We start from the raw sequence: 69,919 nt of genomic DNA on the forward strand, positions 1-69,919 counted from the left end.
GGGAACGCCGGGAATTCTTTCCCTAGGAAACAGGGAAAGGATCCCTCATCTCGAGCTAGGAGGCGGAAACGGGGCCCCCGTGGATGTGTGCGGGACCCCACGTGCTTCCTCTCGAGTGGAGACGGGTATGTCGGGGAACTTCTTGAGTTGCAGCAAGGCTGTGAAGGACCCTTTGGAAGTTCCAGTGGTTAGACATGATTAGCCTCGAGAAACCTCAGCGGAAATGTGCCTCATCTCACCTGGAGGGCAAAACTTCCTGCATTTTCTCGAGTTGCGGCAGGTGCTCTCGACTTACGACGGGGACCTCAGGGACCCGCTCTGGTGGCCTCAGGAAAGGCCAGTCCCCATGCGAGTTCCTCGGGGGCCTCTCGGGATTCCTCTCCCGTCGATGCCGGGGCCTAAGACCTTGTGTGGAGTCGGGGCCGGAACCTGAGGATTGCTCTCCAATGCTGACATGGATCTTGGGGTACTTATGGAGTCTCCCCAGGGGAGTCAGTCCTCGTCTCGAATGCGGGCATGCACTTGCGCTTTCCTCCAGAGCGGTAGCAGCAGTGTCACGCAGTCCGCCGCGTGGATCAAAGGATCTATGGTTTTCCCTCGAGTCTTTCCCACGAGGCTTTCCCACGAGGCTTTCCCACAGGGCTGTCCCATGTGCACACGTGGTGGGAGTCGATCCTCGGCTTGAACGTCAAGGCAGTGCAGGGAAAACAGGTTCCTCTGGAATGGACTGACACATCTGGGAGACTCTTGGAATGGTGGCACGACCCTGGAGTTCCTCTCGCCTTTCCTGTGGAGAGCGCCTCCTCTTGAGATGCGACGGGAACGCCGGGAATTCTTTCCCTACGAAACAGGGAAAGGATCCCTCATCTCGAGCTAGGAGGCGGAAACGGGGCTCCCCTGGATGTGTGCGGGACCCCACGTGCTTCCTCTCGAGTGGAGACGGGTATGTCGGGAACTTCTTGAGTGCAGCAAGGGTGTGAAGGACCCTTTGGAAGTTCCAGTGGTTAGACGTGATTAGCCTCGAGAAGCCTCAGCGGAAATGGGCCTCATCTCCCCTGGAGGGCAAAACCTCCTGGATTTTCTCGAGTTGCGGCAGGTGCTCTCGACTTACGACGGGGACCTCAGGGACCCGCTCTGGTGGCCTCAGGAAAGGCCAGTCCCCATGCGAGTTCCTCGGGGGCCTCTCGGGATCCCACTCCCGTCGATGCCGGGGCCTAAGACCTTGTGTGGAGTCGGGGCCGGAACCTGAGGATTACTCTCCAGTGCTGACATGGATCTTGGGGTTCTTCTGGAGTCTCCCCAGGGGAGTCAGTCCTCGTCTCGAATGCGGGCATGCACTTGCGCTTACCTCCAGAGCGGTAGCAGCAGTGTCACGCAGTCCGCCGCGTGGATCAAAGGATCTATGGTTTTCCCTCGATTCTTTCCCACGAGGCTTTCCCACGAGGCTTTCCCACAGGGCTGTCCCACGTGCACACGTGGTGGGAGTCGATCCTCGGCTTGAAGGTCAAGGCAGTGCCGGGAAAACAGGTTCCTCTGGAATGGACTGACACATCTGGGGGTCTCTTGGAATGGTGCCACGACCCTGGAGTTCCTCTCCCCTTTCCTGTGGAGAGCGCCTCCTCTTGAGATGCGACGGAAACGCCGGGAATTCTTTCCCTAAGAAACAGGGAAAGGATCCCTCATCTCGAGCTTGGAGGCGGAAACGGGGCTCCCCTGGATGTGTGCGGGACCCCACGTGCTTCCTCTCGAGTGGAGACGGGTATGTCGGGGAACTTCTTGAGTTGCAGCAAGGGTGTGAAGGACCCTTTGGAAGTTCCAGTGGTTAGATGTGATTAGCCTTGAGAAGCCTCAGCGGAAATGGGCCTCATCTCGCCTGGAGGGCAAAACCTCCTGGATTTTCTCGAGTTGCGGCAGGTGCTCTCGACTTACGATGGGGACCTCAGGGACCCTCTCTGGTGGCCTCAGGAAAGGCCAGTCCCCATGCGAGTTCCTCGGGGGCCTCTCGGGATTCCTCTCCCGTCGATGCCGGGGCCTAAGACCTTGTGTGGAGTAGGGGCCGGAACTTGAGGATACCTCTCCAGTGCTGACATGGATCTTGGGGTACTTCTGGAGTTTCCCCAAGGGAGTCAGTCCTCGTCTCGAATGCGGGCATGCACTTGGGCTTTCCTCCAGAGCGGTAGCAGCAGTGTCACGCAGTCCGCCGCGTGGATCAAAGGATCTATGATTTTCCCTCGAGTCTTTCCCACGAGGCTTTCCCACGAGGCTTTCCCACAGGGCTGTCCCACGTGCACACGTGGTGGGAGTCGATCCTCGGCTTGAACGTCAAGGCAGTGCAGGGAAAACAGATTCCTCTGGAATGGACTGACACATCTGGGGGACTCTTGGAATGGTGGCACGACCCTGGAGTTCCTCTCGCCTTTCCTGTGGAGAGCGCCTCCTCTTGAGATGTGACGGGAACGCCGGGAATTCTTTCCCTAGGAAACAGGGAAAGGATCCCTCATCTCGAGCTAGGAGGCGGAAACGGGGCTCCCCTGGATGTGTGCGGGACCCCACGTGCTTCCTCTCGGGTGGAGATGGGTATGTCGGGGAACTTCTTGAGTTGCAGCAAGGGTGTGAAGGACCCTTTGGAAATTCCAGTGGTTAGATGTGATTAGCCTCGAGAACCCTCTGCGGAAATGGGCCTCATCTCGCCTGGAGGGCAAAACCTCCTGGATTTTCTCGAGTTGCGGCAGGTGCTCTCGACTTACGACGGGGACCTCAGGGACCCGCTCTGGTGGCCTCAGGAAAGGCCAGTCCCCATGCGAGTTCCTCGGGGTCCTCTCGGGATTCCTCTCCCGTCGATGCCGGGGCCTAAGACCTTGTGTGGAGTCGGGGCCGGAACTTGAGGATACCTCTCCAGTGCTGACATGGATCTTGGGGTACTTCTGGAGTTGCCCCAAGGGAGTCAGTCCTCGTCTCGAATGCGGGCATGCACTTGCGCTTTCCTCCAGAGCGGTAGCAGCAGTGTCACGCAGTCCGCCGCGTGGATCAAAGGATCTATGGTTTTCCCTCGAGTCTTTCCCACGAGGCTTTCCCACGAGGCTTTCCCACAGGGCTGTCCCACGTGCACACGTGGTGGGAGTCGATCCTCGGCTTGAACGTCAAGGCAGTGCAGGGAAAACAGGTTCCTCTGGAATGGACTGACACATCTGGGGGACTCTTGGAATGGTGGCACGACCCTGGAGTTCCTCTCGCCTTTCCTGTGGAGAGCGCCTCCTCTTGAGATGCGACGGGAACGCCGGGAATTCTTTCCCTAGGAAACAGGGAAAGGATCCCTCATCTCGAGCTAGGAGGCGGAAACGGGGCTCCCCTGGATGTGTGCGGGACCCTCGTGCTTCCTCTCGAGTGGAGACGGGTATGTCGGGGAACTTCTTGAGTTGCAGCAACGGTGAGAAGGACCCTTTGGATGTTCCAGTGGTTAGATGTGTTTAGCCTCGAGAAGCCTCAGCGGAAATGGGCCTCATCTCGCCTGGAGGGCAAAACCTCCTGGATTTTCTCGAGTTGCGGCAGGTGCTCTCGACTTACGACGGGGACCTCAGGGACCCGCTCTGGTGGCCTCAGGAAAGGCCAGTCCCAATGCGAGTTCCTCGGGGGCCTCTCGGGATTCCTCTCCCGTCGATGCCGGGGCCTAAGACCTTGTGTGGAGTCGGGGCCGGAACCTGAGGATTCTTCTCCAGTGCTGACATGGATCTTGGGGTACTTCTGGAGTCTCCCCAGGGGAGTCAGTCCTCGTCTCGAATGCGGGCATGCACTTGCGCTTTCCTCCAGAGCGGTAGCAGCAGTGTCACGCAGTCCGCCGCGTGGATCAATGGATCTATGGTTTTCCCTCGAGTCTTTCACACGAGTCTTTCCCACGAGGCTTTCCCACAGGGCTGTCCCACGTGCACACGTGGTGGGAGTCGATCCTCGGCTTGAACGTCAAGGCAGTGCAGGGAAAACAGCTTCCTCTGAAATGGGCTGACATATCTGGGGCCTCTTGGAATGGTGGCACGACCCTGGAGTTCCTCTCGCCTTTCCTGTGGAGAGCGCCTCCTCTTGAGATGCGACGGAAACGCCGGGAATTCTTTCCCTAAGAAACAGGGAAAGGATCCCTCATCTCGAGCTAGGAGGCGGAAACGGGGCTCCCCTGGATGTGTGCGGGACCCCACGTGCTTCCTCTCGGGTGGAGATGGGTATGTCGGGGAACTTCTTGAGTTGCAGCAAGGGTGTGAAGGACCCTTTGGAAGTTCCAGTGGTTAGATGTGATTAGCCTCGAGAAGCCTCAGCGGAAATGGGCCTCATCTCGCCTGGAGAGCAAAACCTCCTGGATTTTCTCGAGTTGCGGCAGGTGCTCTCGACTTACGATGGGGACCTCAGGGACCCTCTCTGGTGGCCTCAGGAAAGGCCAGTCCCCATGCGAGTTCCTCGGGGGCCTCTCGGGATTCCTCTCCCGTCGATGCCGGGGCCTAAGACCTTGTGTGGAGTCGGGGCCGGAACCTGAGGATTCATCTCCAGTGCTGACATGGATCTTGGGGTACTTCTGGAGTCTCCCCAGGGGAGTCAGTCCTCGTCTCGAATGCGGGCATACACTTGCGCTTTCCTCCAGAGCTGTAGCAGCAGTGTCATGCAGTCGGCCGCGTGGATCAAAGGATCTATGGTTTTCCCTCGAATCTTTCCCACGAGGCTTTCCAACGAGGCTTTCCCACAGGGCTGTCCCACGTGCACACGTGGTGGGAGTCGATCCTCGGCTTGAACGTCAAGGCAGTGCAGGGAAAACAGGTTCCTCTGGAATGGACTGACACCTCTGGGGGACTCTTGGAATGGTGGCACGACCCTGGAGTTCCTTTCGTCTTTCCTGTGGAGAGCGCCACCTCTTGAGATGCGACGGGAACGCCGGGAATTCTTTCCCTAGGAAACAGGGAAAGGATCCCTCATTTCGAGCTAGGAGGCGGAAACGGGGCGCCCCTGGATGTGTGCGGGACCCCACGTGCTTCCTCTCGAGTGGAGACGGGTATGTCGGGGAACAACTGGAGTTGCAGCAAGGGTGTGAAGGACCCTTTGGAAGTTCCAGTGGTTAGACGTGATTAGCCTCTAGAAGCCTCAGCAGAAATGGGCCTCATCTCGCCTGGAGGGCACAACCTCCTGGATTTTCTCGAGTTGCGGCAGGTGCTCTCGACTTACGACGGGGACCTCAGGGACCGGCTCTGGTGGCCTCAGGAAAGGCCAGTCCCCATGCGAGTTCCTCGGGGGCCTCTCGGGATTCCTCTCCCGTCGATGCCGGGTCCTAAGACCTTGTGTGGAGTCGGGGCCGGAACCTGAGGATTCCTCTCCAGTGCTGACATGGATCTTGGGGTACTTCTGGAGTCTCCCCAGGGGAGTCAGTCCTCGTCTCGAATGCGGACATGCACTTGCGCTTTCCTAAAGAGCGGTAGCAGCAGTGTCACGCAGTCCGCCGCGTGGATCAAACGATCTATGATTTTCCCTCGAGTCTTTTCCACGAGGCTTTCCCACGAGGCTTTCTCACAGGGCTGTCCCACGTGCACACGTGGTGGGAGTCGATCCTCGGCTTGAACGTTAAGGCAGTGCAGGGAAAACATCTTCCTCTGTAATGGACTGACATATCTGGGGCCTCTTGGAATGGTGGCACGACCCTGGAGTTCCTCTCGCCTTTCCTGTGGAGAGCGCCTCCTCTTGAGATGCGACGGTAACGCCGGGAATTCTTTCCCTAAGAAACAGGGAAAGGATCCCTCATCTCGAGCTAGGAGGCGGAAACGGGGCTCCCCTGGATGTGTGCGGAACCCTCGTGGTTCCTCTCGAGTGGAGACGGGTATGTCGGGGAACTTCTTGAGTTGCAGCAAGGGTGAGAAGGACCCTTTGGATGTTCCAGTGGTTAGATGTGATTAGCCTCGAGAAGCCTCAGCAGAAATGGGCCTCATCTCGCCTGGAGGGCAAAACCTCCTGGATTTTCTCGAGTTGCGGCAGGTGCTCTCGACTTACGACGGGGACCTCAGGGACCCGCTCTGGTGGCCTCAGGAAAGGCCAGTCCCCATGCGAGTTCCTCGGGGGCGTCTCGGGATTCCTCTCCCGTCGATGCCGGGGCCTAAGACCTTGTGTGGAGTCGGGGCCGGAACCTGAGGATTCCTCTCCAGTGCTGACATGGATCTTGGGGTACTTCTGGAGTCTCCCCAGGGGAGTCAGTCCTCGTCTCGAATGCGGGCATGCACTTGCGCTTTCCTCCAGAGCGGTAGCAGCAGTGTCACGCAGTCCACCGCGTGGATCAAAGGATCTATGGTTTTCCCTCGAGTCTTTCCCACGAGGCTTTCCCACGAGGCTTTCCCACAGGGCTGTCCCACGTGCACACGTTGTGGGAGTCGATCTTCGGCTTGAACGTCAAGGCAGTGCAGGGAAAACAGGTTCCTCTGGAATGGACTGACACATCTGGGGGACTCTTGGAATGGTGGCACGACCCTGGAGTTCCTCTCGCCTTTCCTGTGGAGAGCGCCTCCTCTTGAGATGCGACGGGAACGCCGGGAATTCTTTCCCTACGAAACAGGGAAAGGATCCCTCATCTCGAGCTAGGAGGCGGAAACGGGGCTCCCCTGGATGTGTGCGGGACCCCACGTGCTTCCTCTTGAGTGGAGACGGGTATGTCGGGGAACTTCTTGAGTTGCAGCAAGGGTGTGTAGGACCCTTTGGAAGTTCCAATGGTTAGACGTGATTAGCCTCGAGAAGCCTCAGCGGAAATGGGCCTCATCTCGCCTGGAGGGCAAAACATCCTGGATTTTCTCGAGTTGCGGCAGGTGCTCTCGACTTACGACGGGGACCTCAGGGACCCGCTCTGGTGGCCTCAGGAAAGGCCAGTCCCCATGCGAGTTCCTCGGGGGCCTCTCGGGATTCCTCTCCCGTCGATGCCGGGGCCTAAGACCTTGTGTGGAGTCGGGGCCGGAACCTGAGGATTCCTCTCCAGTGCTGACATGGATCTTGGGGTACTTCTGGAGTCTCCCCAGGGGAGTCAGTCCTCGTCTCGACTGCGGGCATGCACTTGCGCTTTCCTCCACAGCGGTAGCAGCAGTGTCACGCAGTCCGCCGCGTGGATCAAAGGATCTATGGTTTTCCCTCGAGTCTTTCCCACGAGGCTTTCCCACGAGGCTTTCCCACAGGGCTGTCCCACGTGCACACGTGGTGGGAGTCGATCTTCGGCTTGAACGTCAAGGCAGTGCAGGGAAAACAGGTTCCTCTGGAATGGACTGACACATCTGGGGGACTCTTGGAATGGTGGCACGACCGTGGAGTTCCTCTCGCCTTTCCTGTGGAGAGCGCCTCCTCTTGAGATGCGACGGGAACGCCGGGAATTCTTTCCCTACGAAACAGGGAAAGGATCCCTCATCTCGAGCTAGGAGGCGGAAACGGGGCTCCCCTGGATGTGTGCGGGACCCCACGTGCTTCCTCTCGAGTGGAGACGGGTATGTCGGGGAACTTCTTGAGTTGCAGCAAGGGTGTGAAGGACCCTTTGGAAGTTCTAGTGGTTAGATGTGATTAGCCTCGAGAAGCCTCAGCGGAAATGTGCCTCATCTCGCCTGGAGGGCAAAACCTCCTGGATTTTCTCGAGTTGCGGCAGGTGCTCTCGACTTACGACGGGGACCTCAGGGACCCGCTCTGGTGGCCTCAGGAAAGGCCAGTCCCCATGCGAGTTCCTCGGGGGCCTCTCGGGATTCCTCTCCCGTCGATGCCGGGGCCTAAGACCTTGTGTGGAGTCGGGGCCGGAACCTGAGGATTCCGCTCCAGTGCTGACATGGATCTTGGGGTACTTCTGGAGTCTCCCCAGGGGAGTCAGTCCTCGTCTCGAATGCGGGCATGCACTTGCGCTTTCCTCCAGAGCGGTAGCAGCAGTGTCACGCAATCCGCCACGTGGATCAAAGGATCTATGGTTTTCCCTCGAGTCTTTCCACGAGGCTTTCCCACGAGGCTTTCCCACAGGGCTGTCCCACGTGCACACGTGGTGGGAGTCGATCCTCAGCTTGAACGTCAAGGCAGTGCAGGGAAAACAGGTTCCTCTGGAATGGACTGACACATCTGGGGGACTCTTGGAATTGTGGCACGACCCTGGAGTTCCTCTCGCCTTTCCTGTGGAGAGCGCCTCCTCTTGAGATGCGACGGGAACGCCGGGAATTCTTTCCCTACGAAACAGGGAAAGGATCCCTCATCTCGAGCTAGGAGGCGGAAACGGGGCTCCCCTGGATGTGTGCGGGACCCCACGTGCTTCCTCTCGAGTGCAGACGGGTATGTCGGGGAACTTCTTGAGTTGCAGCAAGGGTGTGAAGGACCCTTTAGAAGTTCCAGTGGTTAGATGTGATTAGCCTCGAGAAGCCTCAGCGGAAATGGGCCTCATCTTTCCTGGAGGGCAAAACCTCCTGGATTTTCTCGGTTTGCGGCAGGTGCTCTCGACTTACGACGGGGACCTCAGGGACCCGCTCTAGTGGCCTCAGGAAAGGCCAGTCCCCATGCGAGTTCCTCGGGGGCCTCTCGGGATTCCTCTCCAGTCGATGCCGGGGCCTAAGACCTTGTGTGGAGTCGGGGCCGGAACCTGAGGATTCCTCTCCAGTGCTGACATGGATCTTGGGGTACTTCTGGAGTCTCCCCAGGGGAGTCAGTCCTCGTCTCGACTGCGGGCATGCACTTGCGCTTTCCTCCACAGCGGTAGCAGCAGTGTCACGCAGTCCGCCGCGTGGATCAAAGGATCTATGGTTTTCCCTCGAGTCTTTCCCACGAGGCTTTCCCACGAGGCTTTCCCACAGGGCTGTCCCACTTGCACACGTGGTGGGAGTCAATCTTCGGCTTGAACGTCAAGGCAGTGCAGGGAAAACAGGTTCCTCTGGAATGGACTGACACATCTGGGGGACTCTTGGAATGGTGGCACGACCGTGGAGTTCCTCTCGCCTTTCCTGTGGAGAGCGCCTCCTCTTGAGATGCGACGGGAACGCCGGGAATTCTTTCCCTACGAAACAGGGAAAGGATCCCTCATCTCGAGCTAGGAGGCGGAAACGGGGCTCCCCTGGATGTGTGCGGGACCCCACGTGCTTCCTCTCGAGTGGAGACGGGTATGTCGGGGAACTTCTTGAGTTGCAGCAAGGGTGTGAAGGACCCTTTGGACGTTCCAGTGGTTAGATGTGATTAGCCTCGAGAAGCCTCAGCGGAAATGTGCCTCATCTCGCCTGGAGGGCAAAACCTCCTGGATTTTCTCGAGTTGCGGCAGGTGCTCTCGACTTACGACGGGGACCTCAGGGACCCGCTCTGGTGGCCTCAGGAAAGGCCAGTCCCCATGCGAGTTCCTCGGGGGCCTCTCGGGATTCCTCTCCCGTCGATGCCGGGGCCTAAGACCTTGTGTGGAGTCGGGGCCGGAACCTGAGGATTCCGCTCCAGTGCTGACATGGATCTTGGGGTACTTCTGGAGTCTCCCCAGGGGAGTCAGTCCTCGTCTCGAATGAGGGCATGCACTTGCGCTTTCCTCCAGAGCGGTAGCAGCAGTGTCACGCAATCCGCCACATGGATCAAAGGATCTATGGTTTTCCCTCGAGTCTTTCCACGAGGCTTTCCCACGAGGCTTTCCCACAGGGCTGTCCCACGTGCACACGTGGTGGGAGTCGATCCTCAGCTTGAACGTCAAGGCAGTGCAGGGAAAACAGGTTCCTCTGGAATGGACTGACACATCTGGGGGACTCTTGGAATGGTGGCACGACCCTGGAGTTCCTCTCGCCTTTCCTGTGGAGAGCGCCTCCTCTTGAGATGCGACGGGAACGCCGGGAATTCTTTCCCTACGAAACAGGGAAAGGATCCCTCATCTCGAGCTAGGAGGCGGAAACGGGGCTCCCCTGGATGTGTGCGGGACCCCACGTGCTTCCTCTCGAGTGCAGACGGGTATGTCGGGGAACTTCTTGAGTTGCAGCAAGGGTGTGAAGGACCCTTTAGAAGTTCCAGTGGTTAGATGTGATTAGCCTCGAGAAGCCTCAGCGGAAATGGGCCTCATCTCGCCTGGAGGGCAAAACCTCCTGGATTTTCTCGAGTTGCGGCAGGTGCTCTCGACTTACGACGGGGACCTCTGGGACCCGCTCTGGTGGCCTCAGGAAAGGCCAGTCCCCATGCGAGTTCCTCGGGGGCCTCTCGGGTTTCCTCTCCCGTCGATGCCGGGGCCTAAGACCTTGTGTGGAGTCGGGGCCGGAACCTGAGGATTCCTCTCCAGTGCTGACATGGATCTTGGGGTACTTCTGGAGTCTCCCCAGGGGAGTCAGTCCTCGTCTCGAATGCGGGCATGCACTTGCGCTTTCCTCCAGGGCGGTAGCAGCAGTGTCACGCAGTCCGCCGCGTGGATCAAAGGATCTATGGTTTTCCCTCTAGTCTTTCCCACGAGGCTTTCCCACGAGGCTTTCCCACAGGGCTGTCCCACGTGCCCAGGTGGTGGGAGTCGATCCTCGGCTTGAAGGTCAAGGCAGTGCAGGGAAAACAGGTTCCTCTGGAATGGCCTGACACATCTGGGGGACTCTTGGAATGGTGGCACGACCCTGGAGTTCCTCTCGCCTTTCCTGTGGAGAGCGCCTCCTCTTGAGATGCGACGGGAACGCCGGGAATTCTTTCCCTACGAAACAGGGAAAGGATCCCTCATCTCGAGCTAGGAGGCGGAAACGGGGCTCCCCTGGATGTGTGCGGGACCCTCGTGCTTCCTCTCGGGTGGAGACGGGTATGGCGGGGAACTTCTTGAGTTGCAGCAAGGGTGAGAAGGACCCTTTGGATGTTCCAGTGGTTAGATGTGATTAGCCTCGAGAAGCCTCAGCGGAAATGGGCCTCATTTCGCCTGGAGGGCAAAACCTCCTGGATTTTCTCGAGTTGCGGCAGGTGCTCTCGACTTACGACGGGGACCTCAGGGACCCGCTCTGGTGGCCTCAGGAAAGGCCAGTCCCCATGCGAGTTTCTCGGGGGCCTCTCGGGATTCCTCTCCCGTCGATGCCGGGGCCTAAGACCTTGTGTGGAGTCGGGGCCGGAACCTGAGGATTCCTCTCCAGTGCTGACATGGATCTTGGGGTACTTCTGGAGTCTCCCCAGGGGAGTCAGTCCTCGTCTCGAATGCGGGCATGCACTTGCGCTTTCCTCCAGAGCGGTAGCAGCAGTGTCACGCAGTCCACCGCGTGAATCAAAGGATCTATGGTTTTCCCTCGAGTCTTTCCCACGAGGCTTTCCCACGAGGCTTTCCCACAGGGCTGTCCCACGTGCACACGTGGTGGGAGTCGATCCTCGGCATGAACGTCAAGGCAGTGCAGGGAAAACAGGTTGCTCTGGAATGGACTGACACATCTGGGGGACTCTTGGAATGGTGGCACGACCCTGGAGTTCCTCTCGCCTTTCCTGTGGAGAGCGCCTCCTCTTGAGATGCGACGGGAACGCCGGGAATTCTTTCCCTACGAAACAGGGAAAGGATCCCTCATCTCGAGCTAGGAGGCGGAAACGGGACTCCCCTGGATGTGTGCGGGACACCACGTGCTTCCTCTCGAGTGCAGACGGGTATGTCGGGGAACTTCTTGAGTTGCAGCAAGGGTGTGAAGGACCCTTTGGAAGTTCCAGTGGTTAGACGTGATTAGCCTCGTGAAGCCTCAGTGGAAATGGGCCTCATCTAGCCTGGAGGGCAAAACCTCCTGGATTTTCTCGAGTTGCGGCAGGTGCTCTCGACTTACGACGGGGACCTCAGGGACCCGCTCTGGTGGCCTCAGGAAAGGCCAGTCCCCATGCGAGTTCCTCGGGGGCCTCTCGGGATTCCTCTCCCGTCGATGCCGGGGCCTAAGACCTTGTGTGGCGTCGGGGCCGGAACCTGAGGATTCCTCTCCAGTGCTGACATGGATCTTGGGGTACTTCTGGAGTCTCCCCAGGGGAGTCAGTCCTCGTCTCGAATGCGGGCATGCACTTGCGCTTTCCTCCAGAGCGGTAGCAGCAGTGTCACGCAATCCGCCGCGTGGATCAAAGGATCTATGGTTTTCCCTTGAGTCATTCCCACGATGCTTTCCCACGAGGCTTTCCCACAGGGCTGTCCCAAGTGCACACGGGGTGGGAGTCGATCCTCAGCTTGAACCTAAAGGCAGTGCAGGGAAAACAGGTTCCTCTGGAATGGACTGACTCATCTGGGGGTCTCTTGGAATGGTGGCACGACCCTGGAGTTCCTCTCGCCTTTCCTGTGGAGAGCGCCTCCTCTTGAGATGCGACGGGAACGCCGGGAATTCTTTCCCTACAAAACAGGGAAAGGATCCCTCATCTCGAGCTAGGAGGCGGAAACGGGGCTCCCCTGGATGTGTGCGGGACCCTCGTGCTTCCTCTCGAGTGGAGACGGGTATGTCGGGGAACTTCTTGAGTTGCAGCAAGGGTGAGAAGGACCCTTTGGAAGTTCCAGTGGTTAGATGTGATTGGCCTCGAGAAGCCTCAGCGGAAATGGGCCTCATCTGGCCTGGAGGGCAAAACCTCCTGGATTTTCTCGAGTTGCGGCTGGTGCTCTCGACTTACGACGGGGACCTCAGGGACCCGCTCTGGTGGCCTCAGGAAAGGCCAGTCCCCATGCGAGTTTCTCGGGGGCCTCTCGGGATTCCTCTCCCGTCGATGCCGGGGCCTAAGACCTTGTGTGGAGTCGGGGCCGGAACCTGAGGATTCCTCTCCAGTGCTGCCATGGATCTTGGGGTACTTCTGGAGTCTCCCCAGGGGAGTCAGTCCTCGTCTCGAATGCGGGCATGCACTTGCGCTTTCCTCCAGAGCGGTAGCAGCAGTGTCACGCAGTCCACCGCGTGGATCAAAGGATCTATGGTTTTCCCTCGAGTCTTTCCCACGAGGCTTTCCCACGAGGCTTTCCCACAGGGCTGTCCCACGTGCACACGTGGTGGGAGTCGATCCTCGGCATGAACGTCAAGGCAGTGCAGGGAAAACAGGTTCCTCTGGAATGGACTGACACATCTGGGAGACTCTTGGAATGGTGGCACGACCCTGGAGTTCTTCTCGCCTTTCCTGTGGAGAGCGCCTCCTCTTGAGATGCGACGGGAACGCCGGGAATTCTTTCCCTACGAAACAGGGAAAGGATCCCTCATCTCGAGCTAGGAGGCGGAAACGGGGCTCCCCTGGATGTGTGCGGGACACCACGTGCTTCCTCTCGAGTGCAGACGGGTGTGTCGGGGAACTTCTTGAGTTGCAGCAAGGGTGTGAAGGACCCTTTGGAAGTTCCAGTGGTTAGACGTGATTAGCCTCGTGAAGCCTCAGTGGAAATGGGCCTCATCTGGCCTGGAGGGCAAAACCTCCTGGATTTTCTCGAGTTGCGGCAGGTGCTCTCGACTTACGACCCGGACCTCAGGGACCCGCTCTGGTGGCCTCAGGAAAGGCCAGTCCCCATGCGAATTCCTCGGGGGCCTCTCGGGATTCCTCTCCCGTCGATGCCGGGGCCAAGACCTTGTGTGGAGTCGGGGCCGGAACCTGAGGATTCCTCTCCAGTGCTGACATGGATCTTGGGGTACTTCTGGAGTCTCCCCAGGGGAGTCAGTCCTAGTCTCGAATGCGGGCATGCACTTGCGCTTTCCTCCAGAGCGGTAGCAGCAGTGTCACGCAGTCCTCCGCGTGGATCAAAGGATCTATGGTTTTCCCTCGAGTCTTTCCCACGAGGCTTTCCCACGAGGCTTTCCCACAGGGCTGTCCCACGTGCACACGTGGTGGGAGTCGATCCTCGGGTTAACGTCAAGGCAGTGCAGGGAAAACAGGTTCCTCTGGAATGGACTGACACATCTGGGGGACTCTTGGTATGGTGGCACGACCCTGGAGTTCCTCTCGCCTTTCCTGTGGAGAGCGCCTCCTCTTGAGATGCGACGGGAACGCCGGGAATTCTTTCCCTACGAAACAGGGAAAGGATCCCTCATCTCGAGCTAGGAGGTGGAAACGGGGCTCCACTGGATGTGTGCGGGACCCCACGTGCTTCCTCTCGAGTGGAGACGGGTATGTCAGGGAACTTCTTGAGTTGCAGCAAGGGTGTGAAGGACACTTTGGAAGTTCCAGTGGTTAGACGTGATTAGCCTCGAGAAGCCTCAGCGGAAATGGGCCTCATCTCGACTAGAGGGCAAAACCTCCTGGATTTTCTCGAGTTGCGGCAGGTGTTCTCGACTTACGACGGGGACCTCATGGACCCGCTCTGGTGGCCTCAGGAAAGGCCAGTCCCCATGCGAGTTCCTCGGGGGCCTCTCGGGATTCCTCTCCCGTCGATGCCGGGGCCTAAGACCTTGTGTGGAGTCGGGGCCGGAACCTGAGGATTCCTCTCCAGTGCTGACATGGATCTTGGGGTACTTCTGGAGTCTCCTCAGGGGAGTCAGTCCCCGTCTCGAATGCGGGCATGCACTTGCGCTTTCCTCCAGAGCGGTAGCAGCAGTGTCACGCAGTCCGCCGCGTGGATCAAAGGATCTATGGTTTTCCCTCGAGTCTTTCCCACGAGGCTTTCCCACGAGGCGTTCCCACAGGGCTGTCCCACGTGCACACGTGGTGGGAGTCGATCCTCGGCTTGAACGTCAAGGCAGTGCCGGGAAAACAGGTTCCTCTGGAATGGACTGACACATCTGGGGGTCTCTTGGAATGGTGCCACGAACCTGGAGTTCCTCTCGCCTTTCCTGTGGAGAGCGCCTCCTCTTGAGATGCGACGGGAACGCCGGGAATTCTTTCCCTACGAAACAGGGAAAGGATCCCTCATCTCGAGCTAGGAGGTGGAAACGGGGCTCCCCTGGATGTGTGCGGGACCCCACGTGCTTCCTCTCCAGTGGAGACGGGTATGTCGGGGAACTTCTTGAGTTGCAGCAAGGGTGTGAAGGACACTTTGGAAGTTCCAGTGGTTAGACGTGATTAGCCTCGAGAATCCTCAGCGGAAATGGGCCTCATCTAACCTGGAGGGCAAAACCTCCTGGATTTTCTCGAGTTGCGGCAGGTGCTCTCGACTTACCACGGGGACCTCAGGGACCCGCTCTGGTGACCTCAGGAAAGGCCAGTCCCCATGCGAGTTCCTAGGGGGCCTCTCGGGATTCCTCTCCCGTCGATGCCGGGGCCTAAGACCTTGTGTGGAGTCGGGGCCGGAACCTGAGGATTCCTCTCCAGTGCTGACATGGATCTTGGGGTACTTCTGGAGTCTCCCCAGGGGAGTCAGTCCTCGTCTCAAATGCGGGCATGCACTTGCGCTTTCCTCCAGAGCGGTAGCAGCAGTGTTACGCAATCCGCCGCGTGGATCAAAGGATCGATGGTTTTCCCTCGAGTCTTTCCCACGAGGCTTTCCCACGAGGCTTTCCCACAGGGCTGTCCCACGTGCACACGTGGTGGGAGTCGATCCTCGGCTTGAACGTCAAGGCAGTGCAGGGAAAAAAGGGTCCTCTGTAATGGACTGACACATCTGGGGGACTCTTGGAATGGTGGCACGACCCTGGAGTTCCTCTCGCCTTTCCTGTGGAGAGCGCCTCCTCTTGAGATGCGACGGGAACGCCGGGAATTCTTTCCCTAGGAAACAGGGAAAGGATCCCTCATCTCGAGCTAGGAGGCGGAAACGGGGCGCCCCTGGATGTGTGCGGGACCCCACGTGCTTCCTCTCGAGTGGAGACGGGTATGTCGGGGAACAACTGGAGTTGCAGCAAGGGTGTGAAGGACCCTTTGGAAGTTCCAGTGGTTAGACGTGATTAGCCTCGAGAAGCCTCAGCAGAAATGGGCCTCATCTCGCCTGGAGGGCACAACCTCCTGGATTTTCTCGAGTTGCGGCAGGTGCTCTCGACTTAAGACGGGGACCTCAGGGACCGGCTCTGGTGGCCTCAGGAAAGGCCAGTCCCCATGCGAGTTCGTCGGGGGCCTCTCGGGATTCCTCTCCCGTCGATGCCGGGTCCTAAGACCTTGTGTGGAGTCGGGGCCGGAACCTGAGGATTCCTCTCCAGTGCTGACATGGATCTTGGGGTACTTCTGGAGTCTCCCCAGGGGAGTCAGTCCTCGTCTCGAATGCGGACATGCACTTGCGCTTTCCTAAAGAGCGGTAGCAGCAGTGTCACGCAGTCCGCCGCGTGGATCAAACGATCTATGATTTTCCCTCGAGTCTTTTCCACGAGGCTTTCCCACGAGGCTTTCTCACAGGGCTGTCCCACGTGCACACGTGGTGGGAGTCGATCCTCGGCTTGAACGTTAAGGCAGTGCAGGGAAAACATCTTCCTCTGTAATGGACTGACATATCTGGGGCCTCTTGGAATGGTGGCACGACCCTGGAGTTCCTCTCGCCTTTCCTGTGGAGAGCGCCTCCTCTTGAGATGCGACGGTAACGCCGGGAATTCTTTCCCTAAGAAACAGGGAAAGGATCCCTCATCTCGAGCTAGGAGGCGGAAACGGGGCTCCCCTGGATGTGTGCGGAACCCTCGTGGTTCCTCTCGCGTGGAGACGGGTATGTCGGGGAACTTCTTGAGTTGCAGCAAGGGTGAGAAGGACCCTTTGGATGTTCCAGTGGTTAGATGTGATTAGCCTCGAGAAGCCTCAGCAGAAATGGGCCTCATCTCGCCTGGAGGGCAAAACCTCCTGGATTTTCTCGAGTTGCGGCAGGTGCTCTCGACTTACGACGGGGACCTCAGGGACCCGCTCTGGTGGCCTCAGGAAAGGCCAGTCCCCATGCAAGTTCCTCGGGGGCGTCTCGGGATTCCTCTCCCGTCGATGCCGGGGCCTAAGACCTTGTGTGGAGTCGGGGCCGGAACCTGAGGATTCCTCTCCAGTGCTGACATGGATCTTGGGGTACTTCTGGAGTCTCCCCAGGGGAGTCAGTCCTCGTCTCGAATGCGGGCATGCACTTGCGCTTTCCTCCAGAGCGGTAGCAGCAGTGTCACGCAATCCGCCGCGTGGATCAAAGGATCTATGGTTTTCCCTCGAGTCTTTCCCACGAGGCTTTCCCACGAGGCTTTCCCACAGGGCTGTCCCACGTGCACACGTGGTGGGAGTCGATCCTCGGCTTGAACGTCAAGGCAGTGCAGGGAAAACAGGTTCGTCTGGAATGGACTGACACATCTGGGGGACTCTTGGAATGGTGGCACGACCCTGGAGTTCCTCTCGCCTTTCCTGTGGAGAGCGCCTCCTCTTGAGATGCGACGGGAACGCCGGGAATTCTTTCCCTACGAAACAGGGAAAGGATCCCTCATCTCGAGCTAGGAGGCGGAAACGGGGCTCCCCTGGATGTGTGCGAGACCCTCGTGCTTTCTCTCGAGTGGAGACGGGTATGTCGGGGAACTTCTTGAGTTGCAGCAAGGGTGAGAAGGACCCTTTGGAAGTTCCAGTGGTTAGACGTGATTAGCCTCGAGAAGCCTCAGCGGAAATGGGCCTCATCTCGCCTGGAGGGCAAAACCTCCTGGATTTTCTCGAGTTGCGGCAGGTGCTCTCGACTTACGACAGGGACCTCAGGGACCCGCTCTGGTGGCCTCAGGAAAGGCCAGTCCTCATGCGAGTTCCTCGGGGGCCTCTCGGGATTCCTCTCCCGTCGATGCCGGGGCCTAAGACCTTGTGTGGAGTCGGGGCCGGAACCTGAGGATTCCTCTCCAGTGCTGACATGGATCTTGGGGTACTTCTGGAGTCTCCCCAGGGGAGTCAGTCCTCGTCTCGAATGCGGGCATGCAATTGCGCTTTCCTCCAGGGCGGTAGCAGCAGTGTCACGCAGTCCGCCGCGTGGATCAAAGGATCTATGGTTTTCCCTCGAGTCTTTCCCACGAGGCTTTCCCACGAGGCTTTCCCACAGGGCTGTCCCACGTGCACACGTGGTGGGAGTCGATCCTCGGCTTGAACGTCAAGGCAGTGCAGGGAAAACAGGTTCCTCTGGAATGGACTGACACATCTGGGGGACTCTTGGAATGGTGGCACGACCCTGGAGTTCCTCTCGCCTTTCCTGTGGAGAGCGCCTCCTCTTGAGATGCGACGGGAACGCCGGGAATTCTTTCCCTACGAAACAGGGAAAGGATCCCTCATCTCGAGCTAGCAGGCGGAAACGGGGCTCCCCTGGATGTGTGCGGGACCCCACGTGCTTCCTCTCGAGTGGAGACGGGTATGTCGGGGAACTTCTTGAGTTGCAGCAAGGGTGTGAAGGACCCTTTGGAAGTGCCAGTGGTTAGACGTGATTAGCCTCGAGAAGCCTCAGCGGAAATGGGCCTCATCTCGCCTGGAGGGCAAAACCTCCTGGATTTTCTCGAGTTGCGGCAGGTGCTCTCGACTTACGACGGGGACCTCAGGGACCCGCTCTGGTGGCCTCAGGAAAGGCCAGTCCCCATGCGAGTTCCTCGGGGGCCTCTCGGGATTCCTCTCCCGTCGATGCCGGGGCCTAAGACCTTGTGTGGAGTCGGGGCCGGAACCTGAGGATTCCTCTCCAGTGCTGACATGGATCTTGGGGTACTTCTGGAGTCTCCCCAGGGGAGTCAGTCCTCGTCTCGAATGCGGGCATGCAATTGCGCTTTCCTCCAGGGCGGTAGCAGCAGTGTCACGCAGTCCGCCGCGTGGATCAAAGGATCTATGGTTTTCCCTCGAGTCTTTCCCCCGAGGCTTTCCCACAAGGCTTTCCCACAGGGCTGTCCCACGTGCACACGTGGTGGGAGTCGATCCTCGGCTTGAACGTCAAGGCAGTGCAGGGAAAACAGGTTCCTCTGGAATGGACTGACACATCTGGGGGACTCTTGGAATGGTGGCACGACCCTGGAGTTCCTCTCGCCTTTCCTGTGGAGAGCGCCTCCTCTTGAGATGCGACGGGAACGCCGGGAATTCTTTCCCTACGAAACAGGGAAAGGATCCCTCATCTCGAGCTAGCAGGCGGAAACGGGGCTCCCCTGGATGTGTGCGGGACCCCACGTGCTTCCTCTCGAGTGGAGACGGGTATGTCGGGGAACTTCTTGAGTTGCAGCAAGGGTGTGAAGGACCCTTTGGAAGTTCCAGTGGTTAGACGTGATTAGCCTCGAGAAGCCTCAGCGGAAATGGGCCTCATCTCGCCTGGAGGGCAAAACCTCCTGGATTTTCTCGAGTTGCGGCAGGTGCTCTCAACTTACGACGGGGACCTCAGGGACCCGCTCTGGTGGCCTCAGGAAAGGCCAGTCCCCATGCGAGTTCCTGGGGGCCTCTCGGGATTCCTCTCCCGTCGATGCCGGGTCCTAAGACCTTGTGTGGAGTCGGGGCCGGAACCTGAGGATTCCTCTCCAGTGCTGACATGGATCTTGGGGTACTTCTGGAGTCTCCCCAGGGGAGTCAGTCCTCGTCTCGAATGCGGGCATGCAATTGCGCTTTCCTCCAGGGCGGTAGCAGCAGTGTCACGCAGTCCGCCGCGTGGATCAAAGGATCTATGGTTTTCCCTCGAGTCTTTCCCACGAGGCTTTCCCACGAGGCTTTCCCACAGGGCTGTCCCACGTGCACACGTGGTGGGAGTCGATCCTCGGCTTGAACGTCAAGGCAGTGCAGGGAAAACAGGTTCCTCTAGAATGGACTGACTCATCTGGGGGACTCTTGGAATGGTGGCACGACCCTGGAGTTCCTCTCGCCTTTCCTGTGGAGAGCGCCTCCTCTTGAGATGCGACGGGAACGCCGGGAATTCTTTACCTACGAAACAGGGAAAGGATCCCTCATCTCGAGCTAGGAGGCGGAAACGGGGCTCCCCTGGATGTGTGCGGGACCCCACGTGCTTCCTTTCGAGTGGAGACGGGTATGTCGGGGAACTTCTTGAGTTGCAGCAAGGGTGTGAAGGACCCTTTGGAAGTTCCAGTGGTTAGACGTGATTAGCCTCGAGAAGCCTCAGCGGAAATGTGCCTCATCTCGCCTGGAGGGCAAAACCTCCTGGATTTTCTCGAGTTGCGGCAGGTGCTCTCGACTTACGACGGGGACCTCAGGGACCCGCTCTGGTGGCCTCAGGAAAGGCCAGTCCCCATGCGAGTTCCTCGGGGGCCTCTCGGGATTCCTCTCCCGTCGATGCCGGGGCCTAAGACCTTGTGTGGAGTCGGGGCCGGAACCTGAGGATTCCTCTCCAGTGCTGACATGGATCTTGGGGTACTTCTGGAGTCTCCCCAGGGGAGTCAGTTCTCGTCTCGAATGCGGGCATGCAATTGCGCTTTCCTCCAGGGCGGTAGCAGCAGTGTCACGCAGTCCGCCGCGTGGATCAAAGGATCTATGGTTTTCCCTCGAGTCTTTCCCCCGAGGCTTTCCCACAAGGCTTTCCCACAGGGCTGTCCCACGTGCACACGTGGTGGGAGTCGATCCTCGGCTTGAACGTCAAGGCAGTGCAGGGAAAACAGGTTCCTCTGGAATGGACTGACACATCTGGGGGACTCTTGGAATGGTGGCACGACCCTGGAGTTCCTCTCGCCTTTCCTGTGGAGAGCGCCTCCTCTTGAGATGCGACGGGAACGCCGGGAATTCTTTCCCTACGAAACAGGGAAAGGATCCCTCATCTCGAGCTAGCAGGCGGAAACGGGGCTCCCCTGGATGTGTGCGGGACACCACGTGCTTCCTCTCGAGTGGAGACGGGTATGTCGGGGAACTTCTTGAGTTGCAGCAAGGGTGTGAAGGACCCTTTGGAAGTTCCAGTGGTTAGACGTGATTAGCCTCGAGAAGCCTCAGCGGAAATGGGCCTCATCTCGCCTGGAGGGCAAAACCTCCTGGATTTTCTCGAGTTGCGGCAGGTGCTCTCAACTTACGACGGGGACCTCAGGGACCCGCTCTGGTGGCCTCAGGAAAGGCCAGTCCCCATGCGAGTTCCTGGGGGCCTCTCGGGATTCCTCTCCCGTCGATGCCGGGTCCTAAGACCTTGTGTGGAGTCGGGGCCGGAACCTGAGGATTCCTCTCCAGTGCTGACATGGATCTTGGGGTACTTCTGGAGTCTCCCCAGGGGAGTCAGTCCTCGTCTCGAATGCGGGCATGCACTTGCACTTTCCTCCAGGGCGGTAGCAGCAGTGTCACGCAGTCCGCCGCGTGGATCAAAGGATCTATGGTTTTCCCTCGAGTGTTTCCCACGAGGCTTTCCCACGAGGATTTCCCACAGGGCTGTCCCACGTGCACACGTGGTGGGAGTCGATCCTCGGCTTGAACGTCAAGGCAGTGCAGGGAAAACAGGTTCCTCTAGAATGGACTGACTCATCTGGGGGACTCTTGGAATGGTGGCACGACCCTGGAGTTCCTCTCGCCTTTCCTGTGGAGAGCGCCTCCTCTTGAGATGCGACGGGAACGCCGGGAATTCTTTACCTACGAAACAGGGAAAGGATCCCTCATCTCGAGCTAGGAGGCGGAAACGGGGCTCCCCTGGATGTGTGCGGGACCCCACGTGCTTCCTTTCGAGTGGAGACGGGTATGTCGGGGAACTTCTTGAGTTGCAGCAAGGGTGTGAAGGACCCTTTGGAAGTTCCAGTGGTTAGACGTGATTAGCCTCGAGAAGCCTCAGCGGAAATGTGCCTCATCTCGCCTGGAGGGCAAAACCTCCTGGATTTTCTCGAGTTGCGGCAGGTGCTCTCGACTTACGACGGGGACCTCAGGGACCTGCTCTGGTGGCCTCAGGAAAGGCCAGTCCCCATGCGAGTTCCTCGGGGGCCTCTTGGGATTCCTCTCCCGTCGATGCCGGGGCCTAAGACCTTGTGTGGAGTCGGGGCCGGAACCTGAGGATTGCTCTCCACTGCTGACATGGATCTTGGGGTACTTCTGGAGTCTCCCCAGGGGAGTCAGTCCTCGTCTCCAATGCGGGCATGCACTTGCGCTTTCCTCCAGAGCGGTAGCAGCAGTGTCACGCAGTCCGCCGCGTGGATCAAAGGATCTATGGTTTTCCCTCGAGTCTTTCCCACGAGGCTTTCCCACGAGGCTTTCCCACAGGGCTGTCCCACGTGCACACGTGGTGGGAGTCGATCCTCGGCTTGAACGTCAAGGCAGTGCAGGGAAAACAGGTTCCTCTGGAATGGACTGACACATCCGGGGGAGTCTTGGAATGCTGGCACGACCCTGGAGTTCCTCTCGTCTTTCCTGTGGAGAGTGCCTCCTCTTGAGATGCGACGGGAACGCCGGGAATTCTTTCCCTACGAAACAGGGAAAGGATCCCTCATCTCGAGCTAGGAGGCGGAAACGGGGCTCCCCTGGATGTGTGCGGGACCCCACGTGCTTCCTCTCGAGTGGAGACGGTATGTCGGGGAACTTCTTGAGTTGCAGCAAGGGTGTGAAGGACCCTTTGGAAGTTCCAGTGGTTAGACGTGATTAGCCTCGAGAAGCCTCAGAGGAAATGGGCCTCATCTCGCCTGGAGGGCAAAACCTCCTGGATTTTCTCGAGTTGCGGCAGGTGCTCTCGACTTACGACGGGGACCTCAGGGATCCGCTCTGGTGGCCTCAGGAAAGGCCAGTCCCCATGCGAGTTCCTGGGGGCCTCTCGGGATTCCTCTCCCGTCGATGCCGGGGCCTAAGACCTTGTGTGGAGCCGGGGCCGGAACCTGAGGATTCCTCTCCAGTGCTGACATGGATCTTGGGGTACTTCTGGAGTCTCCCCAGGGGACTCAGTCCTCGTCTCGAATGCGGGCATGTACTTCCGCTTTCCCCCAGGGCGGTAGTAGCAGTGTCACGCAGTCCGCCGCGTGGATCAAAGGATCTATGTTTTTCCCTCGAGTCTTTCCCACGAGGCTTTACCACGAGGCTTTCCCACAGGGCTGTCCCACGTGCACACGTGGTGGGAGTCGATCCTCGGCTTGAACGTCAAGGCAGTGCAGGGAAAACAGGTTCCTCTGGAATGGACTGACACATCTGGGGGACTCTTGGAATGGTGGCACGACCCTGGAGTTCCTCTCGCCTTTCCTGTGGAGAGCGCCTCCTCTTGAGATGCGACGGGAACGCCGGGAATTCTTTCCCTACGAAACAGGGAAAGGATCCCTCATCTCGAGCTAGGAGGCGGAAACGGGGCTCCCCTGGATGTGTGCGGGACCCTCGTGCTTCCTCTCGAGTGGAGACGGGTATGTCGGGGAACTTCTTGAGTTGCAGCAAGGGTGAGAAGGACCCTTTGGATGTTCCAGTGGTTAGATGTGATTAGCCTCGAGAAGCCTCAGCGGAAATGGGCCTCATCTCGCCTGGAGGGCAAAACCTCCTGGATTTTCTCGAGTTGCGGCAGGTGCTCTCGACTTACGACGGGGACCTCAGGGACCCGCTCTGGTGGCCTCAGGAAAGGCCAGTCCCCATGCGAGTTCCTCGGGGGCCTCTCGGGATTCCTCTCCCGTCGATGCCGGGGCCTAAGACCTTGTGTGGAGTCGGGGCCGGAACCTGAGGATTCCTCTCCAGTGCTGACATGGATCTTGGGGTACTTCTGGAGTCTCCCCAGGGGAGTCAGTCCTCGTCTCGAATGCGGGCATGCACTTGCGCTTTCCTCCAGAGCGGTAGCAGCAGTGTCACGCAGTCCGCCGCGTGGATCAAAGGATCTATGGTTTTCCCTCGACTCTTTCCCACGAGGCTTTCCCACGAGGCTTTCCCACAGGGCTGTCCCACGTGCACACGTGGTGGGAGTCGATCCTCGGCTTGAACGTCAAGGCAGTGCAGGGAAAACAGGTTCCTCTGGAATGGACTGACACATCCGGGGGAGTCTTGGAATGCTGGCACGACCCTGGAGTTCCTCTCGCCTTTCCTGTGGAGAGCGCCTCCTCTTGAGATGCGACGGGAACGCCGGGAATTCTTTCCCTAGGAAACAGGGAAAGGATCCCTCATCTCGAGCTAGGAGGCGGAAACGGGTCTCCCCTGGATGTGTGCGTGACCCCACATGCTTCCTCTCGAGTGGAGACGGGTATGTCGGGGAACTTCTTTAGTTGCAGCAAGGGTGTACAGGTCCCTTTGGAAGTTCCAGTGGTTAGACGTGATTAGCCTCGAGATGCCTCAGCGGAAATGGGCCTCATCTCGCCTGGAGGGCAAAACCTCCTGGATTTTCTCGAGTTGCGGCAGGTGCTCTCGACTTAAGACGGGGACCTCAGGGACCCGCTCTGGTGGCCTCAGGAAAGGCCAGTCCCCATGCGAGTTCCTGGGGGCCCCTCGGGATTCCTCTCCCGTCGATGCCGGGGCCTAAGGCCTTGTGTGGAGTCGGGGCCGGAACCTGAGGATTCCGCTCCAGTGCTGACATGGATCTTGGGGTACTTCTGGAGTCTCCCCAGGGGAGTCAGTCCTCGTCTCGAATGCGGGCATGCACTTGCGCTTTCCTCCAGAGCGGTAGCAGCAGTGTCACGCAGTCCGCCGCGTGGATCAAAGGATCTATGGTTTTCCCTCGAGTCTTTCCCACGAGGCTTTCCCACGAGGCTTTCCCACAGGGCTGTCCCACGTGCACACGTGGTGGGAGTCGATCCTCGGCTTGAACGTCAAGGCAGTGCAGGGAAAACAGGTTCCTCTGGAATGGACTGACACGTCTGGGGGACTCTTGGAATGGTGGCACGACCGTGGAGTTCCTCTCGCCTTTCCTGTGGAGAGCGCCTCCTCTTGAGATGCGACGGGAACGCCGGGAATTCTTTCCATACGAAACAGGGAAAGGATCCCTCATCTCGAGCTAGGAGGCTGAAACGGGGCTCCCCTGGATGTGTGCGGGACCCTCGTGCTTCCTCTCGAGTGGAGACGGGTATGTCGGGGAACTTCTTGAGTTGCAGCAAGGGTGAGAAGGACCCTTTGTATGTTCTAGTGGTTAGATGTGATTAGCCTCGAGAAGCCTCAGCGGAAATTGGCCTCATCTCGCCTGGAGGTCAAAACCTCCTGGATTTTCTCGAGTTGCGGCAGGTGCTCTCGACTTACGACGGGGACCTCAGGGACCCGCTCTGGTGGCCTCAGGAAAGGCCAGTCCCCATGCGAGTTCCTCGGGGGCCTCTCGGGATTCCTCTCCCGTCGATGCCGGGGCCTAAGACCTTGTGTGGAGTCGGGGCCGGAACCTGAGGATTCCTCTCCAGTGCTGACATGGATCTTGGGGTACTTCTGGAGTCTCCCCAGGGGAGTCAGTCCTCGTCTCGAATGCGGGCATGCACTTGCGCTTTCCTCCAGAGCGGTAGCAGCAGTGTCACGCAGTCCACCGCGTGGATCAAAGGATCTATGGTTTTCCCTCGAGTCTTTCCCACGAGGCTTTCCCACGAGGCTTTCCCACAGGGCTGTCCCAAGTGCACACGTGGTGGGAGTCGATCCTCGGCTTGAACGTCAAGGCAGTGCAGGGAAAACAGGTTCCTCTGGAATGGACTGACACATCTGGGGGACTCTTGGAATGGTGGCACGACCCTGGAGTTCCTCTCGCCTTTCCTGTGGAGAGCGCCTCCTCTTGAGATGCGACGGGAACGCCGGGAATTCTTTCCCTACGAAACAGGGAAAGGATCCCTCATCTCGAGCTAGGAGGCGGAAACGGGTCTCCCCTGGATGTGTGCGGGACCCTCGTGCTTCCTCTCGAGTGGAGACGGGTATGTCGGGGAACTTCTTGAGTTGCATCAAGGGTGAGAAGGACCCTTTGGATGTTCCAGTGGTTAGATGTGATTAGCCTCGAGAAGCCTCAGCGGAAATGGGCATCATCTCGCCTGGAGGGCAAAACCTCCTGGATTTTCTCGAGTTGCGGCAGGTGCCCTCGACTTACGACGGGGACCTCAGGGACCCGCTCTGGTGGCCTCAGGAAAGGCCAGTCCCCATGCGAGTTCCTCGGGGGCCTCTCGGGATTCCTCTCCCGTCGATGCCGGGGCCTAAGACCTTGTGTGGAGCCGGGGCCGGAACCTGAGGATTCCTCTCCAGTGCTGACATGGATCTTGGGGTACTTCTGGAGTCTCCCCAGGGGACTCAGTCCTCGTCTCGAATGCGGGCATGTACTTCCGCTTTCCCCCAGGGCGGTAGTAGCAGTGTCACGCAGTCCGCCGCGTGGATCAAAGGATCTATGTTTTTCCCTCGAGTCTTTCCCACGAGGCTTTACCACGAGGCTTTCCCACAGGGCTGTCCCACGTGCACACGTGGTGGGAGTCGATCCTCGGCTTGAACGTCAAGGCAGTGCAGGGAAAACAGGTTCCTCTGGAATGGACTGACACATCTGGGGGACTCTTGGAATGGTGGCACGACCCTGGAGTTCCTCTCGCCTTTCCTGTGGAGAGCGCCTCCTCTTGAGATGCGACGGGAACGCCGGGAATTCTTTCCCTACGAAACAGGGAAAGGATCCCTCATCTCGAGCTAGGAGGCGGAAACGGGGCTCCCCTGGATGTGTGCGGGACCCTCGTGCTTCCTCTCGAGTGGAGACGGGTATGTCGGGGAACTTCTTGAGTTGCAGCAAGGGTGAGAAGGACCCTTTGGATGTTCCAGTGGTTAGATGTGATTAGCCTCGAGAAGCCTCAGCGGAAATGGGCCTCATCTCGCCTGGAGGGCAAAACCTCCTGGATTTTCTCGAGTTGCGGCAGGTGCTCTCGACTTACGACGGGGACCTCAGGGACCCGCTCTGGTGGCCTCAGGAAAGGCCAGTCCCCATGCGAGTTCCTCGGGGGCCTCTCGGGATTCCTCTCCCGTCGATGCCGGGGCCTAAGACCTTGTGTGGAGTCGGGGCCGGAACCTGAGGATTCCTCTCCAGTGCTGACATGGATCTTGGGGTACTTCTGGAGTCTCCCCAGGGGAGTCAGTCCTCGTCTCGAATGCGGGCATGCACTTGCGCTTTCCTCCAGAGCGGTAGCAGCAGTGTCACGCAGTCCGCCGCGTGGATCAAAGGATCTATGGTTTTCCCTCGACTCTTTCCCACGAGGCTTTCCCACGAGGCTTTCCCACAGGGCTGTCCCACGTGCACACGTGGTGGGAGTCGATCCTCGGCTTGAACGTCAAGGCAGTGCAGGGAAAACAGGTTCCTCTGGAATGGACTGACACATCCGGGGGAGTCTTGGAATGCTGGCACGACCCTGGAGTTCCTCTCGCCTTTCCTGTGGAGAGCGCCTCCTCTTGAGATGCGACGGGAACGCCGGGAATTCTTTCCCTAGGAAACAGGGAAAGGATCCCTCATCTCGAGCTAGGAGGCGGAAACGGGTCTCCCCTGGATGTGTGCGTGACCCCACATGCTTCCTCTCGAGTGGAGACGGGTATGTCGGGGAACTTCTTTAGTTGCAGCAAGGGTGTACAGGTCCCTTTGGAAGTTCCAGTGGTTAGACGTGATTAGCCTCGAGATGCCTCAGCGGAAATGGGCCTCATCTCGCCTGGAGGGCAAAACCTCCTGGATTTTCTCGAGTTGCGGCAGGTGCTCTCGACTTAAGACGGGGACCTCAGGGACCCGCTCTGGTGGCCTCAGGAAAGGCCAGTCCCCATGCGAGTTCCTGGGGGCCCCTCGGAATTCCTCTCCCGTCGATGCCGGGGCCTAAGGCCTTGTGTGGAGTCGGGGCCGGAACCTGAGGATTCCGCTCCAGTGCTGACATGGATCTTGGGGTACTTCTGGAGTCTCCCCAGGGGAGTCAGTCCTCGTCTCGAATGCGGGCATGCACTTGCGCTTTCCTCCAGAGCGGTAGCAGCAGTGTCACGCAGTCCGCCGCGTGGATCAAAGGATCTATGGTTTTCCCTCGAGTCTTTCCCACGAGGCTTTCCCACGAGGCTTTCCCACAGGGCTGTCCCACGTGCACACGTGGTGGGAGTCGATCCTCGGCTTGAACGTCAAGGCAGTGCAGGGAAAACAGGTTCCTCTGGAATGGACTGACACGTCTGGGGGACTCTTGGAATGGTGGCACGACCGTGGAGTTCCTCTCGCCTTTCCTGTGGAGAGCGCCTCCTCTTGAGATGCGACGGGAACGCCGGGAATTCTTTCCATACGAAACAGGGAAAGGATCCCTCATCTCGAGCTAGGAGACTGAAACGGGGCTCCCCTGGATGTGTGCGGGACCCTCGTGCTTCCTCTCGAGTGGAGACGGGTATGTCGGGGAACTTCTTGAGTTGCAGCAAGGGTGAGAAGGACCCTTTGTATGTTCTAGTGGTTAGATGTGATTAGCCTCGAGAAGCCTCAGCGGAAATGGGCCTCATCTCGCCTGGAGGTCAAAACCTCCTGGATTTTCTCGAGTTGCGGCAGGTGCTCTCGACTTACGACGGGGACCTCAGGGACCCGCTCTGGTGGCCTCAGGAAAGGCCAGTCCCCATGCGAGTTCCTCGGGGGCCTCTCGGGATTCCTCTCCCGTCGATGCCGGGGCCTAAGACCTTGTGTGGAGTCGGGGCCGGAACCTGAGGATTCCTCTCCAGTGCTGACATGGATCTTGGGGTACTTCTGGAGTCTCCCCAGGGGAGTCAGTCCTCGTCTCGAATGCGGGCATGCACTTGCGCTTTCCTCCAGAGCGGTAGCAGCAGTGTCACGCAGTCCACCGCGTGGATCAAAGGATCTATGGTTTTCCCTCGAGTCTTTCCCACGAGGCTTTCCCACGAGGCTTTCCCACAGGGCTGTCCCAAGTGCACACGTGGTGGGAGTCGATCCTCGGCTTGAACGTCAAGGCAGTGCAGGGAAAACAGGTTCCTCTGGAATGGACTGACACATCTGGGGGACTCTTGGAATGGTGGCACGACCCTGGAGTTCCTCTCGCCTTTCCTGTGGAGAGCGCCTCCTCTTGAGATGCGACGGGAACGCCGGGAATTCTTTCCCTACGAAACAGGGAAAGGATCCCTCATCTCGAGCTAGGAGGCGGAAACGGGTCTCCCCTGGATGTGTGCGGGACCCTCGTGCTTCCTCTCGAGTGGAGACGGGTATGTCGGGGAACTTCTTGAGTTGCATCAAGGGTGAGAAGGACCCTTTGGATGTTCCAGTGGTTAGATGTGATTAGCCTCGAGAAGCCTCAGCGGAAATGGGCATCATCTCGCCTGGAGGGCAAAACCTCCTGGATTTTCTCGAGTTGCGGCAGGTGCCCTCGACTTACGACGGGGACCTCAGGGACCCGCTCTGGTGGCCTCAGGAAAGGCCAGTCCCCATGCGAGTTCCTCGGGGGCCTCTCGGGATTCCTCTCCCGTCGATGCCGGGGCCTAAGACCTTGTGTGGGGTCGGGGTCGGAACTTGAGGATACCTCTCCAGTGCTGACACGGATCTTGGGGTACTTCTGGAGTCTCCCGAGGGGACTCAGTCCTCGTCTCGAATGCGGGCATGCACTTGCGCTTTCCTCCAGAGCGGTAGCAGCAGTGTCACGCAGTCCGCCGCGTGGATCAAAGGATCTATGGTTTTCCCTCGAGTCTTTCCCACGAGGCTTTCCCACGAGGCTTTCCCACAGGGCTGTCCCACGTGCACACGTGGTGGGAGTCGATCCTCGGCTTGAACGTCAAGGCAGTGCAGGGAAAACAGGTTCCTCTGAAATGGACTGAAACATCTGGGGGTCTCTTGGAATGGTGGCACGACCCTTGAGTTCCTCTCGCCTTTCCTGTGGAGAGCGCCTCCTCTTGAGATGCGACGGGAACGCCGGGAATTCTTTCCCTACGAAACAGGGAAAGGATCCCTCATCTCGAGCTAGGAGGCGGAAACGGGGCTCCCCTGGATGTGTGCGGGACCCCACGTGCTTCCTCTCGAGTGCAGACGGGTATGTCGGGGAACTTCTTGAGTTGCAGCAAGGGTGTGAAGGACCCTTTAGAAGTTCCAGTGGTTAGATGTGATTAGCCTCGAGAAGCCTCAGCGGAAATGGGCCTCATCTCTCCTGGAGGGCAAAACCTCCTGGATTTTCTCGGTTTGCGGCAGGTGCTCTCGACTTACGACGGGGACCTCAGGGACCCGCTCTGGTGGCCTCAGGAAAGGCCAGTCACAATGCGAGTTCCTCGGGGGCGTCTCGGGATTCCTCTCCCGTCGATGCCGGGGCCTAAGACCTTGTGTGGAGTCGGGGCCGGAACCTAAGGATTTCTCTCCAGTGCTGACATGGATCTTGGGGTACTTCTGGAGTCTCCCCAGGGGAGTCAGTCCTCGTCTCGAATGCGGGCATGCACTTGCGCTTTCCTCCAGAGCGGTAGCAGCAGTGTCACGCAGTCCGCCGCGTGGATCAAAGGATCTATGGTTTTCCCTCGAGTCTTTCCCGCGAGGCTTTCCCACGAGGCTTTCCCACAGGGCTGTCCCACGTGCACCCGTGGTGGGAGTCGATCCTCAGCTTGAACGTCAAGGCAGTGCAGGGAAAACAGGTTGCTCTGGAATGGACTGACACATCTGGGGGACTCTTGGAATGGTGGCACGACCCTGGAGTTCCTCTCGCCTTTCCTGTGGAGAGCGCCTCCTCTTGAGATGCGACGGGAACGCCGGGAATTCTTTCCCTACGAAACAGGGAAAGGATCCCTCATCTCGAGCTAGGAGGCGGAAACGGGGCTCCCCTGGATGTGGGCGGGACCCTCGTGCTTCCTCTCGAGTGGAGACGGGTATGTCGGGGAACTTCTTGAGTTGCAGCAAGGGTGAGAAGGACCCTTTGGATGTTCCAGTGGTTAGATGTGATTAGCCTCGAGAAGCCTCAGCAGAAATGGGCCTCATCTCGCCTGGAGGGCAAAACCTCCTGGATTTTCTCAAGTTGCGGCAGGTGCTCTCGACTTACGACGGGGACCTCAGGGACCCGCTCTAGTGGCCTCAGGAAAGGCCAGTCCCCATGCGAGTTCCTCGGGGACCTCTCGGGATTACTCTCCCGTGGATGCCGGGTCCTAAGACCTTGTGTGGAGTCGGGGCCGGAACCTGAGGATTACTCTCCAGTGCTGACATGGATCTTGGGGTACTTCTGGAGTCTCTCCAGGGGAGTCAGTCCTCGTCTCGAATGCGGGCATGCACTTGCGCTTTCCTCCAGAGCGGTAGCAGCAGTGTCACGCAGTCCACCGCGTGGATCAAAGGATCTATGGTTTTCCCTCGAGTCTTTCCCACGATGCTTTCCCACGAGGCTTTCCCACAGGGCTGTCCCACGTGCACACGTTGTGGGAGTCGATCTTCGGCTTGAACGTCAAGGCAGTGCAGGGAAAACAGGTTCCTCTGGAATGGACTGACACATCTGGGGGACTCTTGGAATGGTGGCACGACCCTGGAGTTCCTCTCGCCTTTCCTGTGGAGAGCGCCTCCTCTTGAGATGCGACGGGAACGCCGGGAATTCTTTCCCTACGAAACAGGGAAAGGATCCCTCATCTCGAGCTAGGAGGCGGAAACGGGGCTCCCCTGGATGTGTGCGGGACCCCACGTGCTTCCTCTTGAGTGGAGACGAGTATGTCGGGGAACTTCTTGAGTTGCAGCAAGGGTGTGTAGGACCCTTTGGAAGTTCCAATGGTTAGACGTGATTAGCCTCGAGAAGCCTCAGCGGAAATGGGCCTCATCTCGCCTGGAGGGCAAAACATCCTGGATTTTCTCGATTTGCGGCAGGTGCTCTCGACTTACGACGGGGACCTCAGGGACCCGCTCTGGTGGCCTCAGGAAAGGCCAGTCCCCATGCGAGTTCCTCGGGGGCCTCTCGGGATTCCTCTCCCGTCGATGCCGGGGCCTAAGACCTTGTGTGGAGTCGGGGCCGGAACCTGAGGATTCCTCTCCAGTGCTGACATGGATCTTGGGGTACTTCTGGAGTCTCCCCAGGGGAGTCAGTCCTCGTCTCGACTGCGGGCATGCACTTGCGCTTTCCTCCACAGCGGTAGCAGCAGTGTCACGCAGTCCGCCGCGTGGATCAAAGGATCTATGGTTTTCCCTCGAGTCTTTCCCACGAGGCTTTCCCACGAGGCTTTCCCACAGGGCTGTCCCACGTGCACACGTGGTGGGAGTCGATCTTCGGCTTGAACGTCAAGGCAGTGCAGGGAAAACAGGTTCCTCTGGAATGGACTGACACATCTGGGGGACTCTTGGAATGGTGGCACGACCGTGGAGTTCCTCTCGCCTTTCCTGTGGAGAGCGCCTCCTCTTGAGATGCGACGGGAACGCCGGGAATTCTTTCCCTACGAAACAGGGAAAGGATCCCTCATCTCGAGCTAGGAGGCGGAAACGGGGCTCCCCTGGATGTGTGCGGGACCCCACGTGCTTCCTCTCGAGTGGAGACGGGTATGTCGGGGAACTTCTTGAGTTGCAGCAAGGGTGTGAAGGACCCTTTGGAAGTTCCAGTGGTTAGATGTGATTAGCCTCGAGAAGCCTCAGCGGAAATGGGCCTCATCTCGCCTGGAGGGCAAAACCTCCTGGATTTTCTCGAGTTGCGGCAGGTGCTCTCGACTTACGACGGGGACCTCAGGGACCCGCTCTGGTGGCCTCAGGAAAGGCCAGTCCCCATGCGAGTTCCTCGGGGGCCTCTCGGGATTCCTCTCCCGTCGATGCCGGGGCCTAAGACCTTGTGTGGAGTCGGGGCCGGAACCTGAGGATTCCGCTCCAGTGCTGACATGGATCTTGGGGTACTTCTGGAGTCTCCCCAGGGGAGTCAGTCCTCGTCTCGAATGCGGGCATGCACTTGCGCTTTCCTCCAGAGCGGTAGCAGCAGTGTCACGCAATCCGCCACGTGGATCAAAGGATCTATGGTTTTCCCTCGAGTCTTTCCACGAGGCTTTCCCACGAGGCTTTCCCACAGGGCTGTCCCACGTGCACACGTGGTGGGAGTCGATCCTCAGCTTGAACGTCAAGGCAGTGCAGGGAAAACAGGTTCCTCTGGAATGGACTGACACATCTGGGGGACTCTTGGAATTGTGGCACGACCCTGGAGTTCCTCTCGCCTTTCCTGTGGAGAGCGCCTCCTCTTGAGATGCGACGGGAACGCCGGGAATTCTTTCCCTACGAAACAGGGAAAGGATCCCTCATCTCGAGCTAGGAGGCGGAAACGGGGCTCCCCTGGATGTGTGCGGGACCCCACGTGCTTCCTCTCGAGTGCAGACGGGTATGTCGGGGAACTTCTTGAGTTGCAGCAAGGGTGTGAAGGACCCTTTAGAAGTTCCAGTGGTTAGATGTGATTAGCCTCGAGAAGCCTCAGCGGAAATGGGCCTCATCTTTCCTGGAGGGCAAAACCTCCTGGATTTTCTCGGTTTGCGGCAGGTGCTCTCGACTTACGACGGGGACCTCAGGGACCCGCTCTAGTGGCCTCAGGAAAGGCCAGTCCCCATGCGAGTTCCTCGGGGGCCTCTCGGGATTCCTCTCCAGTCGATGCCGGGGCCTAAGACCTTGTGTGGAGTCGGGGCCGGAACCTGAGGATTCCTCTCCAGTGCTGACATGGATCTTGGGGTACTTCTGGAGTCTCCCCAGGGGAGTCAGTCCTCGTCTCGACTGCGGGCATGCACTTGCGCTTTCCTCCACAGCGGTAGCAGCAGTGTCACGCAGTCCGCCGCGTGGATCAAAGGATCTATGGTTTTCCCTCGAGTCTTTCCCACGAGGCTTTCCCACGAGGCTTTCCCACAGGGCTGTCCCACGTGCACACGTGGTGGGAGTCAATCTTCGGCTTGAACGTCAAGGCAGTGCAGGGAAAACAGGTTCCTCTGGAATGGACTGACACATCTGGGGGACTCTTGGAATGGTGGCACGACCGTGGAGTTCCTCTCGCCTTTCCTGTGGAGAGCGCCTCCTCTTGAGATGCGACGGGAACGCCGGGAATTCTTTCCCTACGAAACAGGGAAAGGATCCCTCATCTCGAGCTAGGAGGCGGAAACGGGGCTCCCCTGGATGTGTGCGGGACCCCACGTGCTTCCTCTCGAGTGGAGACGGGTATGTCGGGGAACTTCTTGAGTTGCAGCAAGGGTGTGAAGGACCCTTTGGAAGTTCCAGTGGTTAGATGTGATTAGCCTCGAGAAGCCTCAGCGGAAATGTGCCTCATCTCGCCTGGAGGGCAAAACCTCCTGGATTTTCTCGAGTTGCGGCAGGTGCTCTCGACTTACGACGGGGACCTCAGGGACCCGCTCTGGTGGCCTCAGGAAAGGCCAGTCCCCATGCGAGTTCCTCGGGGGCCTCTCGGGATTCCTCTCCCGTCGATGCCGGGGCCTAAGACCTTGTGTGGAGTCGGGGCCGGAACCTGAGGATTCCGCTCCAGTGCTGACATGGATCTTGGGGTACTTCTGGAGTCTCCCCAGGGGAGTCAGTCCTCGTCTCGAATGCGGGCATGCACTTGCGCTTTCCTCCAGAGCGGTAGCAGCAGTGTCACGCAATCCGCCACGTGGATCAAAGGATCTATGGTTTTCCCTCGAGTCTTTCCACGAGGCTTTCCCACGAGGCTTTCCCACAGGGCTGTCCCACGTGCACACGTGGTGGGAGTCGATCCTCAGCTTGAACGTCAAGGCAGTGCAGGGAAAACAGGTTCCTCTGGAATGGACTGACACATCTGGGGGACTCTTGGAATGGTGGCACGACCCTGGAGTTCCTCTCGCCTTTCCTGTGGAGAGCGCCTCCTCTTGAGATGCAACGGGAACGCCGGGAATTCTTTCCCTACGAAACAGGGAAAGGATCCCTCATCTCGAGCTAGGAGGCGGAAACGGGGCTCCCCTGGATGTGTGCGGGACCCCACGTGCTTCCTCTCGAGTGCAGACGGGTATGTCGGGGAACTTCTTGAGTTGCAGCAAGGGTGTGAAGGACCCTTTAGAAGTTCCAGTGGTTAGATGTGATTAGCCTCGAGAAGCCTCAGCGGAAATGGGCCTCATCTTTCCTGGAGGGCAAAACCTCCTGGATTTTCTCGGTTTGCGGCAGGTGCTCTCGACTTACGACGGGGACCTCAGGGACCCGCTCTAGTGGCCTCAGGAAAGGCCAGTCCCCATGCGAGTTCCTCGGGGGCCTCTCGGGATTCCTCTCCAGTCGATGCCGGGGCCTAAGACCTTGTGTGGAGTCGGGGCCGGAACCTGAGGATTCCTCTCCAGTGCTGACATGGATCTTGGGGTACTTCTGGAGTCTCCCGAGGGGAGTCAGTCCTCGTCTCGAATGCGGGCATGCACTTGCGCTTTCCTCCAGAGCGGTAGCAGCAGTGTCACGCAGTCCACCGCGTGGATCAAAGGATCTATGGTTTTCCCTCGAGTCTTTCCCACGAGGCTTTCCCACGAGGCTTTCCCACAGGGCTGTCCCACGTGCACACGTGGTGGGAGTCGATCTTCGGCTTGAACGTCAAGGCAGTGCAGGGAAAACAGGTTCCTCTGGAATGGACTGACACATCTGGGGGCCTCTTGGAATGGTGGCACGACCCTGGAGTTCCTCTCGCCTTTCCTGTGGAGAGCGCCTCCTCTTGAGATGCGACGGGAACGCCGGGAATTCTTTCCCTACGAAACAGGGAAAGGATCCCTCATCTCGAGCTAGGAGGCGGAAACGGGGCTCCCCTGGATGTGTGCGGGACCCCACGTGCTTCCTCTTGAGTGGAGACGGGTATGTCGGGGAACTTCTTGAGTTGCAGCAAGGGTGTGAAGGACCCTTTGGAAGTTCCAGTGGTTAGACGTGATTAGCCTCGAGAAGCCTCAGCGGAAATGGGCCTCATCTCGCCTGGAGGGCAAAACCTCCTGGATTTTCTCGAGTTGCGGCAGGTGCTCTCGATTAACGACGGGGACCTCAGGGACCCGCTCTGGTGGCCTCAGGAAAGGCCAGTCCCCATGCGAGTTCCTCGGGGGCCACTCGGGATTCCTCTCCCGTCGATGCCGGGGCCTAAGACCTTGTGTGGAGTCGGGGCCGGAACCTGAGGATTCCTCTCCAGTGCTGACATGGATCTTGGGGTACTTCTGGAGTCTCCACAGGGGAGTCAGTCCTCGTCTCGACTGCGGGCATGCACTTGCGCTTTCCTCCACAGCGGTAGCAGCAGTGTCACGCAGTCCGCCGCGTGGATCAAAGGATCTATGGTTTTCCCTCGAGTCTTTCCCATGAGGCTTTCCCACGAGGCTTTCCCACAGGGCTGTCCCACGTGCACACGTGGTGGGAGTCGATCTTCGGCTTGAACGTCAAGGCAGTGCAGGGAAAACAGGTTCCTCTGGAATGGACTGACACATCTGGGGGACTCTTGGAATGGTGGCACGACCCTGGAGTTCCTCTCGCCTTTCCTGTGGAGAGCGCCTCCTCTTGAGATGCGACGGGAACGCCGGGAATTCTTTCCCTACGAAACAGGGAAAGGATCCCTCATCTCGAGCTAGGAGGCGGAAACGGGGCTCCCCTGGATGTGTGCGTGACCCCTCGTGATTCCTCTCGAGTGGAGACGGGTATGTCGGGGAACTTCTTGAGTTGCAGCAAGGGTGTGAAGGACCCTTTGGAAGTTCCAGTGGTTAGATGTGATTAGCCTCGAGAAGCCTCAGCGGAAATGTGCCTCATCTCGCCTGGAGGGCAAAACCTCCTGGATTTTCTCGAGTTGCGGCAGGTGCTCTCGACTTACGACGGGGACCTCAGGGACCCGCTCTGGTGGCCTCAGGAAAGGCCAGTCCCCATGCGAGTTCCTCGGGGGCCTCTCGGGATTCCTCTCCCGTCGATGCCGGGGCCTAAGACCTTGTGTGGAGTCGGGGCCGGAACCTGAGGATTCCTCTCCAGTGCTGACATGGATCTTGGGGTACTTCTGGAGTCTCCCCAGGGGAGTCAGTCCTCGTCTCGAATGCGGGCATGCACTTGCGCTTTCCTCCAGAGCGGTAGCAGCAGTGTCACGCAATCCGCCGCGTGGATCAAAGGATCTATGGTTTTCCCTCGAGTCTTTCCCACGAGGCTTTCCCACAGGGCTGTCCCACGTGCACACGTGGTGGGAATCGATCCTCGGCTTGAAGGTCAAGGCAGTGCAGGGAAAACAGGTTCCTCTGGAATGGCCTGACACATCTGGGGGACTCTTGGAATGGTGGCACGACCCTGGAGTTCCTCTCGCCTTTCCTGTGGAGAGCGCCTCCTCTTGAGATGCGACGGGAACGCCGGGAATTCTTTCCCTACGAAACAGGGAAAGGATCCCTCATCTCGAGCTAGGAGGCGGAAACGGGGCTCCCCTGGATGTGTGCGGGACCCTCGTGCTTCCTCTCGGGTGGAGACGGGTATGGCGGGGAACTTCTTGAGTTGCAGCAAGGGTGAGAAGGACCCTTTGGATGTTCCAGTGGTGAGATGTGATTAGCCTCGAGAAGCCTCAGCGGAAATGGGCCTCATTTCGCCTGGAGGGCAAAACCTCCTGTATTTTCTCGAGTTGCGGCAGGTGCTCTCGACTTACGACGGGGACCTCAGGGACCCGCTCTGGTGGCCTCAGGAAAGGCCAGTCCCCATGCGAGTTCCTCGGGGGCCTCTCGGGATTCCTCTCCCGTCGATGCCGGGCCTAAGACCTTGTGTGGAGTCGGGGCCAGAACCTGAGGATTCTTCTCCAGTGCTGACATGGATCTTGGGGTACTTCTGGAGTCTCCCCAGGGGAGTCAGTCCTCGTCTCGAATGCGGGCATGCACTTGCGCTTTCCTCCAGAGCGGTAGCAGCAGTATCACGCAGTCCACCGCGTGGATCAAAGGATCTATGGTTTTCCCTCGAGTCTTTCCCACGAGGCTTTCCCACGAGGCTTTCCCACAGGGCTGTCCCACGTGCACACGTGGTGGGAGTCGATCCTCGGCTTGAACGTCAAGGCAGTGCAGGGAAAACAGGTTCCTCTGGAATGGACTGACACATCTGGGGGACTCTTGGAATGGTGGCACGACCCTGGAGTTCCTCTCGCCTTTCCTGTGGAGAGCGCCTCCTCTTGAGATGCGACGGGAACGCCGGGAATTCTTTCCCTACGAAACAGGGAAAGGATCCCTCATCTCGAGCTAGGAGGCGGAAACGGGGCTCCCCTGGATGTGTGCGGGACCCCACGTGCTTCCTCTCGAGTGGAGACGGGTATGTCGGGGAACTTCTTGAGTTGCAGCAAGGGTGTGAAGGACCCTTTGGAAGTTCCAGTGGTTAGACGTGATTAGCCTCGTGAAGCCTCAGTGGAAATGGGCCTCATCTCGCCTGGAGGGCAAAACCTCCTGGATTTTCTCGAGTTGCGGCAGGTGCTCTCGACTTACGACAGGGACCTCAGGGACCCGCTCTGGTGGCCTCAGGAAAGGCCAGTCCCCATGCGAGTTCCTCGGGGGCCTCTCGGGATTCCTCTCCCGTCGATGCTGGGGCCTAAGACCTTGTGTGGCGGCGGGGCCGGAACCTGAGGATTCCTCTCCAGTGCTGACATGGATCTTGGGGTACTTCTGGAGTCTCCCCAGGGGAGTCAGTCCTCGTCTCGAATGCGGGCATGCACTTGCGCTTTCCTCCAGAGCGGTAGCAGCAGTGTCACGCAATCCGCCGCGTGGATCAAAGGATCTATGGTTTTCCCTCGAGTCTTTCCCACGATGCTTTCCCACGAGGCTTTCCCACAGGGCTGTCCCACGTGCACACGGGGTGGGAGTCGATCCTCAGCTTGAACGTCAAGGCAGTGCAGGGAAAACAGGTTCCTCTGGAATGGACTGACTCATCTGGGGGACTCTTGGAATGGTGGCACGACCCTGGAGTTCCTCTCGCCTTTCCTGTGGAGAGCGCCTCCTCTTGAGATGCGACGGGAACGCCGGGAATTCTTTCCCTACGAAACAGGGAAAGGATCCCTCATCTCGAGCTAGGAGGCGGAAACGGGGCTCCCCTGGATGTGTGCGGGACCCTCGTTCTTCCTCTCGAGTGGAGACGGGTATGTCGGGGAACTTCTTGAGTTGCAGCAAGGGTGAGAAGGACCCTTTGGATGTTCCAGTGGTTAGATGTGATTAGCCTCGAGAAGCCTCAGCGGAAATGGGCCTCATCTCGCCTGGAGGGCAAAACCTCCTGGATTTTCTCGAGTTGCGGCAGGTGCTCTCGACTTACGACGGGGACCTCTGGGACCCGCTCTGGTGGCCTCAGGAAAGGCCAGTCCCCATGCGAGTTCCTCGGGGGCCTCTCGGGATTCCTCTCCCGTCGATGCCGGGGCCTAAGACCTTGTGTGGAGTCGGGGCCGGAACCTGAGGATTCCTCTCCAGTGCTGACATGGATCTTGGGGTACTTCTGGAGTCTCCCCAGGGGAGTCAGTCCTCGTCTCGAATGCGGGCATGCACTTGCGCTTTCCTCCAGGGCGGTAGCAGCAGTGTCACGCAGTCCGCCGCGTGGATCAAAGGATCTATGGTTTTCCCTCGAGTCTTTCCCACGAGGCTTTCCCACGAGGCTTTCCCACAGGGCTGTCCCACGTGCCCAGGTGGTGGGAGTCGATCCTCGGCTTGAAGGTCAAGGCAGTGCAGGGAAAACAGGTTCCTCTGGAATGGCCTGACACATCTGGGGGACTCTTGGAATGGTGGCACGACCCTGGAGTTCCTCTCGCCTTTCCTGTGGAGAGCGCCTCCTCTTGAGATGCGACGGGAACGCCGGGAATTCTTTCCCTACGAAACAGGGAAAGGATCCCTCATCTCGAGCTAGGAGGCGGAAACGGGGCTCCCCTGGATGTGTGCGGGACCCTCGTGCTTCCTCTCGGGTGGAGACGGGTATGGCGGGGAACTTCTTGAGTTGCAGCAAGGGTGAGAAGGACCCTTTGGATGTTCCAGTGGTTAGATGTGATTAGCCTCGAGAAGCCTCAGCGGAAATGGGCCTCATTTCGCCTGGAGGGCAAAACCTCCTGGATTTTCTCGAGTTGCGGCAGGTGCTCTCGACTTACGACGGGGACCTCAGGGACCCGCTCTGGTGGCCTCAGGAAAGGCCAGTCCCCATGCGAGTTTCTCGGGGGCCTCTCGGGATTCCTCTCCCGTCGATGCCGGGGCCTAAGACCTTGTGTGGAGTCGGGGCCGGAACCTGAGGATTCCTCTCCAGTGCTGACATGGATCTTGGGGTACTTCTGGAGTCTCCCCAGGGGAGTCAGTCCTCGTCTCGAATGCGGGCATGCACTTGCGCTTTCCTCCAGAGCGGTAGCAGCAGTGTCACGCAGTCCACCGCGTGGATCAAAGGATCTATGGTTTTCCCTCGAGTCTTTCCCACGAGGCTTTCCCACGAGGCTTTCCCACAGGGCTGTCCCACGTGCACACGTGGTGGGAGTCGATCCTCGGCATGAACGTCAAGGCAGTGCAGGGAAAACAGGTTCCTCTGGAATGGACTGACACATCTGGGGGACTCTTGGAATGGTGGCACGACCCTGGAGTTCCTCTCGCCTTTCCTGTGGAGAGCGCCTCCTCTTGAGATGCGACGGGAACGCCGGGAATTCTTTCCCTACGAAACAGGGAAAGGATCCCTCATCTCGAGCTAGGAGGCGGAAACGGGACTCCCCTGGATGTGTGCGGGACACCACGTGCTTCCTCTCGAGTGCAGACGGGTATGTCGGGGAACTTCTTGAGTTGCAGCAAGGGTGTGAAGGACCCTTTGGAAGTTCCAGTGGTTAGACGTGATTAGCCTCGTGAAGCCTCAGTGGAAATGGGCCTCATCTAGCCTGGAGGGCAAAACCTCCTGGATTTTCTCGAGTTGCGGCAGGTGCTCTCGACTTACGACGGGGACCTCAGGGACCCGCTCTGGTGGCCTCAGGAAAGGCCAGTCCCCATGCGAGTTCCTCGGGGGCCTCTCGGGATTCCACTCCCGTCGATGCCGGGGCCTAAGACCTTGTGTGGCGTCGGGGCCGGAACCTGAGGATTCCTCTCCAGTGCTGACATGGATCTTGGGGTACTTCTGGAGTCTCCCCAGGGGAGTCAGTCCTCGTCTCGAATGCGGGCATGCACTTGCGCTTTCCTCCAGAGCGGTAGCAGCAGTGTCACGCAATCCGCCGCGTGGATCAAAGGATCTATGGTTTTCCCTTGAGTCATTCCCACGATGCTTTCCCACGAGGCTTTCCCACAGGGCTGTCCCACGTGCACACGGGGTGGGAGTCGATCCTCAGCTTGAACCTAAAGGCAGTGCAGGGAAAACAGGTTCCTCTGGAATGGACTGACTCATCTGGGGGTCTCTTGGAATGGTGGCACGACCCTGGAGTTCCTCTCGCCTTTCCTGTGGAGAGCGCCTCCTCTTGAGATGCGACGGGAACGCCGGGAATTCTTTCCCTACGAAACAGGGAAAGGATCCCTCATCTCGAGCTAGGAGGCGGAAACGGGGCTCCCCTGGATGTGTGCGGGACCCCACGTGCTTCCTCTCGAGTGGAGACGGGTATGTCGGGGAACTTCTTGAGTTGCAGCAATGGTGTGAAGGAACCTTTGGAAGTTCCAGTGGTTAGATGTGATTGGCCTCGAGAAGCCTCAGCGGAAATGGGCCTCATCTCGCCTGGAGGGCCAAACCTCCTGGATTTTTTCGAGTTGTGGCAGGTACTCTCGACTTACGACTGGGACCTCAGGGACCCGCTCTGGTGGCCTCAGGAAAGGCCAGTCCCCATGCGAGTTCCTCGGGGGCCTCTCGGGATTCCTCTCCCGTCGATGCCGGGGCCTAAGACCTTGTGTGGAGTCTGGGCCGGAACCTGAGGATTCCTCTCCAGTGCTGACATGGATCTTGGGGTACTTCTGGAGTCTCCCCAGGGGAGTCAGTCCTCGTCTCGAATGCGGGCATGCACTTGCGCTTTCCTCCAGAGCGGTAGCAGCAGTGTCACGCAGTCCGCCGCGTGGATCAAAGGATCTATGGTTTTCCCTCGAGTCTTTCCCACGAGGCTTTCCCACGAGGCTTTCCCACAGGGCTGTCCCACGTGCACACGTGGTGGGAGTCGATCCTCGGCTTGAACGTCAAGGCAGTGCAGGGAAAACAGGTTCCTCTGGAATGGACTGACACATCTGAGGGACTCTTGGAATGGTGGCATGACCCTGGAGTTCCTCTCGCCTTTCCTGTGGAGAGCGCCACCTCTTGAGATGCGACGGGAAGGCCGGGAATTCTTTCCCTACGAAACAGGGAAAGGATCCCTCATCTCGAGCTAGGAGGCGGAAACGGGGCTCCCCTGGATGTGTGTGGGACACCACGTGCTTCCTCTCGAGTGGAGACGGGTATGTCGGGGAACTTCTTGAGTTGCAGCAAGGGTGTGAAGGACCCTTTGGAAGTTCCAGTGGTTAGATGTGATTGGCCTCGAGAAGCCTCAGCGGAAATGGGCCTCATCTCGCCTGGAGGGGAAAACCTCCTGGATTTTCTCGAGTTGCGGCAGGTGCTCTCGACTTACGACGGGGACCTCAGGGACCCGCTCTGGTGGCCTCAGGAAAGGCCAGTCCCCATGCGAGTTCCTCGGGGGCCTCTCGGGATTCCTCTCCCGTCGATGCCGGGGCCTAAGACCTTGTGTGGAGTCGGGGCCGGAACCTGAGGATTCCTCTTCAGTGCTGACATGGATCTTGGGGTACTTCTGGAGTCTCCCCAGGGGAGTCAGTCCTCGTCTCGAATGCGGGCATGCACTTGCGCTTTCCTCCAGAGCGGTAGCAACAGTGGCACGCAGTCCGCCGCGTGGATCAATAGATCTATGGTTTTCCCTCGAGTCTTTCCCACGAGGCTTTCCCACGAGGCTTTCCCACAGGGCTGTCCCACGTGCACACGTGGTGGGAGTCGATCCTCGGCTTGAACGTCAAGGCAGTGCAGGGAAAACAGGTTCCTCTGGAATGGACTGACACCTCTGGGGGACTCTTGGAATGGTGGCATGACCCTGGAGTTCCTCTCGCCTTTCCTGTGGAGAGCGCCTCCTCTTGAGATGCGACGGGAACGCCGGGAATTCTTTCCCTACGAAACAGGGAAAGGATCCCTCATCTCGAGCTAGGAGGCGGAAACGGGGCTCCCCTGGATGTGTGCGGGACCCACGTGCTTCCTCTCGAGTGGAGACGGGTATGTCGGGGAACTTCTTGAGTTGCAGCAAGGGTGTGAAGGACCCTTTGGAAGTTCCAGTGGTTAGACGTGATTAGCCTCGAGAAGCCTCAGCGGAAATGGGCCTCATCTCGCCTGGAGGGCAAAACCGCCTGGATTTTCTCGAGTTGCGGCAGGTGCTCTCGACTTACGACGGGGACCTCAGGGACCCGCTCTGGTGTCCTCAGGAAAGGCCAGTCCCCATGCGAGTTCCTCGGGGGCCTCTCGGGATTCCTCTCCCGTCGATGCCGGGGCCTAAGACCTTGTGTGGAGTCGGGGCCGGAACCTGAGGATTCCTCTCCAGTGCTGACATGGATCTTGGGGTACTTCTGGAGTCTCCCCAGGGGAGTCAGTCCTCGTCTCGAATGCGGGCATGCACTTGCGCTTTCCTCCAGAGCGGTAGCAGCAGTGTCACGCTGTCCGCCGCGTGGATAAAAGGATCTATGGTTTTCCCTCGAGTCTTTCCCATGAGGCTTTCCCACGAGGCTTTCCCACAGGGCTGTCCCACGTGCACACGTGGTGGGAGTCGATCCTCGGCTTGAACGTCAAGGCAGTGCAGGGAAAACAGGTTCCTCTGGAATGGACTGACACATCTGGGGGACTCTTGGAATGGTGGCACGACCCGGGAGTTCCTCTCGCCTTTCCTGTGGAGAGCGCCTCCTCTTGAGATGCGACAGGAACGCCGGGAATTCTTTCCCTACGAAACAGGGAAAGGATCCCTCATCTCGAGCTAGGAGGCGGAAACGGGGCTCCCCTGGATGTGTGCGGGACACCTCGTGCTTCCTCTCGAGTGCAGACGGGTATGTCGGGGAACTTCTTGAGTTGCAGCAATGGTGTGAAGGACCCTTTGGAAGTTCCAGTGGTTAGATGTGATTGGCCTCGAGAAGCCTCAGCGGAAATGGGCCTCATCTCGCCTGGAGGGCAAAACCTCCTGGATTTTCTCGAGTTGCGGCAGGTGCTCTCGACTTACGACGGGGACCTCAGGGACCCGCTCTGGTGGCCTCAGGAAAGGCCAGTCCCCATGCGAGTTCCTCGGGGGCCTCTCGGGATTCCTCTCCCGTCGATGCCGGGGCCTAAGACCTTGTGTGGAGTCGGGGCCGGAACCTGAGGATTCCTCTCCAGTGCTGACATGGATCTTGGGGTACTTCTGGAGTCTCCCCAGGGGAGTCAGTCCTCGTCTCGAATGCGGGCATGCAGTTGCGCTTTCCTCCAGAGCGGTAGCAGCAGTGTCACGCAGTCCGCCCAATGGATCAAAGGATCTATGGTTTTCCCTCGAGTCTTTCCCACGAGGCTTTCCCACGAGGCTTTCCCACAGGGCTGTCCCACGTGCATACGTGGTGGGAGTCGATCCTCGGCTTGAACGTCAAGGCAGTGCAGGGAAAACAGGTTCCTCTGGAATGGACTGACACATCTGGGGGACTCTTGGAATGGTGGCACGACCCTGGAGTTCCTCTCGCCTTTCCTGTGGAGAGCGCCTCCTCTTGAGATGCGACGGGAACGCCGGGAATTCTTTCCCTACGAAACAGGGAAAGGATCCCTCATCTCGAGCTAGGAGGCGGAAACGGGGCTCCCCTGGATGTATGCGGGACCCCACGTTCTTCCTCTCGAGTGGAGACGGGTATGTCGGGGAACTTCTTGAGTTGCAGCAAGGGTGTGAAGGACCCTTTGGAAGTTCCAGTGGTTAGACGTGATTAGCCTCGAGAAGCCTCAGCGGAAATGGGCCTCATCTCGCCTGGAGGGCAAAACCTCCTGGATTTTCTCGAGTTGCGGCAGGTGCTCTCGACTTACGACGGGGACCTCAGGGACCCGCTCTGGTGGCCTCAGGAAAGGCCAGTCCCCATGCGAGTTCCTCGGGGGCCTCTGGGGATTCCTCTCCCGTCGATGCCGGGGACTAAGACCTTGTGTGGAGTCGGGGCCGGAACCTGAGGATTCCTCTCCAGTGCTGACATGGATCTTGGGGTACGTCTGGAGTCTCCCCAGGAGAGTCAGTCCTCGTCTCGAATGCGGGCATGCACTTGCGCTTTCCTCCAGAGCGGTAGCAGCAGTGTCACGCAGTCCGCCGCGTGGATCAAAGGATCTATGGTTTTCCCTCGAGTCTTTCCCACGAGGCTTTCCCACGAGGCTTTCCCACAGGGCTGTCCCACGTGCACACGTGGTGGGAGTCGATCCTCGACTTGAACGTCAAGGCAGTGCAGGGAAAACAGGTTCCTCTGGAATGGACTGACACATCTGGGGGACTCTTGGAATGGTGGCACGACCCTTCAGTTCCTCTCGCCTTTCCTGTGGAGAGCGCCTCCTCTTGAGATGCGACGGGAACGCCGGGAATTCTTTCCCTACGAAACAGGGAAAGGATCCCTCATCTCGAGCTAGGAGGCGGAAACGGGGCTCCCCTGGATGTGTGCGGGACCCACGTGATTCCTCTCGAGTGGAGACGGGTATGTCGGGGAACTTCTTGAGTTGCAGCAAGGGTATGAAGGACCCTTTGGAAGTTCCAGTGGTTAGACGTGATTAGCCTCGAGAACCCTCAGCGGAAATGGGCCTCATCTCGCCTGGAGGGCAAAACCGCCTGGATTTTCTCGAGTTGCGACAGGTGCTCTCGACTTACGACGGGGACCTCAGGGACCCGCTCTGGTGGCCTCAGGAAAGGCCAGTCCCCATGCGAGTTCCTCGGGGGCCTCTCGGGATTCCTCTCCCGTCGATGCCGGGGCCTAAGACCTTGTGTGGAGTCGGGGCCGGAACCTGAGGATTCCTCTCCAGTGCTGACATGGATCTTGGGGTACTTCTGGAGTCTCCCCAGGGGAGTCAGTCCTCGTCTCGAATGCGGGCATGCACTTGCGCTTTCCTCCAGGGCGGTAGAAGCAGTGTCACGCAGTCCGCCGCGTGGATCAAAGGATCTATGGTTTTCCCTCGAGTCTTTCCCACGAGGCTTTCCCACGAGGCTTTCCCACAGGGCTGTCCCACGTGCACACGTGGTGGGAGTCGATCCTCGGCATGAACGTCAAGGCAGTGCAGGGAAAACAGGTTCCTCTGGAATGGACTGACACATCTGGGGGACTCTTGGAATGGTGGCATGACCCTGGAGTTCCTCTCGCCTTTCCTGTGGAGAGCGCCTCCTCTTGAGATGCGACGGGAACGCTGGGAATTCTTTCCCTATGAAACAGGGAAAGGATCCCTCATCTCGAGCTAGGAGGCGGAAACGGGGCTCCCCTGGATGTGTGCGGGACACCACGTGCTTCCTCTCGAGTGCAAACGGGTATGTCGGGGAAGTTCTTAAGTTGCAGCAAGGGTGTGAAGGACCCTTTGGAAGTTCCAGTGGTTAGATGTGATTGGCCTCGAGAAGCCTCAGCGGAAATGGGCCTCATCTCGCCTGGAGGGCAAAACCTCCTGGATTTTCTCGAGTTGCGGCAGGTGCTCTCGACTTACGACGGGGACCTCAGGGACCCGCTCTGGTGGCCTCAGGAAAGGCCAGTCCCCATGCGAGATCCTCGGGGGCCTCTCGGGATTCCTCTCCCGTCGATGCCAGGGCCTAAGATCTTGTGTGGAGTCGGGGCCGGAACCTGAGGATTCCTCTCCAGTGCTGACATGGATCTTCGGGTACTTCTGGAGTCTCCCCAGGGGAGTCAGTCCTCGTCTCGAATGCGGGCATGCACTTGCGCTTTCCTCCAGAGCGGTAGCAGCAGTGTCACGCAGTCCGCCGCGTGGATCAAAGGATCTATGGTTTTCCCTCGAGTCTTTCCCACGAGGCTTTCCCACGAGGCTTTCCCACAGGGCTGTCCCACGTGCACACGTGGTGGGAGTCGATCCTCGGCTTGAACGTCAAGGCAGTGCAGGGAAAACAGGTTCCTCTGGAATGGACTGACACATCTGGGGGACTCTTGGAATGGTGTCACGACCCTGGAGTTCCTCTCGCCTTTCCTGTTTAGAGCGCCTCCTCTTGAGATGCGACTGGAACGCCGGGAATTCTTTCCCTACGAAAAAGGGAAGTATCCCTCATCTCGAGCTAGGAGGCGGAAACGGGGCTCCCCTGGATGTGTGCGGGATCCCACGTGCTTCCTCTCGAGTGGAGACGGGTATGTCGGGGAACTTCTTGAGGTGCAGCAATGGTGTGAAGGACCCTTTGGAAGTTCCAGTGGTTTGACGTGATTAGCCTCGAGAAGCCTCAGCGGAAATGGGCCTCATCTCGCCTGGAGGGCAAAACCGCCTGGATTTTCTCGAGTTGCGGCAGGTGCTCTCGACTTACGACGGGGACCTCAGGGACCCGCTCTGGTGGCCTCAGGAAAGGCCAGTCCCCTTGGGAGTTCCTCGGGGGCCTCTCGGGATTCCTCTCCCGTCCATGCCGGGGCCTAAGACCTTGTGTGGAGTCGGGGCCGGAACCTCAGGATTCCTCTCCAGTGCTGACATGGATCTTGGGGTACTTCTGGAGTCTCCCCAGGGGAGTCAGTCCTCGTCTCGAATGCGGGCATGCACTTGCGCTTTCCTCCAGAGCGGTAGCAGCAGTGTCACACAGTCCGCCGCGTGGATCAAAGGATCTATGGTTTTCCCTCGAGTCTTTCCCACGAGGCTTTCCCACGAGGCTTTCCAACAGGGCTGTCCCACGTGCACACGTGGTGGGAGTCGATCCTCGGCTTGAACGTCAAGGCAGTGCAGGGAAAACAGGTTCCTCTGGAATGGACTGACACATCTGGGGGACTCTTGGAATGGTGGCACGACCCTGGAGTTCCTCTCGCCTTTCCTGTGGAGAGCGCCTCCTCTTGAGATGCGACGGGAACGCCGGGAATTCTTTCCCTACGAAACAGGGAAAGGATCACTCATCTCGAGCTAGGAGGCGGAAACGGGGCTCCCCTGGATGTGTGCGGGACACCTCGTGCTTCCTCTCGAGTGCAGACGGGTATGTCGGGGAACTTCTTGAGTTGCAGCAATGGTGTGAAGGACCCTTTGGAAGTTCCAGTGGTTAGATGTGATTGGCCTCGAGAAGCCTCAGCGGAAATGGGCCTCATCTCGCCTGGAGGGCAAAAACTCCTGGATTTTCTCGAGTTGCGGCAGGTGCTCTCGACTTACGACGGGGACCTCAGGGACCCGCTCTGGTGGCCTCAGGAAAGGCCAGTCCCCATGCGAGTTCCTCGGGGGCCTCTCGGGATTCCTCTCCCGTCGATGCCGGGGCCTAAGACCTTGTGTGGAGTCGGGGCCGGAACCTGAGGATTCCTCTCCAGTGCTGACATGGATCTTGGGGTACTTCTGGAGTCTCCCCAGGGGAGTCAGTCCTCGTCTCGAATGCGGTCATGCACTTGCGCTTTCCTCCAGAGCGGTAGCAGCAGTGTCACGCAGTCCGCCCAATGGATCAAAGGATCTATGGTTTTCCCTCGAGTCTTTCCCACGAGGCTTTCCCACGAGGCTTTCCCACAGGGCTGTCCCACGTGCACACGTGGTGGGAGTCGATCCTCGGCTTGAACGTCAAGGCAGTGCAGGGAAAACAGGTTCCTCTGGAATGGACTGACACATCTGGGGGACTCTTGGAATGGTGGCACGACCCTGGAGTTCCTCTCGCCTTTCGTGTGGAGAGCGCCTCCTCTTAAGATGCGACGGGAACGACGGGAATTCTTTCCCTACGAAACAGGGAAAGGATCCCTCATCTCGAGCTAGGAGGCGGAAACAGTGCTCCCCTGGATGTGTGCGGGACCCCACGTTCTTCCTCTCGAGTGGAGACGGGTATTTCGGGGAACTTCTTGAGTTGCAGCAAGGGTGTGAAGGACCCTTTGGAAGTTCCAGTGGTTAGACGTGATTAGCCTCGAGAAGCCTCAGCGGAAATGGGCCTCATCTCGCCTGGAGGGCAAAACCTCCTGGATTTTCTCGAGTTGCGGCAGGTGCTCTCGACTTACGACGGGGACCTCAGGGACCCGCTCTGGTGGCCTCAGGAAAGGCCAGTCCCCATGCGAGTTCCTCGGGGGCGTCTCGGGATTCCTCTCCCGTCGATGCCGGGGCCTAAGACCTTGTGTGGAGTCGGGGCCGGAACCTGAGGATTACTCTCCAGTGCTGACATGGATCTTGGGGTACGTCTGGAGTCTCCCCAGGAGAGTCAGTCCTCGTCTCGAATGCGGGCATGCACTTGCGCTTTCCTCCAGAGCGGTAGCAGCAGTGTCACGCAGTCCGCCGCGTGGATCAAAGGATCTATGGTTTTCCCTCGAGTCTTTCCCACGAGGCTTTCCCACGAGGCTTTCCCACAGGGCTGTCCCACGTGCACACGTGGTGGGAGTCGATCCTCGGCTTGAACGTCAAGGCAGTGCAGGGAAAACAGGTTCCTGTGGAATGGACTGACACATCTGGGGGACTCTTGGAATGGTGGCACGACCCTTCAGTTCCTCTCGCCTTTCCTGTGGAGAGCGCCTCCTCTTGAGATGCGACGGGAACGCCGGGAATTCTTTCCCTACGAAACAGGGAAAGGATCCCTCATCTCGAGTTAGGAGGCGGAAACGGGGCTCCCCTGGATGTGTGCGGGACCCACGTGCTTCCTCTCCAGTGGAGACGGGTATGTCGGGGAACTTCTTGAGTTGCAGCAAGGGTGTGAAGGACCCTTTGGAAGTTCCAGTGGTTAGACGTGATTAGCCTCGAGAACCCTCAGCGGAAATGGGCCTCATCTCGCCTGGAGGGCAAAACCGCCTGGATTTTCTCGAGTTGCGGCAGGTGCTCTCGACTTACGACGGGGACCTCAGGGACCCGCTGTGGTGGCCTCAGGAAAGGCCAGTCCCCATGCGAGTTCCTCGGGGGCCTCTCGGGATTCCTCTCCCGTTGATGCCGGGGCCTAAGACCTTGTGTGGAGTCGGGGCCGGAACCTGAGGATTCCTCTCCAGTGCTGACATGGATCTTGGGGTACTTCTGGAGTCTCCCCAGGGGAGTCAGTCCTCGTCTCGAATGCGGGCATGCACTTGCGCTTTCCTCCAGAGCGGTAGAAGCAGTGTCACGCAGTACGCCGCGTGGATCAAAGGATCTATGGTTTTCCCTCGAGTCTTTCCCACGAGGCTTTCCCACGAGGCTTTCCCACAGGGCTGTCCCACGTGCACACGTGGTGGGAGTCGATCCTCGGCTTGAACGTCAAGGCAGTGCAGGGAAAACAGGTTCCTCTGGAATGGACTGACACATCTGGGGGACTCTTGGAATGGTGGCACGACCCTGGAGTTCCTCTCGCCTTTCCTGTGGAGAGCGCCTCCTCTTGAGATGCGACGGGAACGCCGGGAATTCTTTCCCTACGAAACAGGGAAAGGATCCCTCATCTCGAGCTAGGAGGCGGAAACGGGGCTCCCCTGGATGTATGCGGGACCCCACGTTCTTCCTCTCGAGTGGAGACGGGTATGTCGGGGAACTTCTTGAGTTGCAGCAAGGGTGTGAAGGACCCTTTGGAAGTTCCAGTGGTTAGACGTGATTAGCCTCGAGAAGCCTCAGCGGAAATGGGCCTCATCTCGCCTGGAGGGCAAAACCTCCTGGATTTTCTCGAGTTGCGGCAGGTGCTCTCGACTTACGACGGGGACCTCAGGGACCCGCTCTGGGGGCCTCAGGAAAGGCCAGTCCCCATGCGAGTTCCTCGGGGGCCTCTCGGGATTCCTCTCCCGTCGATGCCGGGGCCTAAGACCTTGTGTGGAGTCGGGGCCGGAACCTGAGGATTCCTCTCCAGTGCTGACATGGATCTTGGGGTACGTCTGGAGTCTCCCCAGGAGAGTCAGTCCTCGTCTCGAATGCGGGCATGCACTTGCGCTTTCCTCCAGAGCGGTAGCAGCAGTGTCACGCAGTTCGCCGCGTGGATCAAAGGATCTATGGTTTTCCCTCGAGTCTTTCCCACGAGGCTTTCCCACGAGGCTTTCCCACAGGGCTGTCCCACGTGCACACGTGGTGGGAGTCGATCCTCGGCTTGAACGTCAAGGCAGTGCAGGGAAAACAGGTTCCTCTGGAATGGACTGACACATCTGGGGGACTCTTGGAATGGTGGCACGACCCTGGAGTTCCTCTCGCCTTTCCTGTGGAGAGCGCCTCCTCTTGAGATGCGACGGGAACGCCGGGAATTCTTTCCCTACGAAACAGGGAAAGGATCCCTCATCTCGAGCTAGGAGGCGGAAACGGGGCTCCCCTGGATGTATGCGGGACCCCACGTTCTTCCTCTCGAGTGGAGACGGGTATGTCGGGGAACTTCTTGAGTTGCAGCAAGGGTGTGAAGGACCCTTTGGAAGTTCCAGTGGTTAGACGTGATTAGCCTCGAGAAGCCTCAGCGGAAATGGGCCTCATCTCGCCTGGAGGGCAAAACCTCCTGGATTTTCTCGAGTTGCGGCAGGTGCTCTCGACTTACGACGGGGACCTCAGGGACCCGCTCTGGGGGCCTCAGGAAAGGCCAGTCCCCATGCGAGTTCCTCGGGGGCCTCTCGGGATTCCTCTCCCGTCGATGCCGGGGCCTAAGACCTTGTGTGGAGTCGGGGCCGGAACCTGAGGATTCCTCTCCAGTGCTGACATGGATCTTGGGGTACGTCTGGAGTCTCCCCAGGAGAGTCAGTCCTCGTCTCGAATGCGGGCATGCACTTGCGCTTTCCTCCAGAGCGGTAGCAGCAGTGTCACGCAGTTCGCCGCGTGGATCAAAGGATCTATGGTTTTCCCTCGAGTCTTTCCCACGAGGCTTTCCCACGAGGCTTTCCCACAGGGCTGTCCCACGTGCACACGTGGTGGGAGTCGATCCTCGGCTTGAACGTCAAGGCAGTGCAGGGAAAACAGGTTCCTCTGGAATGGACTGACACATCTGGGGGACTCTTGGAATGGTGGCTCGACACTTCAGTTCCTCTCGCCTTTCCTGTGGAGAGCGCCTCCTCTTGAGATGCGACGGGAACGCCGGGAATTCTTTCCCTACGAAACAGGGAAAGGATCCCTCATCTCGAGCTAGGAGGCGGAAACGGGGCTCCCCTGGATGTGTGCGGGACCCACGTGCTTCCTCTCGAGTGGAGACGGGTATGTCGGGGAACTTCTTGAGTTGCAGCAAGGGTGGGAAGGACCCTTTGGAAGTTCCAGTGGTTAGACGTGATTAGCCTCGAGAAGCCTCAGCGGAAATGGGCCTCATCTCGCCTGGAGGGCAAAACCGCCTGGATTTTCTCGAGTTGCGGCAGGTGCTCTCGACTTACGACGGGGACCTCAGGGACCCGCTCTGGTGGCCTCAGGAAAGGCCAGTCCCCATGCGAGTTCCTCGGGGGCCTCTCGGGATTCCTCTCCCGTCGATGCCGGGGCCTAAGACCTTGTGTGGAGTCGGGGCCGGAACCTGAGGATTCCTCTCCAGTGCTGATATGGATCTTGGGGTACTTCTCGAGTCTCCCCAGGGGAGTCAGTCCTCGTCTCGAATGCGGGCATGCACTTGCGCTTTCCTCCAGTGCGGTAGAAGCAGTGTCACGCAGTCCGCCGCGTGGATCAAAGGATCTATGGTTTTCCCTCGAGTCTTTCCCACGAGGCTTTCCCACGAGGCTTTCCCACAGGGCTGTCCCACGTGCACACGTGGTGGGAGTCGATCCTCGGCATGAACGTCAAGGCAGTGCAGGGAAAACAGGTTCCTCTGGAATGGACTGACACATCTGGGGGACTCTTGGAATGGTGGCATGACCCTGGAGTTCCTCTCGCCTTTCCTGTGGAGAGCGCCTCCTCTTGAGATGCGACGGGAACGCCGGGAATTCTTTCCCTATGAAACAGGGAAAGGATCCCTCATCTCGAGCTAGGAGGCGGAAACGGGGCTCCCCTGGATGTGTGCGGGACCCCACGTGCTTCCTCTCGAGTGCAAACGGGTATGTCGGGGAAGTTCTTAAGTTGCAGCAAGGGTGTGAAGGACCCTTTGGAAGTTCCAGTGGTTAGATGTGATTGGCCTCGAAAAGCCTCAGCGGAAATGGGCCTCATCTCGCCTGGAGGGCAAAACCTCCTGGATTTTCTCGAGTTGCGGCAGGTGCTCTCGACTTACGACGGGGACCTCAGGGACCCGCTGTGGTGGCCTCAGGAAAGGCCAGTCCCCATGCGAGATCCTCGGGGGCCTCTCGGGATTCCTCTCCCGTCGATGCCAGGGCCTAAGATCTTGTGTGGAGTCGGGGCCGGAACCTGAGGATTCCTCTCCAGTGCTGACATGGATCTTCGGGTACTTCTGGAGTCTCCCCAGGGGAGTCAGTCCTCGTCTCGAATGCGGGCATGCACTTGCGCTTTCCTCCAGAGCGGTAGCAGCAGTGTCACGCAGTCCGCCGCGTGGATCAAAGGATCTATGGTTTTCCCTCGAGTCTTTCCCACGAGGCTTTCCCACGAGGCTTTCCCACAGGGCTGTCCCACGTGCACACGTGGTGGGAGTCGATCCTCGGCTTGAACGTCAAGGCAGTGCAGGGAAAACAGGTTCCCCTGGAATGGACTGACACATCTGGGGGACTCTTGGAATGGTGTCACGACCCTGGAGTTCCTCTCGCCTTTCCTGTTTAGAGCGCCTCCTCTTGAGATGCGACTGGAACGCCGGGAATTCTTTCCCTACGAAAAAGGGAAGTATCCCTCATCTCGAGCGAGGAGGCGGAAACGGGGCTCCCTTGGATGTGTGCGGGACCCCACGTGCTTCCTCTCGAGTGGAGACGGGTATGTCGGGGAACATCTAGAGGTGCAGCAATGGTGTGAAGGACCCTTTGGAAGTTCCAGTGGTTAGACGTGATTAGCCTCGAGAAGCCTCAGCGGAAATGGGCCTCATCTCGCCTGGAGGGCAAAACCGCCTGGATTTTCTCGAGTTGCGGCAGGTGCTCTCGACTTACGACGGGGACCTCAGGGACCCGCTCTGGTGGCCTCAGGAAAGGCCAGTCCCCTTGCGAGTTCCTCGGGGGCCTCTCGGGATTCCTCTCCCGTCGATGCCGGGGCCTAAGACCTTGTGTGGAGTCGGGGCCGGAACCTGAGGATTACTCTCCAATGCTGACATGGATCTTGGGGTACGTCTGGAGTCTCCCCAGGAGAGTCAGTCCTCATCTCGAATGCGGGCATGCACTTGCGCTTTCCTCCAGAGCGGTAGCAGCAGTGTCACGCAGTCCGCCGCGTGGATCAAAGGATCTATGGTTTTCCCTCGAGTCTTTCCCACGAGGCTTTCCCACGAGGCTTTCCCACAGGGCTGTCCCACGTGCACACGTGGTGGGAGTCGATCCTCGGCTTGAACGTCAAGGCAGTGCAGGGAAAACAGGTTCCTGTGGAATGGACTGACACATCTGGGGGACTCTTGGAATGGTGGCACGACCCTGGAGTTCCTCTCGCCTTTCCTGTGGAGAGCGCCTCCTCTTGAGATGCGACGGGAACGCCGGGAATTCTTTCCCTACGAAACAGGGAAAGGATCCCTCATCTCGAGCTAGGAGGCGGAAACGGGGCTCCCCTGGATGTGTGCGGGACACCACGTGCTTCCTCTCGAGTGCAAACGGGTATGTCGGGGAAGTTCTTAAGTTGCAGCAAGGGTGTGAAGGACCCTTTGGAAGTTCCAGTGGTTAGATGTGATTGGCCTCGAGAAGCCTCAGCGGAAATGGGCCTCATCTCGCCTGGAGGGCAAAACCTCCTGGATTTTCTCGAGTTGCGGCAGGTGCTCTCGACTTACGACGGGGACCTCAGGGACCCGCTCTGGTGGCCTCAGGAAAGGCCAGTCCCCATGCGAGATCCTCGGGGGCCTCTCGGGATTCCTCTCCCGTCGATGCCAGGGCCTAAGATCTTGTGTGGAGTCGGGGCCGGAACCTGAGGATTCCTCTCCAGTGCTGACATGGATCTTCGGGTACTTCTGGAGTCTCCCCAGGGGAGTCAGTCCTCGTCTCGAATGCGGGCATGCACTTGCGCTTTCCTCCAGAGCGGTAGCAGCAGTGTCACGCAGTCCGCCGCGTGGATCAAAGGATCTATGGTTTTCCCTCGAGTCTTTCCCACGAGGCTTTCCCACGAGGCTTTCCCACAGGGCTGTCCCACGTGCACACGTGGTGGGAGTCGATCCTCGGCTTGAACGTCCAGGCAGTGCAGGGAAAACAGGTTCCTCTGGAATGGACTGACACATCTGGGGGACTCTTGGAATGGTGTCACGACCCTGGAGTTCCTCTCGCCTTTCCTGTTTAGAGCGCCTCCTCTTGAGATGCGACTGGAACGCCGGGAATTCTTTCCCTACGAAAAAGGGAAGTATCCCTCATCTCGAGCTAGGAGGCGGAAACGGGGCTCCCCTGGATGTGTGCGGGATCCCACGTGCTTCCTCTCGAGTGGAGACGGGTATGTCGGGGAACTTCTTGAGGTGCAGCAATGGTGTGAAGGACCCTTTGGAAGTTCCAGTGGTTTGACGTGATTAGCCTCGAGAAGCCTCAGCGGAAATGGGCCTCATCTCGCCTGGAGGGCAAAACCGCCTGGATTTTCTCGAGTTGCGGCAGGTGCTCTCGACTTACGACGGGGACCTCAGGGACCCGCTCTGGTGGCCTCAGGAAAGGCCAGTCCCCTTGCGAGTTCCTCGGGGGCCTCTCGGGATTCCTCTCCCGTCCATGCCGGGGCCTAAGACCTTGTGTGGAGTCGGGGCCGGAACCTCAGGATTCCTCTCCAGTGCTGACATGGATCTTGGGGTACTTCTGGAGTCTCCCCAGGGGAGTCAGTCCTCGTCTCGAATGCGGGCATGCACTTGCGCTTTCCTCCAGAGCGGTAGCAGCAGTGTCACGCAGTCCGCCCAATGGATCAAAGGATCTATGGTTTTCCCTCGAGTCTTTCCCACGAGGCTTTCCCACGAGGCTTTCCCACAGGGCTGTCCCACGTGCACACGTGGTGGGAGTCGATCCTCGGCTTGAACGTCAAGGCAGTGCAGGGAAACAGGTTCCTCTGGAATGGACTGACACATCTGGGGGACTCTTGGAATGGTGGCACGACCCTGGAGTTCCTCTCGCCTTTCCTGTGGAGAGCGCCTCCTCTTAAGATGCGACGGGAACGACGGGAATTCTTTCCCTACGAAACAGGGAAAGGATCCCTCATCTCGAGCTAGGAGGCGGAAACAGTGCTCCCCTGGATGTGTGCGGGACACCACGTTCTTCCTCTCGAGTGGAGACGGGTATGTCGGGGAACTTCTTGAGTTGCAGCAAGGGTGTGAAGGACCCTTTGGAAGTTCCAGTGGTTAGACGTGATTAGCCTCGAGAAGCCTCAGCGGAAATGGGCCTCATCTCGCCTGGAGGGCAAAACCTCCTGGATTTTCTCGAGTTGCGGCAGGTGCTCTCGACTTACGACGGGGACCTCAGGGACCCGCTCTGGTGGCCTCAGGAAAGGCCAGTCCCCATGCGAGTTCCTCGGGGGCCTCTCGGGATTCCTCTCCCGTCGATGCCGGGGCCTAAGACCTTGTGTGGAGTCGGGGCCGGAACCTGAGGATTACTCTCCAGTGCTGACATGGATCTTGGGGTACTTCTGGAGTCTCCCCAGGAGAGTCAGTCCTCGTCTCGAATGCGGGCATGCACTTGCGCTTTCCTCCAGAGCGGTAGCAGCAGTGTCACGCAGTCCGCCGCGTGGATCAAAGGATCTATGGTTTTCCCTCGAGTCTTTCCCACGAGGCTTTCCCACGAGGCTTTCCCACAGGGCTGTCCCACGTGCACACGTGGTGGGAGTCGATCCTCGGCTTGAACGTCAAGGCAGTGCAGGGAAAACAGGTTCCTGTGGAATGGACTGACACATCTGGGGGACTCTTGGAATGGTGGCACGACCCTGGAGTTCCTCTCGCCTTTCCTGTGGAGAGCGCCTCCTCTTGAGATGCGACGGGAACGCCGGGAATTCTTTCCCTACGAAACAGGGAAAGGATCCCTCATCTCGAGTTAGGAGGCGGAAACGGGGCTCCCCTGGATGTGTGCGGGACCCACGTGCTTCCTCTCCAGTGGAGACGGGTATGTCGGGGAACTTCTTGAGTTGCAGCAAGGGTGTGAAGGACCCTTTGGAAGTTCCAGTGGTTAGACGTGATTAGCCTCGAGAACCCTCAGCGGAAATGGGCCTCATCTCGCCTGGAGGGCAAAACCGCCTGGATTTTCTCGAGTTGCGGCAGGTGCTCTCGACTTACGACGGGGACCTCAGGGACCCGCTCTGGTGGCCTCAGGAAAGGCCAGTCCCCATGCGAGTTCCTCGGGGGCCTCTCGGGATTCCTCTCCCGTCGATGCCGGGGCCTAAGACCTTGTGTGGAGTCGGGGCCGGAACCTGAGGATTCCTCTCCAGTGCTGACATGGATCTTGGGGTACGTCTGGAGTCTCCCCAGGAGAGTCAGTCCTCGTCTCGAATGCGGGCATGCACTTGCGCTTTCCTCCAGAACGGTAGCAGCAGTGTCACGCAGTCCGCCGCGTGGATCAAAGGATCTATGGTTTTCCCTCGAGTCTTTCCCACGAGGCTTTCCCACGAGGCTTTCCCACAGGGCTGTCCCACGTGCACACGTGGTGGGAGTCGATCCTCGGCTTGAACGTCAAGGCAGTGCAGGGAAAACAGGTTCCTCTGGAATGGACTGACACATCTGGGGGACTCTTGGAATGGTGGCACGACACTTCAGTTCCTCTCGCCTTTCCTGTGGAGAGCGCCTCCTCTTGAGATGCGACGGGAACGCCGGGAATTCTTTCCCTACGAAACAGGGAAAGGATCCCTCATCTCGAGCTAGGAGGCAGAAACGGGGCTCCCCTGGATATGTGCGGGACCCACGTGCTTCCTCTCGAGTGGAGACGGGTATGTCGGGGAACTTCTTGAGTTGCAGCAAGGGTGTGAAGGACCCTTTGGAAGTTCCAGTGGTTAGACGTGATTAGCCTCGAGAAGCCTCAGCGGAAATGGGCCTCATCTCGCCTGGAGGGCAAAACCGCCTGGATTTTCTCGAGTTGCGGCAGGTGCTCTCGACTTACGACGGGGACCTCAGGGACCCGCTCTGGTGGCCTCAGGAAAGGCCAGTCCCCATGCGAGTTCCTCGGGGGCCTCTCGGGATTCCTCTCCCGTCGATGCCGGGGCCTAAGACCTTGTGTGGAGTCGGGGCCGGAACCTGAGGATTCCTCTCCAGTGCTGATATGGATCTTGGGGTACTTCTGGAGTCTCCCCAGGGGAGTCAGTCCTCGTCTCGAATGCGGGCATGCACTTGCGCTTTCCTCCAGGGCGGTAGAAGCAGTGTCACGCAGTCCGCCGCGTGGATCAAAGGATCTATGGTTTTCCCTCGAGTCTTTCCCACGAGGCTTTCCCACGAGGCTTTCCCACAGGGCTGTCCCACGTGCACACGTGGTGGGAGTCGATCCTCGGCATGAACGTCAAGGCAGTGCAGGGAAAACAGGTTCCTCTGGAATGGACTGACACATCTGGGGGCTCTTGGAATGGTGGCATGACCCTGGAGTTCCTCTCGCCTTTCCTGTGGAGAGCGCCTCCTCTTGAGATGCGATGGGAACGCCGGGAATTCTTTCCCTATGAAACAGGGAAAGGATCCCTCATCTCGAGCTAGGAGGCGGAAACGGGGCTCCCCTGGATGTGTGCGGGACACCACGTGCTTCCTCTCGAGTGCAAACGGGTATGTCGGGGAAGTTCTTAAGTTGCAGCAAGGGTGTGAAGGACCCTTTGGAAGTTCCAGTGGTTAGATGTGATTGGCCTCGAGAAGCCTCAGCGGAAATGGGCCTCATCTCGCCTGGAGGGCAAAACCTCCTGGATTTTCTCGAGTTGCGGCAGGTGCTCTCGACTTACGACGGGGATCTCAGGGACCCGCTCTGGTGGCCTCAGGAAAGGCCAGTCCCCATGCGAGATCCTCGGGGGCCTCTCGGGATTCCTCTTCCGACGATGCCAGGGCCTAAGATCTTGTGTGGAGTCGGGGCCGGAACCTGAGGATTCCTCTCCAGTGCTGACATGGATCTTCGGGTACTTCTGGAGTCTCCCCAGGGGAGTCAGTCCTCGTCTCGAATGCGGGCATGCACTTGCGCTTTCCTCCAGAGCGGTAGCAGCAGTGTCACGCAGTCCGCCGCGTGGATCAAAGGATCTATGGTTTTCCCTCGAGTCTTTCCCACGAGGCTTTCCCACGAGGCTTTCCCACAGGGCTGTCCCACGTGAACACGTGGTGGGAGTCGATCCTCGGCTTGAACGTCAAGGCAGTGCAGGGAAAACAGGTTCCTCTGGAATGGACTGACACATCTGGGGGACTCTTGGAATGGTGTCACGACCCTGGAGTTCCTCTCGCCTTTCCTGTTTAGAGCGCCTCCTCTTGAGATGCGACTGGAACGCCGGGAATTCTTTCCCTACGAAAAAGGGAAGTATCCCTCATCTCGAGCTAGGAGGCGGAAACGGGGCTCCCCTGGATGTGTGCGGGACCCCACGTGCTTCCTCTCGAGTGGAGACGGGTATGTCGGGGAACTTCTTGAGGTGCAGCAATGGTGTGAAGGACCCTTTGGAAGTTCCAGTGGTTAGACTTGATTAGCCTCGAGAAGCCTCAGCGGAAATGGGCCTCATCTCGCCTGGAGGGCAAAACCTCCTGGATTTTCTCGAGTTGCGGCAGGTGCTCTCGACTTACGACGGGGACCTCAGGGACCCGCTCTGGTGGCCTCAGGAAAGGCCAGTCCCCATGCGAGTTCTTCGGGGGCCTCTGGGGATTCCTCTCCCGTCGATGCCGGGGCCTAAGACCTTGTATGGAGTCGTGGCCGGAACCTGAGGATTCCTCTCCAGTGCTGACATGGATCTTGGGGTACTTCTGGAGTCTCTCCAGGGGAGTCAGTCCTCGTCTCGAATGCGGGCATCCACTTGCGCTTTCCTCCAGAGCGGTAGCAATAGTGTCACGCAGTCCGCCGCGTGGATCAAAGGATCTATGGTTTTCCCTCGAGTCTTTCCCAAGATTCTTTCCCACGAGGCTTTCCCACAGGGCTGTCCCACGTGCACACGTGGTGGGAGTCGATCCTCGGCTTGAACGTCAAGGCAGTGCAGGGAAAAAAGGTTCCTCTGGAATGGACTGACACATCTGGGGGACTCTTGGAATGGTGTCAGGACCCTCGAGTTCCTCTCGCCTTTCCTGTGGAGAGCGCCTCCTCTTGAGATGTGACGGGAACGCCGGGAATTCTTTCCCTACGAAACAGGGAAAGGATCCCTCATCTCGAGCTAGCAGGCGGAAACGGGGCTCCCCTGGATGTGTGCGGGACCCCACGTGCTTCCTCTCGAGTGGAGACGGGTATGTCGGGGAACTTCTTGAGTTGCAGCAAGGGTGTGAAGGACCCTTTGGAAGTTCCAGTGGTTAGATGTGATTGGCCTCGAGAAGCCTCAGCGGAAATGGGCCTCATCTGCCCTGGAGGGCAAAACCTCCTGGATTTTCTCGAGTTGCGGCAGGTGCTCTCGACTTACGACGGGGACCTCAGGGACCCGCTCTGGTGGCCTCAGGAAAGGCCAGTCCCCATGCGAGTTCCTCGGGGGCCTCTCGGGATTCCTCTCCCGTCGATGCTGGGGCCTAAGACCTTGTGTGGAGTCGGGGCCGGAGCCTGAGGATTCCTCTCCAGTGCTGACATGGATCTTGGGGTACTTCTGGAGTCTCCCCAGGGAAGTCAGTCCTCGTCTCGAATGCGGGCATGCACTTGCGCTTTCCTCCACAGCGGTAGCAGCAGTGTCACGCAGTCCGCCCAATGGATCAAAGGATCTATGGTTTTCCCTCGAGTCTTTTCCACGAGGCTTTCCCACGAGGCTTTCCCACAGGGCTGTCCCACGTGCACACGTGGTGGGAGTCGATCCTCGGCTTGAACGTCAAGGCAGTGGAGGGAAAACAGGTTCCTCTGGAATGGACTGACACATCTGGGGGACTCTTGGAATGGTGGCACGACCCTGGAGTTCCCCTCGCATTTCCTTTGGAGAGCGCCTCCTCTTGAGATGCGACGGGAACGCCGGGAATTCTTTCCCTAGGAAACAGGGAAAGGATCCCTCATCTCGAGCTAGGAGGCGGAAAAGGGGCTCCCCTGGATGTGTGCGGGATCCACGTGCTTCCTCTCGAGTGGAGACGGGTATGTCGGGGAACTTCTTGAGTTGCATCAAGGGTGTGAAGGACCCTTTGGAAGTTCCAGTGGTTAGAGGTGATTAGCCTGGAGAAGCCTCAGCGGAAATGGGCCTCATCTCGCCTGGAGGGCAAAACCTCCTGGATTTTCTCGAGTTGCGGCAGGTGCTCTCGACTTACGACGGGGACCTCAGGGACCCGCTCTGGTGACCTCAGGAAAGGCCAGTCCCCATGCGAGTTCCTCGGGGGCCTCTCGGGATTCCTCTCCCGTCGATGCCGGGGCCTAAGTCCTTGTGTGGAGTCGGGGTCGGAACCTGAGGATTCCTCTCCAGTGCTGACATGGATCTTGGGGTACTTCTGGAGTCTCCCCAGGGGAGTCAGTCCTCGTCTCGAATGCGGGCATGCACTAGCGCTTTCCTCCAGAGCGGTAGCAGCAGTGTCACGCAGTCCGCCGCATGGATCAAAGGATCTATGGTTTTCCCTCGAGTCTTTCCCACGAGGCTTTCCCACGAGGCTTTCCCACAGGGCTGTCCCACGTGCACACGTGGTGGGAGTCGATCCTCGGCTTGAACGTCAAGGCAGTGCAGGGAAAACAGGTTCCTCTGTAATGGACTGACACATCTGGGGGTCTCTTGGAATGGTGGCACGACCCTGGAGTTCCTCTCCCCTTTCCTGTGGAGAGCGCCTCCTCTTGAGATGCGACGGGAACGCCGGGAATTCTTTCCTACGAAACAGGGAAAGGATCCCTCATCTCGAGCTAGGAGGCGGAAACGGGTCTCCCCTGGATGTGTGCGGGACCCCACGTGCTTCCTCTCGAGTGGAGACGGGTATGTCGGGGAAGTTCTTGAGTTGCAGCAAGGGTGTGAAGGACCCTTTGGAAGTTCCAGTGGTTAGACGTGATTAGCCTCGAGAAGCCTCAGCGGAAATGGGCCTCATCTCGCCTGGAGGGCAAAACCTCCTGGATTTTCTCGAGTTGCGGCAGGTGCTCTCGACTTACGACGGGGACCTCAGGGACCCGCTCTGGTGGCCTCAGGAAAGGCCAGTCACCATGCGAGTTCCTCGGGGGCCTCTCGGGATCCCTCTCCCGTCGATGCCGGGGCCTAAGACCTTGTGTGGAGTCGGGGCCGGAACCTGAGGATTCCGCTCCAGTGCTGACATGGATCTTGGGGTACTTCTGGAGTCTCCCCAGGGGAGTCAGTCCTCGTCTCCAATGCGGGCATGCACTTGCGCTTTCCTCCAGAGCGGTAGCAGCAGTGTCACGCAGTCCGCCGCGTGGATCAAAGGATCTATGGTTTTCCCTCGAGTCTTTCCCACGAGGCTTTCCCACGAGGCTTTCCCACAGGGCTGTCCCACGTGCACACGTGGTGGGAGTCGATCCTCGGCTTGAACGTCAAGGCAGTGCAGGGAAAACAGGTTCCTCTGGAATGGACTGACACATCTGGGGGATTCTTGGAATGGTGTCACGACCCTGGAGTTCCTCTCGCCTTTCCTGTGGAGAGCGCCTCCTCTTGAGATGCGACGGGAACGCCGGGAATTCTTTCCCTACGAAACAGGGAAAGGAACACTCATCTCGAGCTAGGAGGCGGAAACGGGGCTCCCCTGGATGTGTGCGGGACACCTCGTGCTTCCTCTCGAGTGGAGACGGGTATTTCGGGGAACTTCTTGAGTTGCAGCTAGGGTGTGAAGGACCCTTTGGAAGTTCCAGTGGTTAGACGTGATTGGCCTCGAGAAGCCTCAGCGGAAATGGGCCTCATCTCGCCTGGAGGGCAAAACCTCCTGGATTTTCTCGAGTTGCGGCAGGTGCTCTCGACTTACGACGGGGACCTCAGGGACCCGCACTGGTGGCCTCAGGAAAGGCCAGTCCCCATGCGAGTTCCTCGGGGGCCTCTCGGGATCCCTCTCCCGTCGATGCCGGGGCCTTAGACCTTGTGTGGAGTCGGGGCCGGAACCTGAGGATTCCTCTCCAATGCTGACATGGATCTTGGGGTACTTCTGGAGTCTCCCCAGGGGAGTCAGTCCTCGTCTCGAATGCGAGCATGCACTTGCGCTTTCCTCCAGAGCAGTAGCATCAGTGTCACGCAGTCCGCCGCGTGAATCAAAGGTTCTATGGTTTTCCCTCGAGTCCTTCCCACGAGGCTTTCCCAGGAGGCTTTCCCACAGGGCTGTCCCACGTGCACAAGTGGTGGGACTCGATCATCGGCTTGAACGTCAAGGCAGTGCAGGGAAAACAGGTTCCTCTGGAATGGACTGACACATCTGGGGGACTCTTGGAATGGTGGCACGACCCTGGAGTTCCTCTTGCCTTTCCTGTGGAGAGCGCCTCCTCTTGAGATGCCACGGGAACGCCGGGAATTCATTCCCTACGAAACAGGGAAAGGATCCCTCATCTCGAGCTAGGAGGCGGAAACGGGGCTCCCCTGGATGTGTGCGGGACCCCACGTGCTTCCTCTCGAGTGGAGACGGGTATGTCGGGGAACTTCTTGAGTTGCAGCAATGGTGTGAAGGACCCTTTGGAAGTTCCAGTGGTTAGATGTGATTGGCCTCGAGAAGCCTCAGCGGAAAAGGTCCTCATATCGCCTGGAGGGCAAAACCTCCTGGATTTTCTCGAGTTGCGGCAGGTGCTCTCGACTTCCGACGGGGACCTCAGGGACCCGCTCTGGTGGCCTCAGGAAAGGCCAGTCCCCATGCGAGTTTCTCGGGGGCCTCTGGGGATTCCTCTCCCGTCGATGCCGGGGCCTAAGACCTTGTGTGGAGTCGGGGCCGGAACCTGAGGATTACTCTCCAGTGCTGACATGGATCTTGGGGTACTTCTGGAGTCTCCCCAGGGGAGTCAGTCCTCGTCTCGAATGCGGGCATGCACTTGCGCTTTCCTCCAGAGCGGTAGCAGCAGTGTCACGCAGTCCGCCGCGTGGATCAAAGGATCTATGGTTTTCCCTCGAGTCTTTCCCACGAGGCTTTCCCACGAGGCTTTCCCACAGGGCTGTCCCACGTGCACACGTGGTGGGAGTCGATCCTCGGCTTGAACGTCAAGGCAGTGCAGGGAAAACAGGTTCCTCTGGAATGGACTGACACATCTGGGGGACTCTTGGAATGGTGGCACGACCCTTGAGTTCCTCTCGCCTTTCCTGTGGAGAGCGCCTCCTCTTGAGATGCGACGGGAACGCCGGGAATTCTTTCCCTACGAAACAGGGAAAGGATCCCTCATCTCGAGCTAGGAGGCGGAAACGGGGCTCCCCTGGATGTGTGCGGGACACCACGTGCTTCCTCTCGAGTGCAGACGGGTATGTCAGGGAACTTCTTGAGTTGCAGCAAGGGTGTGAATTACCCTTTGGAAGTTCCAGTGGTTAGATGTGATTGGCCTCGAGAAGCCTCAGCGGAAATGGGCCTCATTTCGCCTGGAGGGCAAAACCTCCTGGATTTTCTCGAGTTGCGGCAGTTGCTCTCGACTTACGACGGGGACCTCAGGGCCCCGCTCTGGTGGCCTCAGGAAAGGCCAGTCCCCATGCGAGTTCCTCGGGGGCCTCTCGGGATTCCTCTCCCGTCGATGCCGGGGCCTAAGACCTTGTGTGGAGTCGGGGCCGGAACCTGAGGATTCCTCTCCAGTGCTGATATGGATCTTGGGGTACTTCTGGAGTCTCCCCAGTGGAGTCAGTCCTCGTCTCGAATGCGAGCATCCACTTGCGCTTTCCTCCAGAGCGGTAGCATCAGTGTCACGCAGTCCGCCGCGTGAATCAAAGGATCTATGGTTTTACCTCGAGTCTTTCCCACGAGGCTTTCCCACGAGTCTTTCCCACAGGGCTGTCCCACGTGCACACGTGGTGGGAGTCGATCCTCGGCTTGAACGTCAAGGCAGTGCAGGGAAAACAGGTTCCTATGGAATGGACTGACACATCTGGGGGACTCTTGGAATGGTGGCACGACCCTGGAGTTCCTCTCGCCTTTCCTGTGGAGAGCGCCTCCTCTTGAGATGCGACGGGAACGCTGGAAATTCTTTGCCTACGAAACAGGGAAAGGATCCCTCATCTCGAGCTAGGAGGCGGAAACGGGGCTCCTCTGGATGTGTACGGGACGCACGTGCTTCCTCTCGAGTGGAGACGGGTTTGTCGGGGAACTTCTTGAGTTGCAGCAAGGGTGTGAAGGACCCTTTGGAAGTTCCAGTGGTTAGACGTGATTAGCCTCGAGAAGCCTCAGCGGAAATGGGCCTCATCTCGCCTGGAGGGCAAAACCTCCTGGATTTTCTCGAGTTGCGGCAGGTGCTCTCCACTTACGACGGGGACCTCAGGGACCCGCTCTGGTGGCCTCAGGAAAGGCCAGTCCCCATGCGAGTTCCTCGGGGGCCTCTCGGGATTCCTCTCCCGTCGATGCCGGGGCCTAAGACCTTGTGTGGAGTCGGGGCCGGAACCTGAGGATTCCTCTCCAGTGCTGACATGGATCTTGGGGTACTTCTGGAGTCTCCCCAGGGGAGTCAGTCCTCGTCTCGAATGCGGGCATGCACTTGCGCTTTCCTCCAGAGCGGTAGCAGCAGTGTCACGCAGTCCGCCGCATGGATCAAAGGATCTATGGTTTTCCCTCGAGTCTTTCCCACGAGGCTTTCCCACGAGGCTTTCCCACAGGGCTGTCCCACGTGCACACGTGGTGGGAGTCGATCCTCGGCTTGAACGTCAAGGCAGTGCAGGGAAAACAGGTTCCTCTGGAATGGACTGACACATCTGGGGGACTCTTGGAATGGTGTCTCGACCCTGGAGTTCCTCTCGCATTTAATGTGGAGAGCGCCACCTCTTGAGATGCGACGGGAACGCCGGGAATTTTTTCCCTACGAAAAAGGGAAAGGATCCCTCATCTCGAACTAGGAGGCGGAAACGGGGCTCCCCTGGATGTGTGCGGGACACCACGTGATTCCTCTCGAGTGGAGACGGGTATGTCGGGGAACTTCTTGAGTTGCAGCAAGGGTGTGAAGGACACTTTGGAAGTTACAGTGGTTAGATGTGATTGGCCTCGAGAAGCCTCAGCGGAAATGGGCCTCATCTCGCCTGGAGGGCAAAACCTCCTGGATTTTCTCGAGTTGCGGCAGGTGCTCTCGACTTACGACGGGGACCTCAGGGACCCGCTCTGGTGGCCTCAGGAAAGGCCAGTCCCCATGCGAGTTCCTCGGGGGCCTCTCGGGATTCCTCTCCCGTCGATGCCGTGGCCTAAGACCTTGTGTGGAGTCGGGGCCGGAACCTGAGGATTCCTCTCCAGTGCTGACATGGATCTTGGGGTACTTCTGGAGTCTCCCCAGGGGAGTCAGTCCTCGTCTCGAATGCGGGCATGCACTTGCGCTTTCCTCCAGAGCGGTAGCAGCAGTGTCACACAGTCCGCCGCGTGGATCAAAGGATCTATGGTTTTCCCTCGAGTCTTTCCCACGAGGCTTTCCCACGAGGCTTTCCCACAGGGCTGTCCCACGTGCACACGTGGTGGGAGTCGATCCTCGGCTTGAACGTCAAGGCAGTGCAGGGAAAACAGGTTCCTCGGGAATGGACTGACACATCTGGGGGACTCGTGGAATGGTGGCACGACCCTAGAGTTCCTCTCGCCTTTCCTGTGGAGAGCGCCTCCTCTTGAGATGCGACGGGAACGCCGGGAAATCTTTCCCTACGAAACAGGGAAAGGATCCCTCATCTCGAGCTAGGAGGCGGAAACGGGGCTCCCCTGGATGTGTGCGGGACCCACGTGCTTCCTCTCGAGTGGAGACGGGTATGTCGGGGTACTTCTTGAGTTGCAGCAAGGGTGTGAAGGACCCTTTGGAAGTTCCAGTGGTTAGACGTGATTAGCCTCGAGAAGGCTCAGCGGAAATGGGCCTCATCTCGCCTGGAGGGCAAAACCTCCTGGATTTTCTCGAGTTGCGGCAGGTGCTCTCGACTTACGACGGGGACCTCAGGGAACCGCTCTGGTGGCCTCAGGAAAGGCCAGTCCCCATGCGAGTTCCTCGGGGGCGCCTCGGGATTCCTCTCCCGTCGATGCCGGGGCCTAAGACCTTGTGTGGAGTCGGGGCCGGAACCTGAGGATTCCTCTCCAGTGCTGACATGGATCTTGGGGTACTTCTGGAGTCTCCCCAGGGGAGTCTGTCCTCGTCTCGAATGCGGGCATGCACTTGCGCTTTCCTCCAGAGCGGTAGCAGCAGTGTCACGCAGTCCGCCGCGTGGATCAAAGGATCGATGGTTTTCCCTCGAGTCTTTCCCACGAGGCTTTCCCACGAGGCTTTCCCACAGGGCAGTCCCACGTGCACACGTGGTGGGAGTCGATCCTCGGCTTGAACGTCAAGGCAGTGCAGGGAAAACAGGTTCCTCTGGAATGGACTGACACATCTGGGGGACTCTTGGAATGCTGGCACGACCCTGGAGTTCCTCTCGCCTTTCCTGTGGAGAGCGCCTCCTCTTGAGATGCGACGGGAACGCCGGGAATTCTTTCCCTACGAAACAGGGAAAGGATCCCTCATCTCGAGCTAGGAGGCGGAAACGGGGCTCCCCTGGATGTGTGCGGGACCCCACGTGCTTCCTCTCGAGTGGAGACGGGTATGTCGGGGAACTTCTTGAGTTGCAGCAATGGTGTGAAGGACCCTTTGGAAGTTCCAGTGGTTAGATGTGATTGGCCTCGAGAAGCCTCAGCGGAAATGGGCCTCATCTCACCTGGAGGGCAAAACCTCCTGGATTTTCTAGAGTTGCGGCAGGTGCTCTCGACTTACGACGGGGACCTCAGGGAACCGCTCTGGTGGCCTCAGGAAAGGCCAGTCCCCATGCGAGTTCCTCGGGGGCGTCTCGGGATTCCTCTCCCGTCGATGCCGGGGCCTAAGACCTTGTGTGGAGTCGGGGCCGGAACCTGAGGATTCCTCTCCAGTGCTGACATGGATCTTGGGGTACTTCTGGAGTCTCCCCAGGGGAGTCAGTCCTCGTCTCGTTTGCGGGCATGCATTGCGCTTTCCTCCAGAGCGGTAGCAGCAGTGTCACGCATTCCCCGCGTGGATCAAAGGATCTATGGTTTTCCCTCGAGTCTTTCCCACGAGGCATTCCCACGAGGCTTTCCCACAGGGCTGTCCCACGTGCACACGTGGTGGGAGTCGATCCTCGGCTTGAACGTCAAGGCAGTGCAGGGAAAACAGGTTCCTCTGGAATGGACTGGCACATCTGGGGGACTCTTGGAATGGTGGCACGACCCTGGAGTTCCTCTCGCCTTTCCTGTGGAGAGCGCCTCCTCTTGAGATGCGACGGGAACGCTGGAAATTGTTTCCCTACGAAACAGGGAAAGGATCCCTCATCTCGAGCTAGGAGGCGGAAACGGGGCTCCTCTGGATGTGTACGGGACGCAAGTGTTTCCTCTCGAGTGGAGACGGGTATGTCGGGGAACTTCTTGAGTTGCAGCAAGGGTGTGAAGGACCCTTTGGAAGTTCCAGTGGTTAGATGTGATTGGCCTCGAGAAGCCTCAGCGGAAATGGGCCTCATCTCGCCTGGAGGGCAAAACCTCCTGGATTTTCTCGAGTTGCGGCAGGTGCTCTCGACTTACGACGGGGACCTCAGGGACCCGCTCTGGTGGCCTCAGGAAAGGCCAGGCCCATGCGAGTTCCTCGGGGGCCTCTCGGGATTCCTCTCCCGTCGATGCCGGGGCCTAAGACCTTGTGTGGAGTCGGGGCCGGAAACTGAGGATTCCTCTCCAGTGCTGACATGGATCTTGGGGTACTTCTGGAGTCTCCCCAGGGGAGTCAGTCCTCGTCTCGAATGCGGGCATGCACTTTCGCTTTCCTCCAGAGCGGTAGCAGCAGTGTCACGCAGTCCGCCGCGTGGATCAAAGGATCTATGGTTTTCCCTCGAGTCTTTCCCACGAGGCTTTCCCACGAGGCTTTCCCACAGGGCTGTCCCACGTGCACGCGTGGTAGGATTCGATCCTCGGCTTGAACGTCAAGGCAGTGCAGGGAAAACAGGTTCCTCTGGAAAGGACTGACACATCTGGGGGACTCTTGGAATGGTGTCACAACCCTGGAGTTCCTCTCGCCTTTCCTGTGGAGAGCGCCTCCTCTTGAGATGCGACGGGAACGCCGGGAATTCTTTTCCTACGAAACAGGGAAAGGATCCCTCATCTCGAGCTAGGAGGCGGAAACGGGGCTCCCCTGGATGTGTGCGGGACACCACGTGCTTCCTCTCGAGTGCAGACGGGTATGTCGGCGAACTTCTTGAGTTGCAGCAAGGGTGTGAAGGACCCTTTGGAAGTTCCAGTGGTTAGATGTGATTGGCCTCGAGAAGCCTCAGCGGAAATGGGCCTCATCTCGCCTGGAGGGCAAAACCTCCTGGATTTTCTCGAGTTGCGGCAGGTGCTCTCGACTTACGACGGGGACCTCAGTGAACCGCTCTGGTGGCCTCAGGAAAGGCCAGTCCCCATGCGAGTTCCTCGGGGGCCTCTCGGGATTCCTCTCCCGTCGATGCCGGGGCGTAAGACCTTGTGTGGAGTCGGGGCCGGAACCTGAGGATTCCTCTCCAGTGCTGACATGGATCTTGGGGTTCTTCTGGAGTCTCCCCAGGGGAGTCAGTGCTCGTCTCGAATGCGGGCATGCACTTGCGCTTTCCTCCAGAGCGGTAGCAGTAGTGTCACGCAGTCCGCCGCGTGGATCAAAGGATCTATGGTTTTCCCTCGAGTCTTTCCCACGAGGCTTTCCCACGAGGCTTTCCCACAGGGCTGTCCCACGTGCACACGTGGTGGGAGTCGATCCTCGGCTTGAACGTCAAGGCAGTGCAGGGAAAACAGGTTCCTCTGGAATGGACTGACACATCTGGGGGACTCTTGGAATGGTGGCACGACCCTTCAGTTCCTCTCGCCTTTCCTGTGGAGAGCGCCTCCTCTTGAGATGCGACGGGAACGCCGGGAATTCTTTCCCTACGAAACAGGGAAAGGATCCCTCATCTCGAGCTAGGAGGTGGAAACGGGGCTCCCCTGGATGTGTGCGGGACCCCACGTGCTTCCTCTCGATTGGAGACGGGTGTGTCGGGGAACTTCTTGAGTTGCAGCAAGGGTGTGAAGGACCCTTTGGAAGTTCCAGTGGTTAGATGTGATTGGCCTCGAGAAGCCTCAGCGGAAATGGGCCTCATCTCGCCTGGAGGGCAAAACCTCCTGGATTTTCTCGAGTTGCGGCAGGTGCTCTCGACTTACGACGGGGACTTCAGGGACACGCTCTGATGGCCTCAGGAAAGGCCAGTCCCCATGCGAGTTCCTCGGGGGCCTCTTGGGATTCCTCTCCCGTCGATGCCGGGGCCTAAGACCTTGTGTGGAGTCGGGGCCGGAACCTGAGGATTCCGCTCCAGTGCTGACAT

Source organism: Ovis canadensis, chromosome 23 (genome assembly GCF_042477335.2).
Source record: "Ovis canadensis isolate MfBH-ARS-UI-01 breed Bighorn chromosome 23, ARS-UI_OviCan_v2, whole genome shotgun sequence".
NCBI lineage: Eukaryota > Metazoa > Chordata > Mammalia > Artiodactyla > Bovidae > Ovis > Ovis canadensis.